The 63,004-nt window shown below is 57.5% G+C and overlaps 1 protein-coding gene across 3 annotated transcripts; it reads left to right on the forward strand.

Moving 5' to 3' along the window:
• Nucleotides 1-3,826: 3,826 nt before the first annotated feature.
• PRDM15 (PR/SET domain 15) lies at nt 3,827-49,794 on the forward strand. Of its 3 annotated transcripts, XM_058661596.1 has the most exons (24): nt 3,827-3,888; nt 12,368-12,413; nt 13,367-13,460; nt 14,964-15,117; nt 16,293-16,545; nt 19,016-19,117; nt 21,299-21,520; nt 23,400-23,541; nt 24,090-24,271; nt 24,385-24,479; nt 24,650-24,737; nt 28,042-28,209; nt 29,244-29,338; nt 31,730-31,861; nt 32,298-32,432; nt 32,751-32,914; nt 33,227-33,306; nt 33,713-33,832; nt 36,870-37,001; nt 44,539-44,622; nt 45,372-45,547; nt 46,812-46,892; nt 47,715-47,924; nt 49,260-49,794. In XM_058661596.1, the coding sequence occupies exons 2-24, from the start codon at nt 12,377-12,379 to the stop codon at nt 49,755-49,757; spliced, it is 3,444 nt and encodes a 1,147-aa protein (XP_058517579.1). In that variant the 5' UTR covers nt 3,827-3,888; nt 12,368-12,376; the 3' UTR covers nt 49,758-49,794. The 3 variants fall into 3 exon arrangements, with proteins under 3 accessions (XP_058517579.1, XP_058517580.1, XP_058517581.1); XM_058661597.1 differs by lacking the exon at nt 19,016-19,117; XM_058661598.1 differs by lacking the exons at nt 3,827-3,888; nt 12,368-12,413; nt 13,367-13,460; ... (5 more) ...; nt 24,090-24,271; nt 24,385-24,479 and having other exon boundaries at nt 24,671-24,737; nt 28,094-28,209.
• Nucleotides 49,795-63,004: the final 13,210 nt, after the last annotated feature.

Below are 63,004 nucleotides of genomic sequence, written 5' to 3' on the forward strand. Positions count from 1 at the left end.
CTCAGCTGCTCCTAAGGTGTGTTAGCAGGGAGCTGAGCCCAAGCCAAGTAGTCAGGTCTGAAACTGGCATGCTGACCTGGAATGTGGCGGTTTAACCGGCTGGGCCACACCGCCCACTCGCAGAAGTCCTGTGTGCCAATGACATCAAGAGGCAGAGCTGTTGAGACATGCTAGTTGGAAAAGCAAAACTCTCGGGCTGTGGCCAGGGCTGGGAGCAGCACAGTGATTGGGCAAGGGCCTTTTTTTTTTAAAATATGTATTTATCTGGAAGGCTGGATAGAGTGAAGTAGGGGATGGAAGATCTCTCTCTCTTTGTAATTCTGACTTTCAAATAAATAGAGAAAGAGAGAGAGAATCTTCCATTCACTGGTTCACTCCCCAGGTGGCTGTAATAGCCAGGTCTAGGCCAGGCCGAAGGCAGGAGCCAGGGGCTCTGTTCTGGTCTCTCTCCTGGGTGGCAGGAATCCAAGGACTGGGTGATCCTCTGCTGCCTTCCCAGGCAACCTGAGGGTGTTGGGGTGAAGGCCTGAGGACCCTGGGGTGCTGGTCTGAGTCCTGGAGTTCTTACATCACACAGAGGAGTGTCCTGGCTCTGAGGAGAGACAGAGGAATTTGCCCTTTGTTCTCAAAGTCCCAGTGTCTGCTCACCTGCCCGCCCCAGCCTGCCTCTGCCCTGCAGAATCCGGCCTTATCCGGGATGTCCCGCTGCAATGCCGGTGACATCGAAGGCACGGTTCATCACTGACGTATCATCCTCCACTCACTTCTAGATGAATATCATGAACATCAAATCTTCAGAACAAAGTTTTGCCCTAAGATTCATCAGTTTTGCCCTATCCGCTTCTTCTACATTTTGGAGGTTATTATTTTTGGCTTTTTTTTTTTTTTAAGATTTGTTTATTTGGAAGGCAAGGTGGCAGAGTGAGATGGAGAACTCCCACCTGCTGGCTCACCCTCCAGACGGCTGCAACAGCCAGGGCTGGGCCAGGCCGAAGCCAGGAGCTGGGAGCTCCACCCGGGTGTCCAGCGTGCACGGCAGGGGACCGAGCATTAGCACGGAGCTGCACTGGAAGTGGAGCTGTTGGGATTTGAACTGACACCCATATAGGATGCTGGTGTCACAAGTGGTGGCTTAATGTGCTACAACACAGTGCTGGGATCGCTTAAGCCCTTTTGGGGGGGAGGGAAGGATGGCACTCCATTACCATGCATTTAGCACAGCAGTCACCCCTGGGAAGTGTCACGTGGATGCCGTGAGGCGGGGCCACCTCAGCTGCCCTGCGCGTCTCAGTTCCATCCTTGAGACTTGGTTTTTCTGTTCTCTCTGCCTGGGATTTAGTCGAATCGTAAGTAAGTTGCATTCATTGTCCAAAATCGAAGTGTGACACTTTGAACAGACGTTGCTTTCCCCGACGTGAGCATTTTTAGGATATAAATGCCTTCAAAGGTACAATTTCTCCCCCTCCCCACTTTTTTTGAAGATCTATTTATTTTTATTTAGAAGGTAGATTTTTACAGAGGAAAACAGAGACAGAGATCTTCCATCTGCTGGTTCATTCCCCAAAGGGCTGCAATGATCAGAGCCAGGCCACGGTGAAGCCAGGAGCCAGGAGCTCCACGCGGGTACAGGGTGGCAAGGCTTTGGGCCGTCCTCGACTGCTTTCCCAGGCCACAAGCAGGGAGCTGGATGGGAAGTGGAGCAGCTGAGACGTGAACCGGTGCCCTCAAGGGATGCTGGCACGGCTGGTGAAGGACCAACACACAGTGCCCTGTGCCAGCCTTTTCCCATCTTGTTGACATGTGACACTATGTACCATGTGCGTCCTGGAGATGTGCTGACCACTGGAAAGTGTCACTGTGACCCAGGCGTCCTGATCAGACACGCAGAGCAGCAGGTGGGCAGCCAAATACCTCGGTAAGTAAACAGCCTACCTCGGCTTCTGGTGGCGATTGATCTGACAGCTGGAGAGTCTGACAGGGGATCTGCAAGCAGCTGGGCCACACCAGGCCCGAGGCAGGCGCTGGGCGTGCCATCCCAGGGGCCAGGAGCACCAGCAGGGAGCTGCAGCAGAAGCGGCACAGCAAGCTAATCCTACACCTGCAGCGCTAGCATCCCATATGGACGTCGGTTCAAGTCCCGGCTGTTCCACTTCTCATCCAGCTCCCTGTAAACATGCCTGGGAATGCAGCAGAGGACGGCCCACATGACTGCGTCCCATACCCATGTGGGAGACCTGGAAAAGCTTCTGGCTCCTTGCTTCAGACCGGCCCAGCTCCAGTTGTTGTCATTTGGGGAGTGAACCAGTGGATGGGAGATTCTGTCTCTCTGGGTGTCTCCTTTTGCCTTATAAATCTCTTTGAAATACAAAGTATATAAATCTTTTTTTTTTTTTTTTAAAGAAAAAAGGGCAGCTGGGCCTGGGACACATTCACGGGGTTGCTGGCATCACCTGCTTTTGTCCAAGCATCTGGGGCCCTAGAGCAACAGCCATTTGGGCATGCTGGGGTGGTGAGTGGTGCCATTGGAGGGCCAGGGAGGGGGCAGCTGTAGTTGGTTGGTGAGCAGCCTTTCTGATGTCATAGCCCCCCTGCTTCAGGTTGGGGCTGTAAGCCACCCGCAGGCATCATCAGTCAAAAAGGGCCTTGGGTCCCAAGGCCCACTGGAGGCCCACGTTGGGCAGCACCACATCCCGTGGTGCACCCGTGGGGCTATGCTTGCTGGACCATGGCCAGGCAGCACTGGGCCCATGCTGCCGGCCAGACACACCGTGAGTCCTTGCTGAGTGTGTTCCATTCGCACAGCCCTGTGACGTGGCTAGCCTGGGACACCCACCTGCAGCTCTCCATGCAGGCTCAATGGTGTATGCCATTGTTGGGTTCAAGGCCACGCACCTGTTCTATAGACACCCACAGGCTGCTCTCCTCCCAGCAGCCACCGACGGAGCCTGCTTCTCTGTAGTCTTGTTAAGAAAAGATTTTATTTATTGGAAAGGTAGAGCTACACAGAGAGAAAGTGAGAGAGACACACAGAGCTCTCCCGTCTGCTGGTTCCCTCCCCCACATGCCCACACTGATCCGGGCTGGACCAGGCTGAAACCAGGAGCCAGGGGCTTCTTTCTAGGTGTCCCATGTGGGTGCAGGGCCCAAACATTGGGACTTGAACCCACGTCCCTACTGGATGCTGAAGCTGCAGCTGTTGGTTTACGGGCTGTGACAGCTCTGGGCCCTGTCTCCTGTGTCCTAACCCCGACCCTGTGGGACGACCCTTCTCTCCCGAGGTCCGGTGTGGCTGTGACCACCACACAGGCTCAGGGTACTCAGGACCTCCATGGCCAGGCCTGTCCGCAGGAGCTGGCACATTCGAGGGAACCGAGCTGCCCTGGTGTCCAGTCACCACTTGCCCCTGACTTACTAGCAGAAGCACCCGCAGCCAGGAGCGACGGCGGTGTCCTGGCCCCCTCCACCGCTGACTCATGGTCTTGGGACCCTCTTCAATCCCTCACCTCTCTGGGTACCCCCGAGGAAAAGCAGGAGGTTCAATTGGTGATGACCAGGCCCAGGGGCGTCCCAACTAGCTAAATGCGGAAACCCGGGTTGGGCACCTGCTGCAGACGGAGATCTGACCTGCGCCCCACCCATCTCCTAAGACACTGGGGCGGGGGGCTCCCGCAGCCGTCGGAAGGGGCAGGAGCTGCCACGCGTGATGGCCTGCGTGGTGTGTGTGGGGGGCACGCGCTCCCGTCCCCCCCGCAGTCCCGCGCGCCCCGCGAACTACAGCTCCCACGATGCCCCGTCACCGCCCCCCGGCTTCCGGTGCTGCGCAGTTTCCGGAGCGGATCGCAACCCGGAGTCCGGATCCGAGTCCCCCTCCGCACCGTCCCAAGGCAGGTAAAGCCCCCGGGCCGCGCCCGCCGCCCCGCGCCCCGCGCCTCGCCGCCCCGCGCCCCGCCGCCCCGCGCCCCGCGCCCCGCGCCCCGCGTCCCGGGCCCCGCGCCCGCCCGTCCGCCCGCCCGCCCGCGCCGCCCCGGTCCAGCCGCCATGCCGACTGTTCTTTGTTACATTCGCCGGCCGCGGCGCCGCCGGCGATCGGAGTCAAAACCCGGCTGGATTTCGCGGAGCCGCTCCGGGATCGCCCCGCGCGCCCGCCCGGTCCCGCCGCCGCGGGCCACCGCCCATCCCTGCCGGCCGGGCCCCGGGCGCCAGGCCCACCGGCCGGCTCCAGGCCCTGCGCGGGCTGCGGGGCGCGGCTCCGGGGGTGCAGTGAGGGTCCCCGCCGCCCACGGCCCCTGCGCTGGCCCCGGGGCCCGAGGCCCTCCTGCCCCTGGATGACCCCGTCCCCTCTGACTGGGCGGTGGGCACCCTCCTGGCGGTGGCGGAAAGGCCTCGAGGTGGCCGCAGGGGGGACGCGTGTCGGTCCGCGGGTGGGGGGACCGGCGCGGGGTGTTGTGGTGAAGCCCCACGTGTGACCTCCGGGGTTGGTCGGTGAACGTCAGACTTGGGGAGTGCGGCTGAAAAATGGGGTTTGAGGGGTGGGCAGGAGTGGAGAGAGGTAACGGCCCACCTGGTGAACTACAGGCATGGCCCGTCCACCCTTGCCGAGCCTTCAAATAATGGGGCAGTTTCTCCTTTGCCCACCCACGGTGCCTCAGAAGCCCTTCCACAAGATAGATTGCACCTGTGCCATCCCGGCTGCGCTCCCCTCCACCCCCAAGTCCCTGGAAGCCACCCGGGCTTAATTAAGCCTTAGGTCAGCTTGGTTGCTTGTGGAAATTTGTAAGGATGAAGAAACACAAAGCTTGCCATGGGCCCGCTGGGGAGTGCAGTGCAGGCCCCACTTCACGGTAGATAACCGTGGGTGTTGTGTTTCACACCTGAGGGTGAAGCAGGGGCCCCAATGCCTAGGACACAGTGAGGGCGACGCCCATCCAGGGTGCCTTCTGGGGCATTCATGCCCACTCCCTCCACTTGGCCATCCATGGCTCAACGGGGGGTGCCCACGGTTGACCTCCTGTGGGGTCCCCAGAGCTGCAGAGAGCCCCTGACCTGGCCTGCTGGAGGTGGGTGGGGCCAGCTGGGTGCCTGGTAGAGGGAGGAACCTGGGTTCCACCTTGCTTGTCTTCTGAACACCACTGCTGGGGCCAAGGGTGGGGCAAGGTCTGTGTCTTCGAGGTGACCCCTCTCCCCCCCACCTCGCCCTGCGGGGAGTTGAAGGGGCGGGGTCCCAGGAATCGTCTGCCTGAGGCACCATCAGCCCTTCCAGATCCCTGCTGATGTTCCTGGGAAAGCAGTGAGGATGGCCCAAGTGCTTGGGCGCCTGCTACTCGGTGGGGACCCTGGATGGGGTCCCAAGCTCCTGGCTTCAGCCTGGTCGAGCCCCAGCAGCTGTGGCCATTTGGACAGTGAACCAGCAATGGACATCTCCCTTTCTTTGTAACTCCACCTTTCAAATAAAATGAATAAATCATGTAAAAAAAAAAAAAAGAGGGGAGAGCTGGTTTCTAGAACTCAGGGGTAGCCATGCTGTAGGTTGGAGGGAGTAGGCGCCTGTACCCGTGGTGCCCTGGCAGCCATGCCCCGTCCGGCTGCCTGTGTGCAGTACCGGGGTGGGTGGGCTGTGGCCCTTGGCATGGGAGCCTCAGGGCTGTCAGGTGGGGTGCGAGGGGCAGTGCTTGGACTCTGGAGGACCCGGGCGCTTGCTCTTCCTGCCAGTGCAGGGCATGAAACAGCTAGCAGGCTGGATCGTCCCTCATCCCTGGGTGGAAATGGTGTTATTTTAAAGTTATTTACGTGTTTGAAAGGCTGATTTAGGGAGAAGGGGAGGAAGAGAAGGAGAGAAGTCTCCTGCCTGCTGGTCTACTCCCTAAATGGCTGTGATGTCCAGGGCTGGGCCGCTAGCTCTCCCACGTGGGTGTGGGTGTGGGTGCGGGTTGTCCAATCCCTTGGGCCGTCCCCCACTGCTTTCCCAGGTGCATCAACAAGGAGCTGGATGGGAAGTGGAGCAGCTAGATCACAAACCTGCATGAATATGGGGGTGCTGGAGCTGCATACAGTGGTTTTACTCACAACACCACAGTACCAGCCCGTGACCACTTTTCTGTTTTAAAATATACTTATTTATTCCAGACACGGAGAGATCTTACATCTGTTGGTTCACTCTCCAAGTGCTCCTAACAGCCAGGGCTGGGCCAGGCTGAGCCAGGGGCTTCACTGGGATTGTCTGCATGGGCACAGGGGCTCAAGGCCTTGGGCTGTCCTCTGCTGCCTTTCCAGGTGCAGGAGCAGGGAGCTGAGTCAGAAGTGGAGCAGCTGGGACTCGAACCGGTGCCCATGTGGGCTGAGAGAAAGCAGAGAACAAATTGAAAGGAAGTAGCGCACGGCAGCGTGAGGGCTGAGGACATGAGTGCCAGGCTGGATGGCCAGGCCGGCAGGTGGCCCCTGGGCCGACACACACAGCATCTCTAGCATCAGGGCTGGCCACCAGGCTCCTGCCTCTGACACCCAAGGTTCTGGGTGACTGGCCAACCCCCTGGGCAGTCAGCGGGAGTGAGGTCACCCTCCTGAGGGACCCACACCCTGTCCGAAGACAGACCTTGGTGCCAAGTATCGGGACCAAAACAAGGGGGGCAGGCCTCCCTTCCTACACCACCCTCCATCAGACAGTGGCAGAAACTGGGTACACTAACATCTATAACACCTTACACAGCGTCCCCCACGCAGCACCCTACACGACCTCCCCCACAGCACCCTACACGACCTCCCCCACAGCACCCTACATGACCTCCTCACCCACAGCACCCTACACGACCTCCCCCACACAGCACCCTACACGACCTCCCCCACAGCACCCTACACGACCTCCCCCACACAGCACCCTACACGACCTCCCCCACAGCACCCTACATGACCTCCTCCCCCACAGCACCCTACACGACCTCCCCCACAGCACCCTACACAGTCCCTCTCTACATGCTACACATCATTGCAGCACTCCACATACAACACCCCTACACATATAAAACACCCCATACCTAGGAACACTCCACATGCAACACCCCTGTGCATAACCAGACACCGCTACATCCCCCCCCCCCCGCAGCACCATGCACATAGCACTCCACATCCACACTCCGCTCACATCCACACCTGTAACAGAAATACACACCCACAATAACCCTCACGACCTACACACAGCACTCACACACATATGCAAAACACACCTCTACACCACATCTAGACAACTCCAGTGCACAGAGGAGGCACCCAAATCCTCAGCTGCCCCCCACAAAGCTCTCTGCTGTGTTAACCCTCTGTTACCGATACACAGCACCCCCTGCACAGAGCCAACCCTCTGCTTGACACATAGTAACAAGCAGGCGCACATGGCAACATTGACGCTCAGACCTGTGGCAAGAACACGTGCAGGCACAGCAGGTAACAGTACTTGGAAGGCTGGGAACTAAGCCATCTGAGCTGTAACCCGGGACCTGCTGTGCGAGAAATGTGCTGAAGTATTAATACATTTGTGCCATCAGGTTCGTAATATTTTGTTTATCAAAGTACCTGAAGTTATGCTGGGAGTGGGGGAGGGGGAAGAGTGGGGAACTGTGTTCTTCATTTGCCGAAGCTTGAGTAGACTTGATCCTGCAGTCTGGGCAGGTGTGAGTCAATAGTACACAGAAAGCCTGCTTTAAAATCTGCAAACTGGGGTGGCCCTGTCGTGTCACGGATAAGACTTCTGCCTGCTACACCAGTACCCTGTATCGATATCGGTTTGAGTCCTGGCTGCTCCACTTCTGATGCAGCTCCCTGCTAATGCGCCTGGGAAAGCAGCAGAGGATGGCCCAGTGCCTGGGTCCCTGCGCCTACATGGGAGACGCCGAGGAAGCTCCTGGATACTGGCTTCGGGTCAGCTCAGCTCTGACTATTGTGGGTATTTGGAGAGTAAACCAGAAGATGGAAGCTCTCTTTGTGTGATTCCTTGAAGATATAAATATTTTTAGTAGAACTGCATACCTGGATGTATTTAGGAATATGGGATAGGACTTGAGAAAGTTTGTGGGAAATGGAATGAACAGCCTGGGAGGCAGGCAGCAGGTGATGGAGCAAGCTGTTGATCAACAAGGGAGACCTGCTTTGAGTCCCTACTCTCCAGCTTGAACCTGGGTACCCTGGCTGCCGTGGCCAGAGCAGCCCACTTGAAGGCGATCTCTGTCTCCCTCCCTGCTGCTCAGTTGATTAGCTAAGAATTACCCTGTTTGAAGAGAGGAGTGAGTAGGAACGCCATTGGAGTGGAGCGGGGTCCTTTGGGCAAGCCTTCCTGGACCTTGTTTGTTGCAGCTTTAGCCAGCCCCCCCCCCCGCTTTTGTTTTAATTGGAAAGGCAGATATACAGAGAGAAGAAGAGACAGAGAGGAATATCTTCCATTCGATGGTTCATTCCCCATGCAATAGCTGGAGCTGAGCCAATCCAAAGCCAGGAGCCAGGAGCCAGAAGCCAGGAGCTTCTTCCAGGTCTCCCACACGGGTGCAGGGTCCCAGGGCTTTGGGCCGTCCTCGACTGCTTTCCCAGGCCAACAAACAGGGAGCTGGATGGGTAGCAGGGCCGCTTGGACACAAACTGGTGCCCATGTGAGATCCCGGGCATTCAAGGTGAGGACTTTAGCTGCTAGGCTACTGAGCTGGGCCCTAGCCAGCCTTCTTGAAACACCAAGGGCAGAGGTGATGTTGGGGTGCTATCCAACCCAGAAGCTGTGGCCTTGGCGCCTGAGAGTCCACTTCTCCATTGATTAGGCCGCTTGTGCATCTTGGTAACCACTGCTGTGGTCGTGCCTTGCCTTTGGGATTGTACTAGGAAAGTCATGCTCCTTATCTCAGTCCCACTCAGAAGAAGAGACAGGATTCAAATCCTCGCTGAGGTCCCCAGTGGCTGCTGGGCTTAGCGCCTGTGCCCACAGCCCCCAGTGGCTGCTGGGCTTAGCGCCTGTGCCCACAGCCCCCAGTGGCTGCTGGGCTTAGCGCCGGTCCCCACAGCCCCCAGTGGCTGCTGGGCTTAGCGCCGGTGCCCACAGCCCCCAGTGGCTGCTGGGCTTAGCGCCGGTGCCCACAGCCCCCAGTGGCTGCTGGGCTTAGCGCCTGTCCCCACAGCCCCTGTTTTTTCGTTCTTTTTTTTAATGATACATGAGTTTTCTTTTTTTTTTTTTTAGATTTATTTATTTTTATTGGAAAGGCAGATTTACAGAAAGAAGGAGAGACAGAGAGGAAAGATCTTCCATCCACTGGTTCACTCCCCAAACCATCACAACAGCTACAGCTGAGTAGATCCGAAGCCAGGAGCCTCCTCCAAGTCTCCCCTGTGAGTGCAGGGTCCCAGGGCCCTGTGCCGTCCTCCACTGATTTCCCAGGCCACAAACAGGGAGCTGGAAGGGAAGTGGAGCAGCCGGGAAACGAACCGGCACCCATATGGAGCCCAGTGCTTGAAGGTAGAGCATTAGCCTGTTGAGCTATGGCCCCTCCCTCCCTCTTACCCACCTCCTTCTTCCTTAATTTGATAGCCAGAGTAACGGGGGAGGGGGAGGATGGGGAGAAATCTTTGATCCACCGGTTTGCTCTCCAATTGGCCAGGCTCACGCCAGGATCTGGGAAGTGCATCTGGGTTTCCCATGTGTATGGCTGGCGATTGCATAGTTAAGCCATCCTTCCCTGCCTCCCAGGAGGCATTAGCAGGAAGCTGGATTGGAAGCAGGGTTGTGGGGGCTCAGCTAGGCACTCACCTGGGCTGCAGGTGTTCCAAGCAGCCATCTAACCCACTGCACCACAGCCCCCTGTTTCTGCTCAGGATCTGTCTGTAGCCAGAAACCTTTGTGTCAGAGGGTGGGAAGGCGGGGCCCTGGGCCCGGCAAGACCAGGCAGGTACACATCCCTCGGGAGGCGCTGGGGTGGTGGTGGGAAGGGAGGGTAGGAAGCCTCAGTGTGAAGGCTGCTTCACACAGGGAAGAACTGCCCAGGTCACCTGGGTGGCCCTGGACCCTGTTCCTGTCAGTGCACCATCAGTATCCAAACCTAAGTGACCGAAGTATCTACAGTCACTTTCTGTTCACAGCAGGCAGTTTTCTTGCAGGTCTTGCCGCTAAGCCTGAGAGGTGTGAGCTTGCTGGCCCCCGTGGCACGAGTCAACAGTGTGCAGTGGGAGGGGCCAAGGGAAGGCTGCTCGGAGCTCCGCTGCTGGGGTACTGAGCACTAAGTCCCTAAGAAGCAGAGGCGGGGAGCGAGTGGGAAGGCCAGTTTAAAGCCTGTCTCTGGTGGTTAAGAATGTGGCAGCACCAGCCCTGTACTTGATGGCAGGCCACTGAGAGTGCCATCACGTTGGAAGGTAGCCCAGCCTGGGGGCTTGGGGGTCATCGGAGTTGTTGAAGGGAGGAGGGTGTTTGGGAGGTGAAGTGGGGCCATGTCCGGAAGGGTGGCGGGATTTGGTCTATGACTGGGGATGCTGGCCAGGCTTGGAAGGGTCGAGGTGTGGCTGGGGGCGTGGCCTCAGGAGCACACTGGGTCTGGTGGGTTCTGTCCTCAAGGACTGTCCTGTGCCCTACGCAGGTGCCGTGTGTGAGGCTGAGTGTTCATGGCTTTCATGACCCTTGACATGTGGAGGGATTCAGTGTTAGCGAGGTCATGTGTATGCGCACACACGTGGTTGTGCGGAGAGCCCGGGGTGTGTGTGTGTTGAGGGCCAGAGGAGAGGGGCCACCCTGAGGAGGCCGCCGAGGAAGAGGCCCACGTCAGGGAGAGCAGGGCTTGTGTCCAGCACAGCCGAGCTGCTCGCAGAACTTGGCACCTGCCCGAGACTGTTTTGCTGGAGGGAGTGGAAGAAGGGACGGGAGATGAGGGTGGGGAGAGGGGGCTGCACTCTGCGTAATGATGTCAGTTGGACAAGTCTGCCCTCGTGGCTGTACTGGGTAGGACAGTGAGGCCTGTTGCCTGGCCTGGGACACCCTGCTGCCACAGGAAGCAGCCCCTGGTCAGGCTCCCACCCACACACTCCTGCACATGAGAGGCTAGTGACAGCTCTGAGGGCAAGGATGCCGTAACGGGCGTCAAGCGACTACAGGGGCTCTCTCAAGAGTCTGAACAAATTACAACTTTTGGGGGCTTTGCTTGATTGTGGGTGAACCACAGAAGATGAAAGGGGGACCACATTTTGTGTGTGTGTGTGTGTGTGTGTGTGTGTGTGTGTGTAGCCAAGGAATTCTTACTGTAGCTTTACTAACTTTAAGCTTGATACCATGTCAATTGAGTCCTCTCACTTCGGACTTTTTTTTTTTAAGATTTATTTATTTTTATTGGAAAGGCAGATATACAGAGAGGAGGAGAGACAGAAAGGAATATCTTCCATCCACTGGTTCATTCCCCGTGCAGCTACAATGGCTGGAGCTGAGCCAATCCAAAGCCAGGAGCCAGGAGCTGCTTCTGGGTCTGTCACGTGGGTGCAGGGTCCCAAGGCTTTGGGCTGTCCTCTACTACGTTCCCAGGCCACAAGCAGGGAGCTGGATGGGAAGTGTAGCAGCCAGGACATGAACCAGTGCCCATATGGGATCCTGGCACTTGTAGGTCCCATTCTGTCTTTCAAACAGATGGATAAATTAAAAATAAAAGTCTGGGGTCCAGTGCAATAGCATAGTGGTTAAAGTCCTCACCCTGAACGCACCAGGATCCCATATAAGCACTGGTTCTAATCTCGGCTGCCCCACTACCCGTCCAGCTCCCTGCCTGTGGCCTGGGAAAGCAGTCGAGGACAGCCCAAAGCCTTGGGCCCCTGCACCCGCGTGGGAGACCCGGAAGAGACTCCTGGCGTTGGCTCTCGGCTCAGCTCCGGCCATTGCGGCCACTTGGGGAGTGAACCAGCAGACAGAGAATCTTTCTTTCTGTCTCTCCTTCTCTCTGTAAATCTGCATTTCTAATAAAAATAAAATAAAATTTAAAAGACAAAAAACGAAGTCACGCTCGGCCAGGCTGGCCTTGAGGACTTCTCCGTAGAGGAGCAAGCAGCTGCCGTGGCAAAAATGCGCCTTAAAAACTTCCGGGGTTGCTGCAGTTTTCCCAGCAGACCCTGACGGCTGGCGCAAAGGTGACGCTCCTGACGCACGCGTCGCCTTAGCAGGGGGCCCTTTAGGTCCGCTGCTGTCATCTGAAAACATTGCAAGGGAAAGATGTTTCGGGCTCCCTAACCGCCACCAGAGAAGGTCCCACTGCGTGTTTCCCTTCCAACACCGCGCAGTGTCTCTTCCCAGCCCGGGAGATGCCCACCAGAGGAACTGTCTTTGAAATTTTTGCCCTGGCCAGAGCATCACTAATGAGGCCCTTTCTTATCCCGACAGGTGTCAGGGATGGCTGAAGATGGCAGTGAGGAGATCATGTTCATCTGTAAGTGACCCGTGCACCTGCCATGCACCTGTGTGGGCTGCCTTGCCATCATGGCAGCTGGCGGGCCTGGTGCCTGGTGGCTGGGCAGAGGCACAGCCATGTCTTGCTTCCACAAGCACGCTGATGGCGGGAGCAGCCCGTGCTGCGGGGTGTGGTTTCAATATGGTCATTTCTCTCTGAGCTTTGGGAAAAGGGCGCTTGGCAGGGGGTAGGTGTGGTCTGACCGATCAGCTGAGGTGGGCTGGGAAGGAGGGGAGGTAGCTGGTGTGAACTGTGTGAACTGTGTGAGCTGGTGTGAGCTGGCCATCTTGGGGAGAAGCTTGTTCTTTGCCACCAAGGACGTGACCCATGGGGCTGGAAGTGTGCCATCAGCAGGTCTTCTCCCTGAGACGGGTCCCACACGGGCTGTTGCTTGAGGCTCTCATGACTCGACATGGGTGCTTGTCTTAGTACCCTGGGTCTCCTCGTGGGTGCTTGTTGAAGTACCTCTCATGTTTCCAGATGGGCACTTGCTGAAGTGCCCCTTACATTTCCACATGGGTGCTTATTTGAGGTGTTCCTGGTGGCTCCACTTGAGTACTTGTTGAAGCACTCCTCGTGTGTCCAGGTGGTACTTGTTGGAGTACTCCTGTCTTCACTTGAGTTGGCTAGGGTTAGTAGGAGCACTCCTGTCGTAACCTGAGTATTTGTTGGAGTACTTGTGTCTAACTTTGGTTCCTGTAGTGCCTCCCCACACAAGTATTTGTTGAGATGCCCAGTTCTCTACAGGGGTACTTGTTGTAGTGTGCGTACCCTCACTGAAGGGCTGTGCAGTGCAGTGGAGTGCAGAGAGCTGGTGGCTGCCCAGCTGTCTCCCACGCTGCTGGGCCTTCCTCCCTGACATGGGGGAGTCCCCCTCCCCCAGTTGGTGCCGCGTCCCCTGATGCCCCGCCCCGCCGGATGTCTGCTTACAGGGTGCGAGGACTGCAGCCAGTACCATGACTCTGAGTGTCCCGAGCTGGGCCCTGTGGTCACAGTGAAAGACTCCTTCGTGCTGAGCAGGGCTAGGTGAGTGGCCACGGCCACGGCTGTGTCTTTATGCCTCGGGGTGGGGGCAGGTGGGAAGCCGCACGCCACGTGGGGTCCCCTGGGGGGTGGGCCCCTTGTAGCTTCAGAGTGAGCCAGGCCTATCCAGCTGCAGGCTCCTGGGACCAGCCCTGAGGGCACACACGTGGCCCAGCAGGTGCACATGGCCGGGGGCTGGGGCTGGGCCCCCCCCCCAGTCATGAGGCCAGGCTGTGGGAGCTTGCAGGTCTCACAGGGAGGGCAGCTCTCTGAGGGAGCCGGCTGCCTGGAGGAGGGGGTCTTCCTGCTGAGCTCCCCCTGCTGTCCAGCTGAAGTGTGTGCAGAGCTGCTGTACAACGGTGCCTGACGCCCTTGGGCATGCTCAGTGGTGTCGTTCCAGGAGCCTCTCTGCTTGAGCCCCCAGCCCGTGAACCCCTACCCCTGCCACTGAAGCTTTTCCTCAATGTGACTTACAATGTTACTCAGAAACAAAGAGATGAATGATTTTGTCCCCAGTTAGGAGCTGGTCAGCTCTCTTCTTCCCAAGCCACTGTCCACATGACCACAGCCCTCCAGGTGTGGCCTCCTGTCTCCCTGCCGTCACCGAGGGCCCGCACACCGTGGTGTCTGCCCTGCCGTCACTGGGGGCCCGCACACCCTGGTGTCTGCCTTTGTTTTTGAGTGACTCTGTGTAAACAAGCTTACTTATTTGAAAGGCTCACTTACAGAAAAATCTTCCATCTGCTGGTTCACTCTCCAAATGGTCACAACAGCTGAAGCTGGGCCATGTTGAAGCTAGAAACCTCTTCCAGGTCTCCCATGTGGGTGCAGGGTCCCAAGGCTTTGGACTGTCCTTGACTGCTCCCAGGCCACAAGCAGGGAGCTGGATGGGAAGTGGGGCTGCCAGGTTAGGAACTAGTCTGCACCCATACCAATGCTGGCACCCCAGATAGTGGCTTAAGCCACTGTGCCACTGTGTTGGCCGCTCTGGGTGAGTCTTGGCCAGCCCAAGCCTCAGCCCATGTGGAGTTGCCCACTCACATCTCCCACCCTGTCCAGTCTCCCAGCTTGGTGGCAGCAGCCCACCTCAGCCAGCTGGATCCCTTTCCTGGTCTTGCGGAATGGCTGGTGGCTTCCTGCCGCCTGCTCCCTCCTTGTGGCATGCTTGCCATGTCCCTGTAACACACAGGTGGACACTGGCCTAGCCTGGGCAGCTCCGTGTGTTCTTGAGTGCATACCCACTGCTGCATGCCTGGCTGGGTCTTGGCAGCACCCGGTGGTAGGTGTAGGGTTGAGGCGCCTGGGGCAGGTGACCATGGCCCCAGAGAATTCTCCTGCCCCAGGCTCTGCTCTTGCTGTGCAAGCTGGCTTCTGTGTCCCCTCTGAGAACCATGGGTCTGGTGGCTTGGTGGCCTGTGAGAGCCCCTGGCTCACGGACATCCTCAGCCATCCCGGCTGGAGTAGCTGTGAGCCAGGGCTGTCCGTGAGCACCTTGCTCACTTCCAGGTCATCCTTGCCTACCAACTTGGAGATCCGGCGCCTGGAGGATGGCGCTGAAGGCGTGTTCGCCGTCACGCAGCTCGTCAAGCGCACGCAGTTCGGCCCCTTTGAGTCCCGGAGGGTCGCCAAGTGGGAGAAGGAATCCGCCTTTCCACTCAAGGTGAGGCCAGTCACCAGGTTGGCGCGTGTGGCTTTGCTCGGGTGACCATGTGACCGGGAGTCGGGATACTGAGTGTCAGGGCTAGCAGTGCCTGGGGCGGGGCAGGGAGGAACCTAAGTGCCATAGAGTTGCTCTATTTTTTAAAGATTTATTTATGTTAATTGGAAAGACAGATTTACACAGAGAACAGTTTATCCTCATTCATCCCCAAGTGGCCACAGTGGCTGGAGCTGAGCTAACCCAAAGCCAGGAGCGTTTTCTGGGTCTGCCATGCAGGTTCAGGGTCCCTAGTCCCATGCTCTGCTGCTTTCCCAGGCTCCAGGCGGTAGCTGGGTGGGAAGTGGAGCAGGTGGGACACGAACCGGTGCCTTATGGGGTACTGAGGCTTGCGAGGAGCCCTAGCTAGTTGAGCCACTGCATCCAGTCCTGCTTCATTTTCATGAAGACACATCTGTTTATTTCCCCCCTTATTTTCGTGTCACACAAGCGTGCAAGGGAAGTTTGTGGTGCCCAGTTTTTGCAGAACAGTCAGGAGAGGGCGTGGTTGAGCGGTGTGCGGGAGGGGCCCTGGGACGCTGCCCTCACGTCCCCTGCTGCCGGGCTGACGCTGCAGGCTTTGCGTGTTGGCCAGCGGCGTCGCTGCGTCTTGTGTGTGTGCCACTGGAGGGCACTGTGCCCATGCTTAGGCGTCAGTGTCACACATACCCACACCTGCCGTGTGATGGCATGTCAGGCAGCTCTCCAAAGCCCCAGCAAAGCAGGTACCGAGTGGGGGAGGCCCCTGTGGAAGCCCCTCCATGCCAGGCAGGCCCCCCTTGTCCACTGGCACCCCCGCCCTGCGAGGGGGCGGCGGAGAGCTCTGTGAAGGGCAGCTGTCCGGTCAGCACGTGGCCTTGGCCCACAGACACAGGAGCAGAAGAAGGGCACTTGGCTTGCTGCCAGACAAACCAGCTAATGAAGGGAAGTGAGAGGGCGGTGTGAACCCCACTTTGCCTGGCCGCGTCCTGGCCTGTGGGAGACTGCTGGCCAAGGACTGCCTGCGTACGTGGCTGCTGCCCCACTCTCTCGGGGACTGAGGCCCCTTTCAAAGATGCCACACAGTTGGCCACCCCAGGGTCCTCCCAGCCATGCAGTGGGGGCTGCTGAGGAACCCGCCCCTCCCCGCCCTCCACCAGGTGTTCCAGAAAGACGGGCACCCCGTGTGCTTCGACACCTCCAACGAGGACGACTGTAACTGGATGATGCTGGTGCGGCCGGCGGCAGAGGCTGAGCACCAGAACCTCACGGCCTACCAGCAGGGCGGCGACGTGTTCTTCACCACCTCGCGGGACATCCCCGCCGGCACCGAGCTGCGGGTCTGGTACGCGGCCTTCTATGCCAAGAAGATGGACAAGCCCATGCTGAGGCAGGCCTGCGCCAGCGCCCACGGTACGCTGAGCCCGGGTCCTGCGGGGGCGCTGCGGCTGAGAGCCCCTCCCGGTCCCAGCCAGGCCTTGTTGAGCATGCGTGGTCAGGGTCTCTTTCTGGGGTGCCGGTCCAGTGGCTCGTCTCCCAGGCCCGGGGCTGGAGGCCTGAGCCTGTGGTGGGGCGGAGCAAGCAGCTCAGCGGGCAGAGGAGCATGCCCGTGGTCACGGTGCAGCAGAATCTGGAGCGATGGGGTGGGCTGGCCACGGAGAGCAGCCTCCTCCTGCGAGTGAGAGAGAGAACACATATGCAGGCACACAGGCACGTGCATATTTATATTTACATATGTTTACATATGTTTATATTTACATGCACAACTCCTCATGCATGTGCTTCTACAGAAGGGCCTGGAGGGCCTTGTGTGAGTGTCTACACCATGAGCACTCGTATCTGTACGGGCTTTTGGGTGTGCACACATGTGTGTTTGTAGGAACACATGTATGTATTCATATGCACCCATGTGCTTGTGGGTACACAGGTGTGTGTCTGTGTGACCAGGCACATGTGTCACAGACCGTGGTCTGCGTACCCAGCACCCCGCCACTGCCGTTCAAGGCTGCACGTCTGGGGCATGGCATCAAGGTGCTGCGTTTCCTCGGGGGTTTGAGGAGGCATGGGTTCCAGTCCCCCCCGCTCCAGGGACTGCCCGGGCCTGTGCTTGTGTCCTGTGGTCCTCTGTTTCTGTCCCTTCCCCACCTCACATGTGTGTGGGTCCTGATGTGGGAAGGCCACCAGTGGCTGGATGTGGGCAGCCCCTCAGTCCCAAGTGCCACATCTCAGCTGGATTCCCACCATAAAAAAGATTCTGTCACCCCAGGAGGGCCAATGTCAAGCCCACTGCTGGCCTGGCTGCTGCTGGCTAGAAGGAGGGGGAGGGGCTAGCCTGAGCACCTGCGGCAGCCTGAAGCAGCTGACAGGTGCTCCCTGCCCGTGGCTATGCAGACAGCTGCGGGGCGACGGCGAGCCCTGTGCAGAGCTCTGTGTCTGACAGTGAGAGCTGGGGGGCAGGCGGGGAGACCGACCCCTCCCCGACATCCCTGTTTCAGGACTTTGCTAACCTGGGTACCCAGCCTGCCCTGGCCCAACATCCACTTGTTTAGGTGCCACGACAGAGCTGGGCTCACTGAACAGCATCCGTCTTGCTGAGATCTGTCCCTAAGGCCTGGGCAGCACACACTGTGTGTGCAGGGTCCTAGATGCTGCTGCTTCCCGCCTCCCTCCCCCCGCCCCCGAGGGGGGGGTCAAGGTCAGCACTGAAGGTCACTGCCTCCACTGGAGTGGCTGGGGAACCCTTTAGTCTGGCACTGAGTCTGAATTTAAACACAGGTAGTGGGAACTGCGGGGGCAGCTGAGCGCCCCCCTGACCGAGAAGCCTCAGGTGACTGGTGGGAGCAGGGTGGTTGGTGTAAGTGCAGGGCAAGCTCTCTTGGAGCACACACCGCCCCCTCTCCCACCTTGTGGGAGCAACTTGGAAGTGCGGCCTCTCACTGCCCTTGGGACCTGCAACAACAGGTGTCTCCTGGGAAAGCCGTGCGAGTCATGGGCTCCTGGTCCTTGCTGCTGGATTCCTTGTGTGTCCTCCCCAGCAGGCTCTGTCAGTACTGGCCCCACTGAGCAGAGTGACCCTGGGATCCCCTCACTGCCCCCACCTCCCTGGCCACCCACCCACCCTTTCCACGAGTTCCCAGGAAGCCCCGGTCAGGGCGCAGTGGATGGGACTTGAAGGGCATGTGTTCGGCCCCTCTCCCAGCTGCAAGCCGTGTGTCGCAGCCCACTCTGGCCTGCTGCTTAGGAGCTGTGCCCCAGTTGATGACGAGCAGGGGCGAGGCGCCGGTGTGGAGGGCTGGTCTGTGTGGCTGTGACCATGGTTCCCAGGTGTGCTGAGTGCAGGGCTGGTCTCCCGTGTGATTCTGCCCTTGTTGGCGTGTGGCCCGGCACCGTGGACAGCTGTGATCCGTATGCTGGCGGGGGCGGGCTGGAGGACAGGGGTCATTTAGCACAGCTGTGGGCTATGTCCTCCCCACGTGGCCACTGTGTTGACCTGCAGTCTGGCCGCCTCTTTCCTTTTGCATGGGTTTGCATGGTGGTCATCTTGTTGTTACAGAGCGTGGAGTTCTGTCACCTAGTGCCAGGCTGCGGCCAGCCACTCCTGGCACGGGGCCCCTGTTCCGACTGCTGTGTCGGTGTGCACCCCTGGGAGGAGATCTGCACTGAGATGTACATTCTGAAAGCGCTGTGGTCCCCTGCACTAGGTCAGAGCCTGCTGCAGGGGGCCCCGGGGCCAGGTCCCTGTGTGCAGCCCTCACGTGGGAAGTGGGGACAGTCACGGGGCCCAGTGAGCCGGCGCGGGGGTGCCGGGCAGCCAGTGTGACTGGGAGCCCATCAGCTGCAGCCTCACTGGACCCTACGTTCTCCCCACTTTTGTGTCTTGAAGCTGCGGGCACCCCAGAGAACAACGCCCTGGCGGAGCCCGAGCCCAGCCAGTGGGTCTGCAAGGTGTGCTCGGCTACCTTCCCAGAGCTGCAGCTCCTGAATGGTGAGTGGCCGGGTGTGGAGCAGGGATGGGCGGGCAAGCCGGGCTGCACTCCCCCTCACCTGCACCCTCCCTTCCCTGTGGTGGCTGCCAGGGCGCACCAGCCTTGGCCCCCACAGTGGCCCGTTCTCCCCACAGAGACATGACTGGGACCAGAGGCTTCAGGGTCTGCCATGGGTGGCTCCAGGCCTCCCTCCCCGTTCACTCTGCTGGCTGTGCTGGGCACCAGTCACTGCTCACGTGAGATGGGAGGAAGCTTAGCTTTGGCCCCCCAGGCCCCTTCACCCTGTGCCCTGGGGACTCTGTCCCTCACTTGGGGAGTTGCTTTCCATGTGCCTGTTCTGATGGGGTGCAGCCGAATGTGACTCCCCAGCACAGGGAGTTGTGTTTGTGACCTCGGCCGAGTGCAGGATGTGCCCTGGACAGGGTCTTAACATGGCAGTGAGCATGTGACCAGGGGACTGTTGGGCGGCTAGCACACCCAGCTCTGGTACACGGCACCAGGCCAGGGGTCACAGTGTTCTGGAACCTACCAGAAGGTTCCTCCTGGATAAGTTTCAGTAAGACAAAGTAGAGTATTCCTTGGAGACAGCTTTGTCACAGGTCAGGTGGGTCCTTTTCGGGCCACGTCCCTGGGGTGCCCTCCCGATCCCAGCTGTGATGTGTGGACAGATGTGTCGGTCTGTCCTCTGCTTGGTGAGTTGTGTCCTGTGCTGGTCACTGTGCTATGAGCAGCGAATGGGCCGCCGTGTCTGTGAAGGGCACACCCAGCATCTCACAGTGGCCGTTCAGCCCATGGGCCAGGAAGCCCCTGTTTTGTTCAAGTTGTATCCCCGTGTTCCCCGCTGTGACAAGTTCTGGAATTCCTGCTTGTGGTCAGTGTGGGAGGGTGGCGGGTTTGCACACCCCGTGTGCAGTCAGACCAGTGCATACCTGGTGCCTGCTGGGGACGCACGCGTGTTGGCCTGGGGATTCTCCCAGCACCGGCTGGCATGTCTGTGACACCCCTCTGGGAGCCGGGCAAGCCAAGGGGAGCCCAGTGCTGTGTGGTGTGGACTGTGGGGAGCCCTGAGCAGCCTGGGCAGTCCTGCTGCCAGCACTCTGCGGCTCTGTGGCCTGCCAGGGAGCCTGGAGGAGACGGGGTGTGAAGGAGCAGACCCCCCATCCCTGTTTCCCTGTGTGTGCTCTTTCTTTGTTCTTACGTGGCCTCTGAACTTTTCTTCAGTTGAAATTGAAGCAAAGATCTTTTCTGTTTTTAAGGCTTATTTTATTTGAAAGGCAGATTTCACGGAGAGCTCTTGCAGTCTCTGGCTCACTCCCCAAGTGACCACGGCGGCGGGAGCTGAGCCAGCTCTGGGTGCAGGGTCGCAGGCACTCGGGCCGTCCCCCGCTGCTTGCGCAGGCTGTAGCTGGGAGCTGGATGGGCAGCAGGGCAGCCCAGACATGAACTGGTGCCCTTATGGGATGCTGATGCTTACAGGTGGAAGATTAGCTGGCTCTGCCACCATGCTGGCCCCATCAAATAAATAAATCTATATGTGTGTGTGTGTGTGTAGTTATTACCAATTTACTACAGAAAATTAGAAAATATAATTAAGATTAAAGTAGGAAATAAAAATGGCCTGTAATTTGATTCTTTGGAGGGAAGCGCATTGGAGTTCTGAAGTGCTCTGGGGGCTTTCCTTGCGGCGGTGTGTGTGTGTGGTCGGGTTTAGTTTCCTTGCAGCCACCTTCGGCGAGGTCTCCCCGCCCTTGCCAACCACGTTCCTTTGTCACAGAGTCCAGGGGCAGGCCTTGGCTTGGCGATGGATGGTGGCCCTTAGGTCAGCCATGTCTCCTCCTGGAGGGCCTGGGCTCCAGTCCCGGATCCTCTTCGACCTGTTGCTGTGAAGTTCAGGATTTGGGAGCATTTCAGATTTGGGTTGTTTGGCTATGGATGCTCAGCCAGTAAAACCTCGCCTGGATTTGGAAGCTCCCAGCCCCAGAGCCCACTGGTGCAGGCGTGTGCCACACGGGAGATGGCCTGCGGTTGGCTTTGGTGCAGTGGACATGCTTTTATTTCCAGGAACAGTGTGTGTCCAGTTCGCATACCCAGTCAAAGGGTGCAGCGTTAGCTGACTGAAAGCTAACAAACCGAGGGAGGAGGGAACGGCTTCACTGTGGCACTGCTCATCTCCCCTGCAGAGCATCTCCTGGGCCACTTGGAGCATGCCAGAAGCCTTTCAGCAGGTGGCCAGAGTGAGGTGGCACCCGAGAAGGAGCCAGATGCCCCCCTGGGGGAACCTGCCATGGTGCCTGAAGCCCGGAGTTTGGCAGAGCGGAAGAGGAAGCCCCGGCGGGGCAGAAAACCCAAGGCAGCCCGGGCCGAGCAGCCTCCAGGCCTGGCTGAAGACAAGGAGCCGGCAGGTAGGACTGGGCCCCGGGGCAGCGTGGCAGACACAGATTCTGCTAGGCCGGGACTCTATGCTCACTGCCCACCAGAGACCCCGGCGGAATCCAGGGCCTGTTGGGATTAGGAAAGGACACCTCACCACGGGTATTTTGGGTGTGGGGGCCAATGTGGTGTGGCTGTCCCCAGGGCCCCCACTCTGCAGTGTGTGGCTATTTCCGGGCTCCCGCTCTGCAGTGTGTGGCTGTTTTGGGGCCCCCGCTGTGCAGTGTGCAGTGTGTGGCTGTCCCCGGGCCCCACTGTGCAGTGTGTGGCTGTCCTGGGCTCCGCTGTGCAGTGTGTGGCTGTCCTGGGCCCCACTGTGCAGTGTGTGGCTGTCCTGGGCCCCACTGTGCAGTGTGTGGCTGTCCCTGGGCCCCAATGTGCAGTGTGTGGCTGTCCTGGGCCCCAATGTGCAGTGTGTGGCTGTCCCCGGGCCCCGTTGTGCAGTGTATGGCTGTCCCCGGGCCCTGCTGTGCAGTGTGCAGTGTGTGGCTGTCCCCAGGGGGGCCCCACTGTGCAGTGTTTGGCTGTCCCCAGGGGGGCCCCACTGTGCAGTGTGTGGCTGTCCCCGGGCCCCACTGTGCAGTGTGTGGCTGTCCCCAGACCCCACTGTGCAGTGTATGGCTGTCCCCGGGCCCTGCTGTGCAGTGTGCAGTGTGTGGCTGTCCCCGGGTCCTGCTGTGCAGTGTGTGGCTGTCCCCGGGCCCCACTGTGCAGTGTTTGGCTGTCCCCAGGCCCTGCTGTGCAGTGTGTGGCTGTCCCCGGGCCCCGCTGTGCAGTGTGTGGCTGTCCCCTGGCCCTGCTGTGCAGTGGCCTCAGTCGTGGCTCTCCGCTGTCTGGGTGTGGGGCTAGGCCGGGGTTTTTGTGCCGTGCTGTGCAGTGTGTGGCTGAGAGAGCTAGATGCCATCTGTCATCCTGCCCAGGATCCCAAGGGAGACCTTGGGGGAGGGGCTCAGCTCCCACCTTTTCTCTCCTCCTCTGGGCAGTGGTGGGCAGAGGGGCTGAGTGCGCCCCCAACTGGGGGACGTCACTGCCCTGCCCTCCATATGTAGGGAGAAGCAAGCTCGGGTGTGGCCATCCCCTTGAGGTCACTGGCAGGTGGATCACTGAGGGACAGAGCCACAGGAGGCGGTGACTGGGTCCCTTGGGTGCCTCAAAGCGCTGGCTGATTCCGGACCCTTGTACGGAAGGATGTCCGCTGTCGGAGCCTCCTTGTTCTAAACATGAGTCAATCAATCAATCTTTTTTTTAAAAAAAGGTTTATTTATATTTGAAAGAGTCACAGATGGAGATAGATTTTCCAGCTGCTGGGTCACTCCCCAAGTGGCTGCCAATGCTGGAGCTGAGCTGATCTACAGCCAGAAGCCAGGAGCTTCTTCTGGGTCTCCCACATGGGTACAGGGTCCCAAGGCTTTGGGCTGTGCCCAACTGCTTCCCCAGGTCACAAGCAGGGAGCTGGATGGGAAGTGGGGCAGCCGGGACACAAACTGGTGCCCACATGGGATCCCAACGCCATAGGCACAGCCTCCTAGGTCACTGTGCCAGTTCCAAAAGAAGTTGTTCTCAGTGGCCTTCAGGGTTAGCGCTAGGTGACAGCATGCCACCCTGTCATTGGGCCGAAGAGAAGTTGAGTTTCTGTCACCCCGCCTTGGATCGGGAGACCCTCGGGAGTGTGGGCACCCCTGTGGCTTTCTGCGTGTGCAGGTTAGGGTGCTTCCACGTTCATTTTAATGATTGCATCTGCAGCTTTGATGCTGCCGCCCCTGTGGTTTGGTGTGCTGTGTCCCCCCCGGGGGGGACTTGTCACATCCCCCCCACACCAGTGACTTGCCTTGTCATGTCCCCTTCTAACAGAGCGGGTGGCGGAGATTGTCACCGAGGTCCCCCCGGATGAGCCTGCAGCTGCCACGCCGGACGAGCGCATCATGGAGCTGGTGTTTGGGAAGTTTGCCGCCACCACCGCCACCACCACGAGTGATGTCAGCACGGTGCCCAAGTAAGTCCCTCTTGGAAGCCCAGTGCCCCATGGTAGCCACTGAGCTCTTCGGGATTGAGGCACTGCCCAGGCCTGCAGCAGGACGGGACAGTCACGCTTCATCTCCTGTGGCTGGACACGCATGCTGGGCACGGCAGGAAGCTTCCGGAACTCAGGAGTTAAATGTATGTGAACAGCAAGTTTGCTTATTCTGGTGAAATGCGTGCAAGATGTAATTTACCATGTACTTTTTTTTTTTTGAAGATTTATTTAATTATTTGAAAGAGATTTTTTCTCTCCCTTGATTCACTCCCCCTCATGGCTGCATTGCCCAGGCCAGGCTGGGTCAGGCTAAAACCAGGAGTCAGAAGCTTCCTCCAGGTCTCCCACACGTGTGCCGGGTCCCAAGGCTTTGGGCCGCCCTCAACTGCTTTCCCAGGCCACAAGCAGAGAGCTGGATGGGAAGTGGAGTAGCTGGGACGCGAACCAGCACCCATTTTGCAGGCGTTTGAGATGGCGGGTTTCTCTGCTTTGCCGGTCTCTCCAGCTGCCTTGTTGACCCGTCGCAGGTTCAGCCACCACCCGAGCAGCACCGTGGCCCTCAAACGGAGCCTCATCCTGTCCAACAGACACGGCCTCCGGCGCAAGCTGAGCAAGCAGCTAGCGGGGCACCAGCGCGTGTACCAGTGTGGGGCCTGCAGTAAAGTCTTCCAGAATAGCAGTAACCTGAGCCGGCACGTGCGCTCTCACGGTGAGGGCCCTGCGGGACGCCCCCAGCCTGCCCCACCCCGCCTTGGCCCGCCACGCCCTGCCCCACAGTGCCGCACCTGCTGATGCACCTCTTGTCTGCATCGGCCCCCGCAGGTGACAAGCTGTTCAAGTGTGAGGAGTGCGCGAAGCTCTTCAGCCGCAAGGAGAGCCTGAAGCAGCATGTGTCCTACAAGCACAGCCGCAACGAGGTGTGTGGGCGCCTGACCCCACGACTGCGTGGGGGAGAGTCAGCAGGGGGCTGGTGGCCCTGGCTGTGCGCCGTGGACGTGGCCGTCGGATGCCCCACTCGGCGTGGGGTCAGGGCCAGGCGTCTGTTCACCATCAGGCTGCCCTGCTAACCCCGCGTCGGTCCCATCAGGTCGACAGTGAGTTCCGGTACCGTTGCGGCACCTGCGAGAAGACCTTCCGCATTGAGAGCGCGCTCGAGTTCCACAACTGCAGGACAGGTGAGGTGGGCGCTTGGCGCCCTGGCGGCCGCCGAGGGGGCAGGGGCAGGGCCGGAGCTTCAGGGATGCCAGGGCATCTGCCGCACCGCTCAGCCCACTGCCCGCCTTGCTTCCCAGCAGCTGCTGCTCATTCTAGGCACATGCGTGCTTGCATGCCAGAAGGCGTGTCTTTGCTGGCTTCTTCCACCTCCGGGGTCTTAGGCCCCTGGGCAGTGCTGTGTGCTGGGGAGTGGGAATGTGGTGGGAACCTGCCTGAGGAGGGGACGATAGGGTAGGGGACTGTGCCCCACTAGAAGGGCAAATTACAGACTTTCTCCTTCTCCACACACCCACCTGTGGGCCGCCCTCCCTCCCCACACACCCACCTGTGAGCCGTCCTCCCTCCCCACACACCCACCTGTGAGCCGCCCTCCCTCCCCACACACCCACCTGTGAGCCGCCCTCCCTCCCCACACACCCACCTGTGAGCCGCCCTCCCTCCCCACACACCCACCTGTGAGCCGCCCTCCCTCCCCACACACCCACCTGTGAGCCGCCCTCCCTCCCCACACACCCACCTGTGAGCCGCCCTCCCTCCCCACACACCCACCTGTGAGCCGCCCTCCCTCCCCACACACCCACCTGTGAGCCGCCCTCCCTCCCCACACACCCACCTGTGAGCCGCCCTCCCTCCCCACACACCCACCTGTGAGCCGTCCTCCCTCCCCACACACCCACCTGTGAGCCGCCCTCCCTCCCCACACACCCACCTGTGAGCCGCCCTCCCTCCCCACACACCCACCTGTGAGCCGCCCTCCCTCCCCACACACCCACCTGTGAGCCGCCCTCCCTCCCCACACACCCACCTGTGAGCCGTCCTCCCTCCCCACACACCCACCTGTGAGCCGCCCTCCCTCCCCACACACCCACCTGTGAGCCGTCCTCCCTCCCCACACACCCACCTGTGGGCCGCCCTCCCTCCCCACACACCCACCTGTGAGCCGTCCTCCCTCCCCACACACCCACCTGTGAGCCGCCCTCCCTCCCCACACACTTACCTGTAAGCCATCTGCCCTTCCCTGTTGTACCTGCCAGCACCCAAGTCAGGTGCTGATGCTGCCTGGTGGGGACTGTTTCTCTTGGTCCACCCAAGCACAGAGGGGACAGAGAACTCTGCTTGGGCTTTGGCTGGCCCATGGGCTGTGCTGGGCACCGCCTCCTGGCTGCCTGCAGTCAGCATGGCACAGAACCCCCCAGCACAGAGGCCTAGCCTGTTGCCCTGCCTGTTGGCTGCAGTTTTCTGCATGGCCTCAGGGGGGCCCTTCCCATTCCCCACTGCTTCCTGTGGCAGTCACTGAGCAAGAGGGTGGGGGGTGGTCACAGGGTCTCTGCATCGCTGCCTCCAGGGCTCACAGCAGACTGGGAGGTCTGTCATGCCTTCCTCACCCCCGGGGCCTGTTCTGTTCAGGCTGACCCTAGGCTGACCGCAGGCTGGTGTGGCACAGGCCCGCGTCTGCAGTGGTGTCCTTGGTGATCAGCCTGTTCGCCCCGAGGGCCCCTAGTTGAGCTGGGACTGCTCCCACCTGTGTCCACCACGTGGCCTTCCTCCCGTGGCACAGTTCTGCGCAGCAGGCATGGCAGGAAGTAACCTCCTCGGAAACTTGTGGAGGAACCTGGGTGTGCTGCAAGTGTCTCCATTTCCAGGAACTTTGGGGTGCAGCCCCATCTCCCTTGGGCACAGGGCATGCTGACGGACGGGCCCTGTGTCCCACGCAGGAGTGCGGCAGGTGGGGAGAAGGCCTCAGTGGGCTCCCAGCCATTTCTCCAGGCAGACGGACGCGGAGAAGGACGCTGAAATGCACAGGCACCCACAGAGTCATGGGCGGGGTTGGGCTGGCAGAGTGCCACAGTGCGCTCCCTCCCAAGGTACCTTCCCCGAGTCACAGTGCTCCCCAACAGAGCACCTTGTGAAAGCTGTCTCAGCAAACACACCTCCCAGGTCACGTGGCTACATCACCTACTGCACCAGAAAGTTCTAAGGAAGATAGGGGTGCACAGAGAGCAGGTGGGTAGCCAGAGAGAGGGTGATGAAAACGCTACCCCCGGCAATGGAACACCTGCGGTGGGGCCCTGTCTGGGCCGAACTGGGCCCGGACAGGAAGGAAGCAAGGGGTGGAGTTAGAGAAGAGGTGTGTTTGGGCAGGAAGCAAGCTTGTGGGCCCGAGAGACTATAGATGGTGACCTCACAGCCCAGGGAGGTTCAGGGCCAGGGTCCCACTGTCATGTCCTGTCCTGCCGTGCTAAGGGTGTCTGGCTGTGGTGCTTGGGAGCCTGCCTGTGGACGGGCAGACTACTGCCTCATGTTTGTTTCCCAGTTTGGGGGGCCTCTCAGTCCCCAGCTCAACCCTTGGCCACAGATCAGGGTCCCTAGAGTGAAATGACCAGCCAGCTGAGCCTCAGGCCTTGCAGGTGGACCAGGGCCTGGAAAGATGGGGCTAGCTCTGTGCCTCCAGCTGACTCTGGCAGCTTTGTTGCCACTCTGTCTCCAGGGGAGGGCTCAGCAGCTCCCCAGCACAGACAGGGTCCCCTTCCCTGGAGGTTAGCCGTGAGAGGCCAGAAAGGGGTCCTGAGATGGTGTGGGCTGGCCCTGCAGGGAAGCCACGTTCCTGACAAGCAGGATACAGCCTGTGCTGCCTGGATCTGTGTGTTGTGCATACACTGACCACCCCTCAGAACCAGTGAGGATCCAGGCAGGAACACAGCGTCGTCTGTCCCCTGGGGCGGGCATTGTACCTGTGTCACCACACTGGTACCTCCCACATCCATCACTTTCCCTGTGCCACTGTGTTCTTTCGTGCATTCATACCTGGCTGACAAGGATGTGGGGAGGCCCCTGGTGGGTGCCAGGGAGCCTGGGGGTGGGCAGGGGGTTCCCAGGTATCTGGGAATGCAGGTGTATGGCGCAGCTTGCCTGGGTGCTCGGTGCCTGCAGGAGGGAGCAGAGGTGAGATGTTTGTGTGGAGTCACAGCCGAGTACGGGGCGTGGGGTACGTGCTTGTCCACTGGGGAACACCCGGTCACAGCCCTGTTTGCTGAATGATAGCGGAGCTTTGGAGGTGGGTGTGGGGGCGGTGGGCGGTGACTGTCTGTGCCACAGCCCCGTGTTGCTGCAGCGGCCGAGTGGGGCTGGGCCCCGTGCTGACGGCTCGCCGCCCTCTGTGTGTGTGCGCACCCACATGCGCGTGTGCTGCTCTCTGCGGGCCCCTGCTGACGGCTCGCCGCCCTCTGTGTGTGTGCGCACATGCGCGTGTGCTGCTCTCTGCAGACGACAAGACGTTCCAGTGCGAGATGTGCTCGCGGTTCTTCTCCACCAACAGCAACCTGTCCAAGCACAAGAAGAAGCACGGTGACAAGAAGTTCGCCTGCCAGGTCTGCAGCAAGATGTTCTACCGCAAGGACGTCATGCTGGACCACCAGCGGCGCCACCTGGAGGGTGAGCCCCCCACCTGGCCTCGGGCCAGAGAGGGATGAGGACACGGGAGAGGAAGATACAGACCCCACCCACTGGCTCAGCCTCCACATTGATTGATTTCATTGAAAGAGCAAAAGCGAAAGGAAGAAAGAACAACTTCCCATCCACTGGTTCACTCCCCCAGATGGCCGCAACAGCCAGGGCTGAGCCAGTCCGAAGCCCGAAACTAGGAGCTCCATCCTGGTCTCCCACATAGGGGGCAGGGGATGGCCATAACAGCCAGGGCTGAGCCAGTCCGAAGCCCAGAGCCAGGAGCTCCATCCTGGTCTCCCACACGGGACAGGGGCACAAGCACATTGGGCTGTCACCTGCTGCCTCCCGGAAGCATTCATAGAAAGTTGGGTCAGGAACAGAGCAGCTGGGACTGGACTGGCGCCCCAGGGTGGGCTACCAGCATAGCAAGCAGTGGCTGAACCCACTGCAGCACAGTGCCAGCTGGGCGTATGCCTGTTGGAAGGGAGACGTGACTAGGCAAGCCGAGCTGTTTGTGAAGTGGGCCTGTCCCTGCAGACCCGCGGTGCCACGCACCTGGACCGTGCTCCTCCGTGTCCCCCTGCGCTGACCTCCACGGCCTCCGGGAACCCCAGCCTTGTGCCCGCCCGCCTCAGGATTTGGTGCCTGAAGTTGATTGTTCTGAGCCCAGTTCTCACCTGGTGCCCGAGCACCTGCTGAGGCTCACCTTGGCCGGGGTTCTGCTTTAATTAAAAAGATAATTCCAGAAGGAATCCTCATCTGGCCCCAAGCTTCCGGATGAAGTGAAAGCAGGGTCTCGCAGGCTGTGAAGTGTCTAGCTGCGTGTCCTCGCGTTTCCAAACGCGGCAGCTGCGGGCACTGCAGGGCCCCAGCCCGGGGCTGCTCACAGCCTCCTTCCTCCGCCGGGACAGCGCTGGGGAGTGGCCGTGAGGTGCCAACCCCACCACGTGGGAGGGGCTGACCAGGCTGAGCTGTCACTGTGTCCTCACTCTGCCTGGGGGCCGGGGGGACTGCTGTTTCAGGGGTGCGCCGGGTGAAGCGGGAAGACCTGGAGGCCAGCGGGGAGAGCTTGGTCCGCTACAAGAAGGAACCTTCTGGATGTCCCGTGTGTGGCAAGGTAAAGCCCCGAGACTGAGGTGGGAAACCGGGACAGAAAGCGTGTCACTTCCTGCCTCATGTATTTATGTACTTATTTCAAAGGCAGAGGTAGAGAGACAGACAGAGAGAGACAGAGAGACAGGGAGAGTGTCTGTCCATCTGCTGGTTTACTTCCCCAAATGGCCGCAGTAGTTTCATCTGGGTCTCCCACGTGGAGGGGTGCAAGGGCCCAAACACCTGCGCTTTCATTGCATTAATAGGGAGCTGGGAGGGAAGTAGAGCAGCCAGGACTGGAACCAGCACTCGCATGGAATGTTAGCGTCACAGGTGGCAGCTTAAGCCGCTGTACCACAGCACCAGCCCCTGCACATTAAATCTCCCCACACTGCGCCCTGCCCTGGTGTCAGCGTTGGCTGTCCAGCCCCATATTGGCTGTCCTGCCCCATGTTGGCTATCCAGCACTGGCATTGGCTGTCCTGCCCCGGGATTGGCTGTCCTGCCCCACGTTGGCTGTCCAGCGCCAGCGTTGACTGTCCTGCCGCACGTTGGCTGTCCTGCCCCGGGGTTGGCTGTCCTGCCCCACGTCCGCTGCCTTTCCACACTTCCTCACAGGGAGGGAGCAGAGCAAGCCAGTGAGGGAGGAGGGTGATGTTTCCCAGGGACCAGGCATGCCAGCACCCTCTCTCGGGCTCACACTGCTTGCAGGTGTCTGCAACCTTGTCCTGGTGGCAGGATGGGGACACAAGGCCTCTGGGGGGCAGGGACGGAGTGCCAGCTGCCTCTGACCTCCCCTGGGAGTGCTGTCCCTTGTTCCTTAGACTCAACTCAGAGGATGAGAATGGGCAGCTGGGCCATGCGCTGCAAGCCAAGGTCCCCTGCCTGGCCTCAGCCGGAGGGGACATTGCCGCATGTGCCACCCGTGGTGGTATGGATGGGAGCAGTGCTGCACCCCTGGGTGCCCCCTGCCCTGGGGAACACAGACCCGGCCCAGGCAACGGGTGTGGGAGGTGATGAAAAGCCGCACCTGTCCTTGGAGTTTCCCTCAATTTTTTTTCCTCCCAAGAGTGCGCTGAAAGGAGACAGGTCAGCCACGGGCCAAGGTGGGGAGTGCGCAGGGTTGCCAGGGGGACACTAGTGTGAGTCTGCTGGCCTGGTCCCTGGGCACAGGTGGACACACAGCCTGTGTGCTCTGTGTGCGGCGCTCCTGTGGTCCCCAGGAGAACGTTGGATGGCCCGAGGGCCAGCACTTGGGTGGGTCTCACCACGCACCATTGGTGGACTGGCTCTGCCAAGTCTAGGCGGGCTGTGGACCTAGTGCGGGTCAGTCTAGGATTCTGAGCTCTTGCCAGCTGCCTCCCCTCTTAGGCCTGTGACGACATGGGAGTACAGCGCCCCCATGTGCAAGGGGAGTGCTGAGCCCTTGGCCCCGCACAAACCCATTTCTTGCTTCTGATGATTGAGATGGCCTGGAGCTGGCGGGGGACAGTCCATCGTGCTGCTCAGATGGTACCACACTCAAGGGCAGGCGTCCGTGGGATTCCCCCGGTGGTATTTTTTAGACCACGGTGGGCTTCTGGTTGCCGATACCATGAAAAGTGAAACTAGAGAAGGGGGTGCTGTGTGGCTGCCACCTGCTGACCCTGCTCCCTTCCCATCCGGCATCCCTAGGTGGTGGTCGAGGTGCTGTGGGGCAAATCTGGGACCAAGACAGCCCCAAATGTGTTAGCCCTCTGTCTGTCTGCTTCTCTCAAGCTCTCTGTGTTGGAGGACGGGCCGCCAGCTGAGCTCTTGGTGACCTACACATGAACCCGGAGACCCCTGAAATCAGTGGGGGGCTCCTGGCACTCTCAGCTGCCTGCCTTGTCCCAGCCCCAGGCAAGTGCTAGTGGGGAGCGAGTGCCAGTCAAGCTCCTGGGCTGGGAAAAATCCAGAAGCTGAGGGGTGTTATTGCGAACATGCCTGGGGACACCCCGCAGCCTGCGGGTCGCCTCCTGTGCCGCTGGCTTTAGAGGATAGCAGGTGCTTCTGTGGCTCGTGTCCTAGTGGAGTAGTTAGGCAAGCTAAGAAGGATTGAGCTGAGTGACACAGCAAAGCCTGGAGGGACTCGTTCCTAGGGTTGGACCCTGAAAAGGTCCACGGAGAATGCAGCGGAGATGAGCTCGTGTCGATTGGAAAATAAGTGGAGAAGTCCCCTCGCGTGTGTCCTCCGCAAGTGTGTTGGGGGCCGCTTGTCATGTGAAGGCTGGAGCAGTCGAGCAGTCGGTCTTAGCCTTGCGTGTTTCTTGTGCATTGGCGTTGCAGGCTCGGGCATCTCCCAGTGCCTCGGCGCCTGCCAGGGCTCACCCAGTGGGGCCGGGCGGGGGAGGCTCATGTCCCCCACAGCCCTCAGCGGCCCATACTCTGCCGACAGGTCTTCTCCTGCCGCAGCAACATGAACAAGCACCTGCTGACCCACGGCGACAAGAAGTACACCTGTGAGATCTGCGGGCGCAGGTTCTTCCGTGTGGACGTGCTCAGAGACCACATCCACGTCCACTTCAAGGTGATGGTCAGGGCTGGGCCGGCGGCCACTGCCCACGCCCAGGGGCCACGGGGCGGTCAGGGCCGATCGGCGGCCACTGCCCACGGCCAGGAGCTATAGGGCGGTCAGGGCCGGGTTGGTGGCCACTGCCCACGCCCAGGGGCCACGGGGTAGTCAGGGCCAGCCGGGTCGAGTTGGTGGCCACTGCCCACACTCAGGGGCCACAGGGCCAGCTGCCTGCAGTCCTGCAGTGCCATCAGGGCCGGGGTGCAGGCCGTGGAGACGGGGTCGGTGGAGGCCATGGAGACGGGGTCAGTGCAGGCCGTGGAGATGGGGTCAGGGCAGGAGTTGTAGACAGGATCACCTGCAGATGGTGTAGACGGTATCAGAGCAGGCCATGTGGACGGTGTCAGTGCAGGATGTGTAGATGGTGTCAAGCGTAGGCCCGTCTCCCTAGGACATCGCCCTCATGGACGACCACCAGCGGGAAGAGTTTATCGGCAAGATCGGGATCTCCTCAGAGGAGAATGACGACAACTCGGATGAGAGCGCCAGCTCCGAGCCGCACAAGTACAGCTGCAAGCGCTGCCAGGTACCCGCTGTCCTATTGGGGGTGGCCTGGAGGTGTGGTCCGAGAGGCTGCTCCCTCCACGGGTGTGGCCCAAAGAGGCTCCTCCCCTGCCTGGCCTAGGGCGTCCTGGGGCTAGGAGCCACCATGTGTGCGTGTGCTGACCCTGGCAGGCTGGATCTTCTGTGAGGCTCTGAGCTGAAGCCCTTGGGGTCCCCGTGTGGGGACCAGCCACTCAGGGATGGGTTAGCTTCTGCGGGGCTGTGCCCAGGCCTCCTCCCCCAGGCAGCCTGGGGTGCAGGGGCCGGGGCAGATATGAGCAGCTGCCTGCCTGTCCCACAGCTCACCTTCGGCCGCGGCAAGGAGTACCTGAGGCACATCATGGAGGTGCACAAGGAGAAGGGCCACGGCTGCAGCATCTGCAACCGCCGCTTCGCACTCAAGGCCACCTACCACGCCCACATGGTCATCCACCGCGAGAACCTGCCGGACCCCAACGTGCAGAAGTGAGTGAGGCCGCCAGCCTGGGGCGCCAGGGCTAGATGCTCCCGCTCCGTGGGTGTGCCCACGCTCAGTCCTCACCCTCCTGGCTGCACCCTGCGTGGATTGTCCGCCCACATGGTCTGTCTGGCGGGAGACCCTCGACGGCTGCGTGGAGGGCTCAACCAGGCCACCTCTGTGTGTCTGTGCCCTTGAGGGGGAGCCACGGCCACCGTCCCGGCTGCTCCAGCCCTGCATGCCTGATGCCGGGCAGCCTCGGGCCTGCCCCTCCTCCATCCCTACCTGGGCTGCCGCTGACCGTGGCTCTCTACGTGCAGGTACATCCACCCATGTGAGATCTGTGGGCGGATCTTCAACAGCATTGGCAACCTGGAGCGCCACAAGCTCATCCACACAGGTGGGGTGCTGGGCCAGGGCCAGGGCCCGCCCCCCTGGAGCCCCGCCCACCAGAGCCAGGGCCGGCCCGTTGGGTGCCTGGCCTCACCCCCCCAGGGCCAGGCCCCACCCTCCAGAGTCAGGTCCCATCCCCCACCAAAGTCAGTCCCTGCCCACCAGAACCAGGTCCCGCCCCCGTGGGAGCCTGGCCCCACCCCACCAGGGCCAGGCCCCACCCACCAAAGTCAGTCCCCGCCCACCAGAGTCACACCCTGCCAGTCTGACCCCACCTCCACTGAAGCCCCGCCCTCAGAGCCCCACCCCACTGAAGTCCCTCCCCTGTCAGGGCTCCACCCTCACTGAAGCCCCGCCCCCACCAGAGCCCCGCCCCCAGGGCCCTGGCATTGAGAAGCTGTGTCTGTGGGCAGGTGTGAAGAGCCACGCCTGTGAGCAGTGCGGGAAGTCATTTGCCAGGAAGGACATGCTGAAGGAGCACATGCGGGTGCACGACAACATCCGGGAATACCTGTGCGCCGAGTGCGGGAAAGGTAGGCCCTGGGAGCTCCAGAGACACCACGGCTGCACCCCAGGGTGAGCACCAGGAGAAAAGCGGAGTAACAGGAAGGACCCCCACACAGGCACCGGGCCATCTGGGGTGCAGGACGAGGGCCGCCCTGCAGTTGTGCAGCTCCGGGTAAGGGCCCTGGCTGCAGGGTGGCCATGCAGGGTGGACCCTGGCTCTGGCAGGCGCAGAAACTGCAGCTGCTGCAGGCCAGTGACCTGATGCTGGGCCTCCTCTAACAGAGCTGAGGAAACTTCCTGCACTGGTGTGCACAGTAAGGAGACAAGAAGGGGACGTCCTGTTGCCACAACCCTGGCACTCTCTCCTGGCTACAGATGCGCAGCTACGCTGACACGGGAGCAGCGAGCTGTCCCCAGCTGCCCCAGCCCAGCCATGCCCAGCTCTGTCTTGCAGGCGCCTGAGCCCTCCTGCCCTCCTGCATCCATCTGCCACCCTCAGTGGCTTCATTGTGTCCCTGGGCATGGTAGGAAGAAGGCGCCATGCCCCTCGTCTCACCTTCTCTGGCAGGGTGGCCCTGCGAGAGCATGCAGAACACGCTGGGAAAGGCTGGAGAGGCCAGGAGGACCCTGCCCTCGGGAAGCCTCCATGCACGTTGCTGTCCCCACCCCCTCGGCTGTCGTGTCTGCACCTGCAGCGGCCCTACCCCCACCCAACCCCTCCTGCAGCCCCTTGCTGACTCCCGCCTCTGGCCATCAGTCACCAGTGTGTCTGCCTCCCCGTCACTCCCAGAGGGAGTGGCTGTACAAAGTAAGGTGGGCTTGGCCACACAAGAGTCCCAGGGGAGCTATGGTGTGGAGCAGGGCAGGGTCAGAGGTGACAGTGGGGGCAGGCAGAGAGGTTCAGGGGGCAGGGAATGACCTGGACCCTGGGCCTCAGAGGTGTGGGCTCGAAGCCTTGCTTAATGACGTCCTGCACATTTTCCTCTGGTTGTTGAGGGGAGAGAGGCCACCTGTCTGGTCCAGATGCTTTCTGTGGCCAGCACTGTGTTGGGTCCAACCCAGGAGCCTGTGCTCAAGCCAGGTCTTGTGTGTGGATGTCGGGGACCCAGGAGCTGCGTCACCAGCCCCTGTTGCCACCCAGGGTGCCACGAGCGGGAAGCTGGGGCTTTACCCAGGTACCAGAGTGTGCTGTGGACATCCCTGGGGGCGTCCTAGCCTCCTTGGCAGACGCCCACCCCAATACTTTGCCATGTGACCGGGCAGTTCCTTCTGTGCATTGCTAGTGGTCAATGTGACATGCTGGTGCCCATTACGGAATTTCAGCAAGCTGGCACAGTTGGCCTCTGTCCTCGCCATATGTGGTCACCAGCTTGCGGGCCAAGGTTGTGCCAACCCGTTCCTTGCATAGCCTGCTTCTCTGTTGCCTTCAGAGTGCACCTGGGCGATCTGTGCGTTACCAGGCAACAGGGGAGTGTGGCTGTGGTTTTGTTTTGGACCTGGATGCGCTTACATCATGGGTGACTGTTAACCAAGTAGGGTTGCTGCTTGGTCATGGCATAGTGGGGTGTGGGTGCCCCAATGGGGGAACGCTGTCCACTGCAGAGAATCTCTAGTCCAGGACCACTTCCCGCACCTTGAGCTGTCGGGAGCAACCTGTGTACATCAGCTTTTCAGAAAGATGGTTGGCAGGTATGGTGTGGCCTGAGCCACAGGCCTAGCAGGAGGAAGTTTACTGTGGGGATGGTGTGTGCTGTGTGATGCCAGGATCCCAGATCGGAACGCTGCTGCACTCCCGAAATCTCCACTTCCCATCCAGCTCCCTGCTGATGGCCTGTAAAGTGGTGGAGGACGGCCCAAAGCCTTGGGACCCTGCAGCCCCATGGGAAGCCTGGAGGAAACTTCTGGCTTCAGCTGGCCCAGCTCCATCCAAGCCTCCACGTGGCAGGTCAGAGCTCAGGTCCTTTGGTCATCTGCACTCTCCCAGCGTGCACAGTAACAGGAAGCTGGAATTGGCAGGAAGTGGGGACTGTGGTCCCCCCATGGACCTGCTGAGTCATGTCTCCAGTGCCTTGGCCTGAGAGCCTCAGACCTGCTGTGCCTGCCACTCGGGATGCTATTGCCACAGCAGCCTCCCACATGTGTTCCGGGCCATGCAGATGGCTCCTCCATTGTGAGGCCACCTGGGGACCCCCACCTGCTGGGCCAGCAGCGTCCTCAGTGTCATGTCCTCCACTTGCCCCTACCTGGCCTTGTCTCCTCTTCTGCTGACTGTTGGCTTGTTTGTACCGACCTCTTCCCCGGGTGGAGCCCAGGCAGGCTGGGGACTCCCACCTGATGTGGCTCCTGGCATGCAGTAGAGGCGCAGGTGCCTGCTCACCACCTGGTCTGACTCCTGGTACTCAGTGGGCGCACAGGTGCCCCTGGAATGCTCAGTCACAGGCAGCGCTGCTGGTTGGGTGTGCGTTGGTGCCACCCGTGCCCCCTGCAGGAGGTGGTCAGCCGTAGGAACCATGCCACATGTGGAGTTGGTGCCAGGTCCTAGGTCACCAGGAAGAGGCTGGTGTGTGCTGCTAAGGACCGGTTTGTAGACAGCAGCAGCCACCCCAGCCGCTTAGCACCGATAGTTTCTGCCTACGAGCATGTGTGGCTTCTGTTTGAGTTCTGCAGCCCCTGTGCTCCCAGTGGTGCTTTGCCACACAGTGTCCTGGCGACACAGCCCTTGGGCTTCCCCTGCTGGCTTGGCATGGCACTTTCCCTATGGCTGGGTGGGTGTAGCAGGTTACTGGGAGGTGGAAGTGACTGTTGAAGCCCCACCATGCTCTACTCCTGTTTGTCCAACTCGGTCATGGTGGTCAGATCTGGAGCCCACCAACAGCTGTCCCAGGGATGTCACCATCACTCTCCAGTGGGACAAATATTCCCCAAGTTCCATGTGGCTCCACCCCTGCTGTCCCTGGACCCGCCCCAAGCTCCCATCTGTGCGGCAGGGGCAGTGCCATGTCGGGCGGTGGGCAGGGAGGGCGTCTGGCAGACCGATGTGGCCATCCCCCTCTGCACCCTCAGGCATGAAGACCAAGCATGCCCTGCGCCACCACATGAAGCTACACAAGGGCATCAAGGAGTACGAGTGCAAGGAGTGCCACCGCAAGTTCGCACAGAAAGTCAACATGCTCAAACACTACAAGCGGCACACGGGTGAGTCACAGGACTGCTGGGCACGGCCGGGCATGGCAGGGCAGACACGGGGGACTGCTGAGCACGGCCGGGCATGGCAGGACAGACACGGGGGACTGCTGGACATGGCCGGGCATGGCAGGGCAGACACAGGGGACTGCTGGACATGGCTGGGCATGGCAGGGCAGACACGGGGGACTGCTGGGCACGGCCGGGCATCGTGGGACAGATCACCACATGTGTGGGACTGCAGGACATGGCCAGGCATGGCAGGGCAGACACGGGGGACTGCTGGGCACGGCCGGGCATGGCAGGGCAGACACAGGGGACTGCTGGGCACGGCCAGGCATCGTGGGACAGATCACCACATGTGTGGGACTGCAGGACACGGCCCGGCATGGCAGGGCAGATGTGCGGGACTGCAGGACACGGCCAGGCATGGCAGGGCAGATCACCATATGTGTGGGATTGCCGGGCATGGCTGGGCATCGTGGGGGCAGAGCACCACACACACCTGATCCAGAGGCACTGCGTGTGCCGACCTGCACGATGAAAGCTCACACTGTGTCGGCAACGCCCGCGTCGCTGTGTACCCCGAGCCGAGCGGAGGGACTAGGGTTACAAACAGACAACACATAAGACAACACAAGACAACACGCAGTGGGTCACTCTTGTAAACAGAATGCCAAGTTTATTTGGGGTCAGCCTGCATCTTTTATAGTCTGCCTAGTCCCTCCCAGTATTATCCCAATGCTCAAGGAACTCCTAAGCTCCCCTGGGGGCATCTTAACAAAGAGGAAGCAGGGAAGAGGAACTTGCAGTCAAGCCAGGGGCTAAAATGCTTTAGGCCAAGATTGCCCATTCTGTTACCCCTTAGAAACAAGCTAAGCTGTGGAGTTAACCCTTGGGAGACCAGGGCCTACATGTCCCCCTTTTTTTGTTTTTAAATGGACGCCTGTCTTGGGTTGTCCAGCAGTCAGTTGACTCCTTACCCGTCATGGGGAGCCCCACCCAAGGCACGTGGGATTCCTGTCTTAGGTTGGTCATCAGCTCTGCCAGATCTTACCCGTCTCTGGCTGCCCATCACAACATGCTCAACCAAACTTCAGTGCTAGGGTTTTCCACAGCTAAAGCCATCATGGTTTGTCAAATGATGACCTGCTCCCGGGCTTGTTGCCTGCACAGGCGGCAGAGAAGAGGAAACAATACTGCAATCATGGCCAGGATCATCAGTCCCAAGGCTATAACTCCGTTCCATTCCTTTAACATCCATGCTGCCAGTCTAATGCCATTAGAACAACTTCCCTGACATGAGGGGTACCCAGGTCTTAACAATGTACAAGTACTGTTGAAAACACTAACATTTAACAATCTCATAGTGCTAAGATGTTACATGTGTACAAGACAGTTTTACCAGGAACCAGAGACCCTAAATGCATATCATCCCATCTGGCTGTTACATTTCCAAACAGAGAAATGGACCCCAAAAGTTTTTAGGGAAAAGGGGTGGCGTCATCCATTCTTAACTACTTCCCGCTGAGAGGGGGAGCCGTGGGGAAACAGCAGCAGTAGGGGGGGTCCATGTAGTAGTTCCTGATAGAAGGCAGAAGTTGTCAGGTGTTTGTTGTACATCATGGCACTTGAAAGGCTTCTCTGTTGAAGTCCTGAGTAGTAAGTCCATTTGAATACATTCGAAACTATTCAGCTGAACAGGCTTTGTAGGTCCTGAGAAAACAGAAACAGACATGCCTCTCCAAAAGCTTAATTGTGTATCCATGCATTATTTTCAAAAGGAGTTAGCTTAGCAATTCACATTTATGAATATTTTCATCTATAAGCCAGTTAAGATAGACTACATAAACATGTACATATATATCAGGTAACACATATTATAAAACAACACCCGCTTTTGTAACAGCTACTTGAGAATTCTTTTTTTTTTTTCAGAGAATAAACTTGAGTTTAATATTATCAATACTTAAATATTCTCCCACAACACAAATCTGTTCATCCTTGACAGAAAGCTTTTTTTTTTTTATAATTTATAAGTAAATTTTAATTGGGGGAAAAAGCCTTGCCTATCAGGAAGCACTCTCCTTTATCTTTCTAATTTTGTGATTTTTTTAAAAAATTATTATTTTTAATTAATTAATTACATTGTATTATGTGACACAGTTTCATAGGTACTTGGGTTCTCCCCACCCGTCCCCAAACCCTCCCACCATGGTGGATTCCTCCACCTTGTTGCATAACCACAGCTCAAGTTCAGTTGAGATTCCCCCATTACAAGCGTATACCAAACATAGAGTCCAGCATCTTATTGTCCAGTCAAGTTCAACGGCTTCTTAGGTATACCCTCTCTGGTCTGAAGGCAGAGCCAGCAGAGTATCATCCCAGTCAATTAAAAGCTCCAACATACCATCAGCAAAAATTTACATCATTATGGAATTAATTGACATAGTAATGAGTAACCAATATGTTAAAAGTAAATGCGAGTTCCTAGCCACCTTCTGTGACCACCTCATTGACATTTCAATTTTAGTTTATACACAACATATAACATACATAACATAACATGTTATACATAACATCATATCATCTTAAATTAAGGCAAACATGTGGTATTTAACCTTTTGTGATTGGCTCATTTCCCTTAGCATTATGGTTTCCAGTTTGGCCCATTTGGCCACAAAGAACTGCATTTTGTTTTTTTTAATAGCTGAGTAGTATTCCATGGAGTAGATCAACCATAGCTTTCTTATCCAATCCTTTGTTGATGGGCATTTTGGCTGCTTCCATGGTTTTGCAATTACTGATTGTGCTGCTATGAGCATAAGCGTGCATGTTGGTTTCTCATAAAACAAGTGTTCTGGATATATTCCTAGGAGTGCTATTGCCGGATCATACGGTATGTTGAATTTGAGTTGTTTGAATGTTCTCCATACTGATTTCCATAGAGGCTGTACCAGCCTGCAGCCCCACCAGCAGTGGAGTAGGGTTCCCTTTTCCCCGCAACCTCGCCAACAAGTGTTGTTGGTGCTTTTATTCATGTGGGCCAGTCTTACTGGCGTTAGGTGGTACCTCATTGATGTTTTAATTTGGATTTCCCTTATTGCCAGGGAACTTGAGCATTTTTTCATATGTTTATTTGCCATTTGGGTTTGTTCCTTTGTGAAGTGTTTGCCCATTTCCCGTGCCCATTTCTTGAGTGGCTTGTTTGTTTTGATATTTTGATTGTTTTGTAGCTCTTTGTATATTCTGGAGATTAGCCCTCTATCTAACCAAAAATGTAAGAGACCTATTTGAAGAAAACTACAAACTACTTAAAAAAGAAATTGAACAAGACTTCAAAAGATGGAGTAACATCCCATGCTCCTGGATAGGTAAAATCAATATCATTAAAATGTCTATACTGCCAAAAGCAATATATACATTCAACGCAATCCCAATCAAATTGCCCAAAACATTCTTCATGGAACTGGAAACAATGATCCAAAGGTTCATCTGGAAACACAAAAAACCACGGATAGCTAGAATCATCCTGAAGAACAGGAAGTTAGCAGGGGGAATCACAGTTCCGGACCTCTGGACATACTATAGGGCAGTGGTTATCAAAACAGCCTGGTACTGGCACAAAGATAGAGAGGAAGATCAATGGAGCAGAATAGAAACACCAGAAGGGAACCCAAACAGGTACAGCCAAATAATCTTTGACAAAAAGACAAACGACAATCCAGGCAAATGGGAAGGTCTGTTCAATAAATGCTGTTGGGACAACTGGTTAATAGCCTGCAGAAACAAAAAAATAGATCCACATCTCTCACCATACACTAAGATCAGATCTAAATGGATAACGGATCTAAACCTACATCCAGAAACCTTCAAACTTTTGGAAGAAAATGTTGGAAACACACTGCAACACTTAGGGGTAGGCCCTCACTTCCTAAAAAAGACTCCAAAAGCAGTAGAAATCGAGACCAAAATAAACAATTGGGACCTGATCAAACTAAGAAGCTTCTGTACAGCTAGAGAAACAATCAACAAAGTAAAAAGGCAACCCGCAGAATGGGAGAATTTTTAAGTGTGTTAAAGTAACCAATTGTTTAGAATTACATTTTGCTTTTAATAATCTGAATAAACCATACCTATAGTTTACTATTAAACTTTAGCAATGCCCCCATTTTTTTTTTTTTTTACAGATCGAATCAGTTGTTTGTCCTACAATTAACTTTACCAACTGAAAGATACATCCTTTGAAGCACATTCTTCTGAGTTTGAGGCTGCTAGGGGCCCATCTAGAACTCTCAAAACCAGAAGAATTAAACCTATTAAATATGCCAAGAGGCCTTAAAATATCTGATCAAAGATTCTTCATTATAATGTCCATCCTTTTAGTCAAACTGATTCAAACAGTAACATATCAAAAGCTTCTGTCACTTATAAATGATCACCCAAACATTTCAAAGTAAATACCTAACAGAAAATACTCTTGAAAACACAGCTCTTTTAGATCATGAGAATTAAACACAGGAATTAATGCATAAAATCATCTCATAACTTTTTAAGAATTTTAACAAATTCAAAGGTTGGAACAAGAATAGAGCATACTGAAGCTGGATAGACATTTGATAAAGTCACCAATTAAACAGAGACTATCTAAAGTTCAATGCTTCAATTTTTTGACAGCTTTCAAAATTAGAGATATTTTTTATTTTTAGATATTTACTAGCATTTTTATGTATGTGTTGTGCCAGTTTCTGAAATCCCCAGATAATCATCAAGCCTGAAGTCCGTGCTAAGGCAAAAAGGTGGTTTATTCAAACTAACCTAGGTCTCCCAGCCACCTCCCCCAGCCCAGCATGGCTGGGCGGGGAGGGGCAACCTGCAGGATCCACAGGGCTAGCAAACAGCGAGCTCGTGAGCCAGAGAGAGTGCCCGAGAGAAAGAGAGAGCGAGCCCCAGGGCCCAAGCCCCCAGTTTTTATACATTTCAGGCTATTAATTATACAGTCATGATCTAGCAGGCTTATATTGGTGGGTTTGAAACTAACAACTTTTAAAAAGTACAAATCGCTGAGCTATAAGGTGGTGGATCTTATCAAACACCAGGTACCTCCTTCCTGAGGAGAGGTCTGCCTAGTGACCTGCCAGGTGTCCTGCCGGGTGTCATGTAGACTATCAGGGCTGGAGTTCACACAGCCCCCAGCCAAGCCATTAAGGCGAAATCACAAAAGGCAGAAAACTTCCAGGTTCTTCATATGCATACTTCAAAAACTTCAAAAACAATGGCTTTAAGCAAATTTCAACCATTTCTCCCAATTCATGGAAACACATTTTAACACAATCCCGCCTAAAAACCAGGAAAGAGAAGTTTTTCAAGCAACCTTCTTCTAGCTGATTTGGGAATTCACCCCTTTTCAAATGCAGGCAGATAAGAATCACTACAACAGGGACGACAAGATCAAGTTCCCAAATTCTTCAAAGGGCAGACTCCATGTATGCCCTTCCCTTGTTTTATGTATGGCTCCAGGGCCTGGAGCTTCTCCTTAGCTTTTGTTTTGTTGAAGGCAAGAGAGCTGAAAAAAATTCAATTTGGCTGTTGTCTTGGGAGATTACCTAGGAATTTACCAAAGTTAACAATTAAAAAGAGATGTTACAACACTGTTGTTTCTCACAAGAAATCAGACTCCAACTCCATTGTCTTAAAAGCAAAATTCAGAAATTATACACATCATAACCAATTTCACTATACAATTTAAAAGAATTTGTTGTTTTCCTGTAAGGCAAAAATCCCACATACTTCCTTATAAGTAAGAACACAAATAATTAACAATCTGGATTAATTTCATGATTAGGAAACATTTTGACCAGTGAGCAAAAGTACTCATCTATTCAATAGCATATATGATGCAACAAATTTAGCATAATTTTATCATATCGAATCCAAATTATTTTAAATGACAATTACACTATTCAAATTTTTGTCTCAATCTTTGAGAGTTCCAGGGATCCTACTAGAAACCCCAAAGTCATGAGACTTGGTTCAGAACTCTGAAGAATTTAGAGGTCTCAATGAGTTAAACAAAAAGTACCTTTAGCATTTAACTGAACATGTTAACGAATACTGTATGCTAGACCTGATCAGTGCCAGAACAACACTGTAAGCTGAAGATCAAAAAGCAAGAAAACGTCATATGAACCTTTAAATTCGTTAGACCTCTCTAAAATTATTTATCAGGACAGAGAAAAGGGGCCAGTCATGGTCCGTCTCATCTCGTCAGTCAGTCACACACACACCCGATTCAGAACAAGAACAACAACTTAACAATTCAAGACAAAGGTAGAACTGGAGAAAGAATATTAAAACAAAATCTAGTTTTTGTCCGGACAAAAATAGTAGTACACCAACAATACGACTAAACAAACATATGCACAAACACCAAACACATCAGAACAGAGACATATAACTCTTAAACCTTTTGCGACTTCTAACGTCTTCTTCGACATACTTTAACCTGGAGATACTTTGTAAAACAAGTATATAGGTTCACTTCGTGCTTTAGGTTTAAATTAAGTTACAGAACATGTTTCTTTCTTTCTCTTTTTTTTTTTCTTTCTGTCTTTTTTTTTTTTTTTTTAATCAGCCTTGCTTGAATTGCTTAATTTTCCTGTCATCCTATTCCGACCAACAGCGTTCCCCATATGATGTAAAAGTTCTTCAAGAAGGTGACCAATTTATCCTGGGAGAAGGCTGAACCCATTTTATCGTCCTTTTCGCAGGATAAATTAAACACCAAGACCTAACTATACTTCAAAATAAATCTAAAACCTGACTATACTTCAAAATAAATCTAAACCCTAACTATATTTCAAAATAAAACTAAAACCTGACTTTATGTCAAAATAAAACTCCCTCTCCTACCAGTTTAGGAGAGACTTACAATACGTCCCATTTACCTTAATCCGCTGGCCAGCCTCCCGGGACGAGCCTTCACCGTATCCTCTCTTTCTCGGTCTCGGTGGAACCTCCATTTGTCGGCAACGTCCGTGTCGCCGCGTACCCTGAGCCGAGCGGAGGGACTAGGGTTACAAACAGACAACACATAAGACAACACAGGACAACACGCAGTGGGTCACTCTTGTAAACAGAATGCCAAGTTTATTTGAGGTCAGCCTGCATCTTTTATAACACTGGAGTGGGGAGTGCTCACTGTGCCCTCATCGGGTGACCTGCGTGGGGAGACTTGCTGTCCACGCGATGGGCCACAGAGCACTGCCTGCTCCTGATGCTCTCCCACAGACCCTCCCTGGGACCTGGGAGGGCTGCGGGGGCACAGGCCACAGGTGTAAGGAGACTCGTGGATTCCTAGGGCCCCTGCACGCTCTCAGGGTTTGGCTGCTGAGACATGAATCACGTTAGCAGGAGCATCTTGAGCTGGGCGTGCCTGTGGCCTCCTGTGAGGCCACCCAGCTGTCCTGGGTGTCAGGAGTGGCATGTGCTGTGGTGTGCCTGTCCTCAGCAGCTGTGCGTGACCAAGCGCGCTTCCCCCGCCCTGCAGGGATTAAAGACTTCATGTGTGAGTTGTGTGGCAAGACTTTCAGTGAGAGAAACACCATGGAGACCCACAAGCTCATCCACACAGGTATGTGCAGCGTGGTCCGCAGGGCAGGGAGGGGCACGGGTGTGTGTGGCTTGGTCCGCAGGGCAGGGAGGGGCACGGGTGTGTGTGGCGTGGTCCACAGGGCAGGGAGGGGCATGGGTGTGTGTTTCGTGGTCCGCAGGGCAGGGAGGGGCACGGGTGTGTGCAGCGTGGTCCACAGGGCAGGGAGGGGCACGGGTGTGTGTGGCGTGGTCCGCAGGGCAGGGAGGGGCACGGGTGTGTGCAGCGTGGTCCACAGGGCAGGGAGGGGCACGGGTGTGTGTGGCGTGGTCCACAGGGCAGGGTGGAGAGGGGAAGGACAGATGTCAGAAAGTGTTGCCAGAATGTTGAGTGTGGTCCAGGCTTAGTGGTGACCCCTGGCTTATTTAGTCTTGTTTGCCCTTGGGTGTTGGAGTGTTGCCTGGGCACAGTGGCATGGATGGTGGCTCTTGGTGTGGCAGCTGTTCCTTCCTGGCCAACTCAGGGCCATGCTTGACCCCCATGGTCAGACCCAGCAGTCACATGTTATGGGCGTGCAGGAGGGATTGGGAGTCATCTATGCCTCTCCCTCCATCTCCATGCCCAGCAACAAGGGGCAGTGGGTCATGTGTCCCTCCCTCCCTGTGCCCAGGAGCAGTGGGCAGGTGTCCCTGGGCTGACCTGTGTCCCTCCCTCCCTGTGTCTGGGAGCAGTGGGCAGGGGTCTCTGGGCTGACCTGTCCTTCCCTCCTCCATCCCTGTGTCTGGGAGCAGTGGGCAAGCAGTGGACGTGTTCCGTGTGCGATAAGAAGTATGTGACTGAGTACATGCTGCAGAAGCACGTGCAGCTAACGCACGACAAGGTGGAAGCACAGAGCTGCCAGCTGTGTGGGACCAAGGTGTCCACCCGGGCCTCCATGAGCAGGCACATGCGCCGCAAGCACCCTGAGGTAGGGCTCTGCGCCCGCAGTCACCACAGCTGCGCCCTGGGGACCGCCATGGTGGGGCTGTTGCTGGAGGTGATGGTGATGAGGGTGGTGATGAAGATGGTGATGATGATGTGGGGATGGTTTTGACGATGGTGATGGGAATGGTCCTGAGGAGGGTCCAGGGCATGCTTCCATGGTGCAAACCCCCTGCACCTGCTCACAGGCCAACCTCGCTGTGCAGACCCTGTGCACCTCCCGGAGGCTGTGTTTCCTCGGAGTAGAGCCTGCCATGCAGGGGCACCGTGTGAAGGAGTAGGATGGGGCCTCAGATGCACTTCTGCTGAGGCTGTAAACTGTGCCCCAAAGTCATGGCACAGCCCTGCTCCTGCCCCTGATGGGCACCTCCTTGTGAGGTGCTAGGGGACGCTGGGGACTGAGGGGCGCAGGTGCAGAACAAGCAGGGCCTGGCTTGTTCTGCAGGGGCCATCGGAGGCAGGCAGTGAGTGTGGTGTCTGAGGGGGAAGCAGACACAGAGGAGGGGTGGAGCTTCCCTCGGTCAGCTTCCCAGGGTTGGGGGCTGCAGACCCTACCTAGTACCCCATGGCTGAGTGCCTGGGTTGGTCCCCAGCTCAGAGGGGGCAGTAGGGGTCCCTGCCCAGACAGTTCTGGCTTCCGGCTTCATGTCCCCAGGCCATTGAAAGCGTTCGGGGAGTGGACCAGCAGGTGGCAGCTCACTTGATAGATCTTTCTCTGTCTCTCACATGGCTGTCAGGGGAAAAGCAGGGTCGCCACTTCACCATGAACCTGAGAGAAGGGAGTGTGTGCATGCACATGTGTGTGCACACGCATGGACCTGCACGTGGAGGGCTCGGGGCTGCTGGGATGGGCCTCAGTTGGGTGACTCTGGGGACAGGCTTGCCACCCTGCATTCCCCCTCACTCAGCTTTGCCAGTGTGGACTCTGGGCTGGTGGGAGGTGTCCCTGCCATCTCTTCCTGCCTACATGGAGCCCCAGGATGGGGAAGGACCTGGACTCGACTTGAGGAGATGCGGAGACACATGCCTGAAGGGCCTCCAAAGGTCCTCTCAGGGTGAGAGAGTCTCACGTAATCCAGCAGAGTTCAGGAAGGATGGTTCTGGGCCGTGGACGGCCACACCCAGGCGGCGGGTGGTGTATCCTGTGGGTGCACATGCAGACTGGATTCCCAATGGTGGTTGGGGATGGGGCGTTGGGCAGGTGCACCCCACTCATTGCCCCTTTTGTCCTCCCACCTCCTCCCCCGCAGGTCCTGGCGGTGAGGATCGATGACTTGGACCACCTTCCTGAGACCACCACCATTGATGCCTCCTCCATCGGCATCGTGCAGGTGAGCCGCGAGCGGCGCGGGCCACGCCCCATCTTCCCCAGCTTCTTAGGGCCTTTTAGAACGCTCCCTGCTGCAGGCAACCTTTCTTTATGGTTCAAGTGTGTGTGTGTGTGTGTGTGTGTGTGTGTGCGCGCTGGCAGCTTTCACACTGTGCACAGTCTGATCCCCAGCCAAGAGGAAAGTTAGCAAGAGGATGCTCTAAGAATGTCTTGGTTACCAAAGAGGGTCTTTTTGTGTCAGAAGCCAGTGTCTGTCCCTGTGGGCTGAGCATAACACCAGCTAGCATGGCTGGGTTGTAGGAGGGGCCAGTGTGTGGATGTCCATGGCCAGCCCTGGGACACCCAGCCGCCCTGCCCCCGTGTGCCGCTGTGCCCTGGCAGGCTTGCCCTTGGCCTGTGCCACGGCCTACACCAGGTCCTGTGGGTAACCGCCCTGCCCATGTTCTGTGGCTTGGCTGTGGTCAGCAGTGCCCTTGCCCGTGGCAGACAGCCAGCCGAGGAGTGGGCCGGCCCTGTCTTACTCCCACTGCAGGTGGCGTGGGAACGGCCTGTGGGCGGCCGCATTGTAACCCAGAAGCACGTGCTGCAGTGGTCTTGTTCTAGTCGTGGGGCCAGGAGCCCTGAGTGATAATTTTTTGGGGTTTTGGCTTTCACTCGCTGATGCTGGAACCCTTCCTCTATCTGCCCTCACCGTGTGTTAGCACAGAGCGAGGCTGTTAGAATCCCGATTTGCGTCCCCTTTGGTCAGTGGCCGCACCGCCCGGGCACCCCCGGGACTCTGGGGGACGCGTGTGTGCAGACACTGAGACCCGCTTGCCCGCAGCCCGAGCTGAGCCTGGAGCAGGAGGAGCTGCCCGAGGGCAAGCACAGCAAGGCCACCAAGCGCGCCCACAAGCGGAAGCAGAAGCCGGAGGAGGAGGCCGAGGCCCCGGGGCCCGAGGAGGCGACCTTCAGCGAGTACTCGGAGAAGGAGGCCGAGTTCACAGGCGGTGTGGGCGACGAGACCAGCTCTGCCGTGCAGAGCATACAGCAGGTCCGTGTGGGGCCCCGTGCAGGCCACCTCCCGGGGCTCCTTTCAGTGCCAGAGAGACCTTCACTCCTCAGATGGCCACAGCCAGGGCTAAGTCAGGCTGAAGCCAGGAGCTCTTCCAGGTCTCCCACGCGGGTGCAGGGTCTCAAGGCTTTGGGCTATCCTTGACTGCTTTCCCAGGCCACAGGCAGGGAGCTGGATGGGAAGTGGAGCAGCCGGGACTTGAACCTGTGCTCTCTTGGCTGCTGGCATTGCAGATGACAGTTCAACCTGCTGTGCCATAATGTTTGCTATGTTTGTATTTTTTTTTTTAATTTATTTGTCTCCCCATTTTCTGCTCTTCCAAGGGCATGTTCTCTCTAGCTACATCTTTCAGGCCTAATTTACAAAACACAGAAAAGTGATTCTTAGCAGGACACTGTGATTCATAGAAGGAGAGCGAGCATAGGGTGACAATCAATAGGATATCATTTGAATGGGGACACTTGATTGGACGTACAAAACAAAGGATAGTTTTAAACAAGGGCGTGGAACAGTTGATGGGTTCCATAGAAAGGCTTATGGGAACCATAAGCTCCTCAATACCGCCTCCTCATCCTGTGTGAGCCTCAGTCTATAAAAGCCTGATGCCACTAATAAACTTGGGCTATCTCACCAAAAACAAGTATTTGAAAGTGAGAGACAGAGATCCTGTCCCCTGGTTCACTCCCCGGATGCCAGCAACAGCTGAGTCAGGCCAAAGCAGGGGACTGAGAACAGCTCTCTCAAGTGGGGGACAGGGACGCGCCTCCGGAGCTGACACCTGCCACCTCCCAGGATGCACCTGGGCAGGCAGCCGGGATCAGGACATGAGGGCAGGCTCTGCAGGCGGGGATGTGGCTGGCCCCGGTGTCGTCCTGTCGCGTGCTGGACATCTCTCTCCCCACGGACCGCCTCACAGGGGCACTCTGGACAGATCACACGTTCCTGGGGCAGACCTCCGGCTGGGAGTGGGAGGGCTCTGTGCTGTCTGCAGGACCCCTCCTGCAGGCAGCTGCCCACCCAAGTGCACCCCTTTCTTTGTGGCTGGCAACAAGAGCGGGAACCCTTGCAGGATATGCTAGAGGGTGACGCGGGGTGGGTGGGGCCTGCCCAGCTCCCAGTGTGTCTGTCACCTTTGCCCTCAGCACGTGCCCACCCTGCTTAACCTTGGAGTTTGCACCCCAGTGGCAGCTGTTCCCATGGTGATTGGGTGGGCTGAGGGCTTTGCCCCTCCTACAGCCGGGCAAGACGTGGGCGTCACCGTGGGCCTCATGACAAGGTCACCGGTTCACCATGTCTCGGTGTGTGCCTCTCCAGGTGGTGGTAACGTTGGGGGACCCCAGCGTGACGGCTCCGTCCAGCTCGGTGGGCCTGACCAACATCACCGTGACCCCCATCACCACCGCGGCTGGGACTCAGTTCACCAATCTGCAACCTGTGGCTGTGGGCCACCTCACCGCCCCCGAGCGCCAGCTGCAGCTGGACAACTCCATCCTGACCGTGACTTTTGACACCGTCAGTGGCTCGGCCATGCTGCACAACCGGCCAAATGACGTGCAGCTCCACCCACAGCCCGAAGCCTCCAACCCACAGTCGGTGGCCCACTTCATCAACCTGACCACCCTGGTCAATTCCATCACACCCCTGGGGAACCAGCTCAGCGACCAGCATCCGCTCGCGTGGCGGGCTGTGCCACAGGCCGACGTCCTGCAGACCCCGCCGCCACCACCACCACCCCCGCCGCCAGCCCCGCAGCCGCAGGCGGCCCCGCCGCAGGTGCAGCCGGAGCAGCCACCACAGATGTTCAGCTACTGAGCCTGTGCTGGCTGCCGGTCAGGACCGTGGACAGGGCCCGTCGCCGTGGCCACTTAGTGAGGAAGGTTGGCGGAGCCTCGCAGAGTCATCTACTCCTGTGCCCCCAGCACTGGGTCAGCCCGTCCGGGACGCAGCCCCCCGCCTGCTGCTCCTGCCCCACGCCTTACCAAGCTGTCGCGGCCTGGACTGGATGTTCCCACCTGCCCTGACACAGCTGTGGGAGTGTGGGGGGCATCAACTCAGGGCTGGAGAGTGTGCCACATAGCGGGAGGCCAGCCACGCGTGGTCACAAGCCCAGCGCAATGTGCAGTGCCACGCTCAGACTGGCTGCTCCTTGCCAGATGTCAGCAGTGGTCTGCCTTGGAAATTCCAGTCAAGTCCTGCTGGGTCCAGACCAGGGCCCCACATACATGTGAGTGGCGCCCTGGGGCCTGTGACACGCTAGCCCTCTGCACGCAGGCAAGTGGACTGCTAACGTGGCTGGTTCGGGCAGGAATTATCCATGAAGCCCATTTTATTTTTTGAGAACAGCACACCAGACCCTATTGCAAGTGATTTTTTTTTTTAAGTTTTATGTTCCTGTGAGGAGGAAGGCAACGGGCAGCCCTCCCCAGACTGCCGCATGGTTCAGCCGCAGCTTCCGGAGGAGGTGTTGGGCAAGAGACTCCAAGGTGGACGCATTTGGAGACCAGCTCGCTGAAGCGCAGGTGTCTGGCACCTGATGGTGGGCAAGCAGAGGCGTGTCTGAACTAGAAGGAAAATGCACCCCCTGCCAGGGGGTCTGCAAACCGCAGGCCTAGTGTGGGTCGTGTGGCAGAACCCACGGGAAGCCACATGGCAAGGGATGGAATTATTTTGGTGCAAAAGGTTTTTGAAGATGTTTTCATGAACTTTGTAAAGTCCTCTTGTGGGCATATTGGATGCCCCCAGTGAGTGCTCAGCAGGCATCCTTCAGGTGGGGATGGGGCTGTCCTGCCCTGGATCATTCCAGCAGGCCAGCCCCTCCCACCTCACGACCTTGGCCATGCCAAGAGGCCCTGGGAACAGGAAGTGAGTTTTCCTTTCCTGGTGTCATGCTTTTGTTTTTGTTTTAAGCTGTGCTGCACTGTGGCCCTGGTCACTTTGTGTCCCCTGGGTCTAGAGGTGGGCCATGCTGTGCTGTCCACAGCTTCCTCGGCACGCACCTGCACCAGGTGGCAGGTTTGGGGACGGCGGATGGGGGAGCAGTGTGTGCAATACGTGCCTCGAAGTGTCGGCGACAGGTGGGGCCCCGGGTCCCAGCCCTCACCCCGCGCCCCAGTACCTCCTGTTGGCTGCATTCACACTGGGTGATGGTTTGATGTTTTTAATTTATGATAATTATTTTTGTGTTATTTATGTAAACAACTGCTTTTCCACAGTAACCCCGTCACATGAACTTGAGCTAGGTACCCATTCTCCACTTCTAAGTGGTCCTGGCACCTGTGGACTCAGCAAAACAGCCAGGTTTCCTAAGATGTGGGCTTTTTGTTTGTTCTTGGTTTTAAACAAGACTGTTTCTTGATGCATTTGCTGAAGATGAAGGACAGAGGCCTGAGGGTTGTGCCCAGGCCTGGAGGGTGGTACACCATCGTCCCCCCTCCCTGGGAGGTCACGGCCTTGAAATCACAGTTTATTTTTTTAAAGAGGTCGACCATGTGCCTGGAGTGGCACAGAACTGAGGGCGTGTGGCCCTGGGGCATCTCCCATCACTTATTTAAATGTCATCCTTGTCATAAGTGAGAATTCTGAATAAAAGTCAGAATTTTCTGCAGGTAACGTGGTCTTCGTTGCTAAGTATTTGCCTGTGGAGAAGGGGGAAGTGTGTAGCTACTCGGTCAAGGGTGTCACCGTGGGTCACTGTGCTCCGTGGGGCAGTGTGTGCACTGTGGGAAGGTGTGTACGCCCTGGGGCCCTGTGCCATGGGGGAGGGTGTGTATGCCCTGGGGTCCTATGCCATGGGGGAGGATGTGTACGCCCTGGGGCCCTGTGCCATGGGGAGGATGTGTACACCCTGGGGCCCTGTGCTGTAGGGCAGTGCGTGCACTGTGAGAAGGTGTATACGCCCTGGGGCCCTGTGCCATGGGGGAGGGTGTGTATGCCCTGGGGCCCTGTGCCATGGGGGAGGGTGTGTACGCCCTGGGGTCCTGTGCCATGGGGGAGGATGTGTACACCCTGGGGCCCTGTGCCATGGGGAGGATGTGTACACCCTGGGGCCCTGTGCTGTAGGGCAGTGCGTGCACTGTGAGAAGGTGTGTGCGCCCTGGGGCCTGTACCATGGGGGAGGGTGTTTGTATCATGGGGGAGGGTGTTTACACCCTGGGACCCCGTGCCATGGGGCAGTGTGTGCACTGTGGGAGCCCTGGGACCTCGTGTGTGCACTGTGGGAGCGTGTGTACGCCTGGCTACAGGCAGAGCAGGGGGAGTCTGGTGTCCTAGAATGAGGGCTGTGTCACCAGGGGCCCAGGCCTGCCAACAGCCTGCCTGTGTTCTGTTCTTAGGGGAGCGTGTGCCAGACACCACCGCCCTGTGGCCAGCATGAGGCCGCCAGGTCCCGTGTGGAGGTGGCCTCTGGGACTTGGCATGATGTGTGTTTGCTAGCTGCTGGGAGGGAAAGGCTGTGCAGGAGTGCAGGGATGCGTTTTGGGATCACCATGGTCAACCACCTGTCATTTGTTTTAAGATTGATTTGAAAAGCAGAGTTACATAGAGAGGGAGAGATGGAAAACCAGATCTCCCTTCTGCTGCTTCACTCCCCAAACGGCTGCAATGGCCGGAGCTGTGCCAGGCCGAAGCCAGGAGCCAGGAGCTCCCTCAGGGTGTCTAAGGTGGGTGCAAGGGCCAAGCATTTGGGCCATGTGTTTTCCCAGGTTCATTGGTAAGGGAGCTGGATGGGAAGGGGAGCAGCCAGAACTCAAACTGGTGTTCCCAGTGTGGATTGGGGGTGTCACAAGTATGGCTTAGCTATAACGCCAGCCCCTTGGTACCATACATAGGTCTTGTGGCAACTGGCTCAGCTGCCAGTAAGAGGCAGCCATTTGTTTAGCAAGCTGGGGCACTTTCTGTCCCGGGCCACTCTGCGCCCCTCAACAGCAGCCGAGCCTCTCTCCCTCTGGGGCCACCTTCTCAGGTGTCTTCTGCAGAGGAACACTGGCTGTGTGTTTGGGAGTCCACCGCTGCCCAGCTCAGCTCCGGGAGAGAGGGAGGTGGGGGACCAAGCCCTGGTTCCAATGAGGCACCTGCTGCCTGTGCCTCCCCAGGGCGGGGCATCCCTGTCCATGCATGGCATGGCGAGCCAAAGCGGAGCCCCCAAGCTACCTGCTCCGTTCCTGAGTGACGTGGTGCAGCAGGAGAGGTGTCAAGCCTTGCCTTGATACCAGCCAGCAGAGCCTAAAGCTGCTCAAAGCCTTCTGGTGGAGGGGGCTCTGGCCACGGTCAGGAGTCCCTGCCACTCACCAGTTTGTTTCTGCTTAATGGCTCAAGGATCTCAACATGGCCAGCTCATGACCTGCATGGCCTTACCCATTACCTTGTCCCCTGTCATCCATCCAGTCACACGATCCTAGGCCTGCCTCTGCTTCCCACGGGACCAGCCCCATGTGTGTGTGTGTGTGTGTGTGTGTGTTGGGGGGTGCGTCTGGGCTTTCCACCCTCATGTGTGTGTGTTTTTAAAAATATCTTGGGCTAGTAAATCTTGGCATAGCAAACTAATCCTTCTCCTGCCCTCATGGACGCCAAGTTCAAGTCCCAGCTGCCCTGTTGATGTGACTGGGAAAGCATCAAGGCATGGCTCAAGTGCTTGGACCCTGAACACACGTAGGAGATCCAGAAGAAACTCCTGGCCACTGCTTTGGACCAGCCCAACTCTTCATCGCGGGTATCTGGGGAATGAGCCAGTGGAGGACAGAGCCTCTCTCTCCTGCTCTAGGTGTAACTCTGCCTTTCGAAGTGGGTGGAATTCAAAACTCTTTGTACCAAAAATAAACATCTTTTCATTCATTGTTCCATGAACTTCTCTGCCGGGAACCCCAAGTCTTCCTTTTGGGTGGTGGAGCCTCCCAGATGCAATAGTGGAAAGCTGGACAGGTGACATGGACTAGCAGGACTCCAGCCAGCACTCTGAAATAAGACATGGCTGTTGTAGGAGCGGCATATCCCACAGTGCCACAACACCTGCTCCTGACTGTTGGCGTTTAACATACGTGGTTAAGGCCCAGTGTGATGGCTCAACTGACTGAACACAGCCCAAAGCCTTGCAACCCTGCACCTGCATGAGAGACCTGGAAGAAGCTCCTGGCTCCTGGCTTCAGATCGGCTCAGCTCTGGCCATCCTGGCCATTTTGGGAGTGAACCAGCAGATGGAAGGTCTTTCTCTCTGCCTCTCCGTGTCTCTGTAAGTTTGCTTTTCCAATAAATGTAAGCACATCTGTTTTTTTTAAAGATTTATTTATTCATATTGGAAAGGCAAATATACAGAGATGAAAAAAGACAGAGGAAGCTCTTCGTCCGATGAGTCACTCCCCAAGTGTCCACAATGGCCGGAGCTGAGCCGGCCCGAAGCCAGGAGCCTCTTCTGGGTCTTTCACATGGGTGCAGGTCCCAAGGCTTTCCCACTGCCTTCCCAGACCACAAGCAGGGAGCTGAATGGGAAGTGGGGCCACCGGGATACAAACCAGTGCCCATATGGGATCCTGGCACGTTCAAGGTGAGGACTTTAGCCACTAGGCTACTGCGCCAGGACCGAGCACATCTTTTAAAATATGTGATTAAGTAGATAAACAGAAAAGTGAATAGATACAGACAATAGGTGGAAGACCATGGGCAGGTAGGTGAGGGTAGGAGGGCAGTGGATATAGATGAGCCGATGACAGGAGATGATGGTGACAGGGACAGGCAGACACGAATGCTGTCCTGGTCCACGGCATCCCACAGTGCACGGTTTCCTCCCGGCTCCCTCTGCAAGGCAGCACGTTGGGGTCTTATGGGACGGTGGTGACGCCACTGAGGCTACTGGGGGATGAGGGACAAGGCCTCAGTGCCCATGGACGATGGGGCCCCGGGCACCCTCTGACCCACTTCCCACATGACTTCCTGTGGTAGCAGACGTGGGCAAGCTTGTAAATGCTTACTGTTGGATTCTGTGCTTGAACACGGGTTTGACTTCCTGGTGCCTGTGGCTGTATGTGCAGACGTCGTGTGTAAGTTCAGCTCCCTGCAGTTAAACGGACGGTCCTGAAGCTCTTTGTGGGGCCAGAGGAGCATGCCGAGCCGCAGGGCAGTTGGTGCTGACGGCAGCAAAGCCACCAGGTGTGGCCAGGCCACTCCCTGGGGATATACCTGACAGGTTGTTCCCGTAACACTGGAAGCCAGTGGGGCGGGATTACCACATAGGGTGTGCTGCATGCATAGCATGTAAGTGTCGCAGGAGACACCTGGGAGCCGGAGGCGTCTCCTGGGTGGCTCTCAGGCGCAGCGTGAAGCGCCACATTGGAGCTGAGTCAGGCGCAGCTGCCAGGTGTAAGGCTGACCGTCAGACGTGGAGCGCAGCACCAAGCTTTACTGCATCACACACTGACCACCCGATGGCCGAAAGATGAAGACTCACCAGCTTAGACGGTCCCCGAGGTTCCCACGGGAAAAAGTGAAGCGATAAACCGACAGAGTTGGAGCAAGGGACTGTGCTAGGGCAGCTGTGGACAAAAGCATAGCATTGGCACTAGGCAATGTTCAGAAATTCTTTTTGAAAATATGTATTTTGCTTATTTGAAAGGCAGGGTGTCAGAGTGAGAGCGAGAGAGAGAAACTTCCACCTGCTGGCTCATTCCCCAAAGGCCCACAGGTGCCGGTGCTGGGCCAGGCCGAAGCCAGGAGCCTGCAGCTCCATCCAGGTCTCCTTGGGCTGTCCTCTGCTGTTTTCCCAGGTGCATTAACAGGGAGGTGGATCAGAAGTGGAGCAGCTGGGACTCAAACAGATGTCCAAGTGGGACGGCGATGGGCAAGTGGTGGCTTAACAGCTGGCAGAAGCTGACCCCCACACAGGGCACGGGGAGCCATGCTGTATTGCGGCCCTGCGCAACTTAAGTCTCATGGAGCGAAATTAGTAGTCTTCCCTCCTTTGTTTCACGGAGGTAGAAATCCTGCAGTCAGATCGCAGCGTGGGCCCAGACACAGCGCCGCGCTGCACGCCTGGGTCCTGGGGAAACCGGCAGCCTACTCCAAGTTGCTTGTGCCTCTAAGCAAGTGCCCTTATGCACCTGCTATGACCTCAGCCGGCCGCGGCTGCAGTTCCCGATGCGGCGCATAGAGGGCAGACGGCACCGTGTGGCGATGCCTCGCTGGACTCTGCGGGGAACAAACCTCCAAGTCCTGGCCGGCCCTGCCAAGTCCGGAGCAAGTGGTGGGCAGAGAGGGAGGATGCCACAGCATTGTGCCCCTGCTGCCTTCCCAAGCCAGGAAGGCAGAGGCTCTGCCCAGGGGGAGTGCCCACTGCAGTCCCCGGAGGCGGTCACCGTGACCTGTCAGCCTGGAGAGCTTGGTGAGTAACTCAGGCCGTGACAGGGATAGCTGAGAGCAACAGCACAGCAAGTAAGGCCGGCACTCGCAATGCCAGAATCCCGTAAGGATGCCGGATCAAGTCCTGGCTGCTCCACTTCTGATCCAAAGCTCCCTGATGATGCACCCGGGAAAGCGGCGGAGGATGGATGGCCCAAGTGTGTGGGACCCTGCACCCCTGTGGGAAACATGAACGAAGAGCACGGCTCTGGTTTTAGCCTGGCCCAGCTCTGACTGCTACAGCCATCTAAGAACTGAACCAGGGGTTAGAAGATCCCCTCTCTCGTAACTCTGCCGTTCAAATCAATGAAAATAAATATCCTTTTAGGATAGTAGATAGATAATATGTAGATGGTAAATATTCACTACAGGATAGCAGATTTGTAGCAAGGGAGCAGGCAGGCAGTGGACAGACTGACCTGGACAGGCAGACAGCAGCGCCCAAGCCCCAGGGCCTGCTTACTGTAACTGAAGTGCGCAGAAGGCATCTCACTTGCCCAAGCCTGGTGGGTCGGTCCCAGCCGTCCTGCCCGAGTCGGTCATGAGCTGTGAACAGCTCAGGTAGCCCGTGAGTATTCCCTTACACAAACAGTGAGAGTGCCACGGCTGTTTTCACACCTTTGTGAACCAGCAAATCCTGGGATCAGGTTGTTGTACATCAGGGACATGCGCACAGGGCACTGGGTCATGCGCTTACCAAGAGGGACAGGCCCTGAATGACACACATAGGGTGAGTGACCAGTGGCGGCCAGAACAGCCCACGGCTGGCAAACTCAGGACTTGAGGGAAGCCAACATTTCTGTTTTTGATTTGTTTTGTTTGTTGTTTGTTTGTTTTCCTTAAGGATTTATTATTTATTTGAAAGACAACATTACAGAGTGAGAGAGGGAGACAGAAAGGTCTTTCATCTACTGAGTCACTTCCCAAATGGCCAGTGTTGGGCGGATGGAAGCCAGGTCTGCCACACGTGTGCAGGGGCCAGAACCTTTGGGCCGTCCTCTACTGCTTTCTCAGACCACGTGCAGGGAGCTGGATGGGCAGTGGAGCAGCTGGGACTTGAACTTGCATCCATATGGGATGCTAGTGCTTGTGAGGAAAGGATTAGCCAATTGAGCCATTGCACCAGGACCCCAGTGTTTCTATTTTTAAAAATGCCTAAAATTAATTTGAGAGACAGAGCAGTGTGGCAGGGAAGAGCACAGGCTTCCATCTGCTGCTTCACTCCTCAGAATGTCCCTCAGCAGCAGGAGCCAGGCCAAAGCCCGGAGCCCCCGCCGGGTCTCCCACGCAGCCGCAGGAACCCCAGACCCGAGCCACCACCTACGAGCTCCTGCTAGCGGGCAGCTGTGGCCAGGGTGAACTCAGGTGCTCCAGGGCGGGATCTGGGCGCTGGACCCCGTGCCTTAGCTGTTAGCCTCCCACCTGCACCCCACCGCTGTGCTTTGCTCTGTGTCTAATGGCCCAGCCTGTTCAGAGGTCAAAGGCCTTGGCGGGAAGGACGCCTGTGGTCAGCTGGCCTTCACACGCTGCTGTTTGGACTCCATCAGATGACGTCCACCCCTTGGGAAGGGACACCAGCAAGGGTCACTCAGCTCGCTGCCTGCAAACCTCACCCCTAAGCAAGCCCAGATAGACCCTAAGCAGTGCTCCCCGCAAAGCTGGGGGCTGGAAGGGCAGTGTTGGGGGGACTCCTCTACCGTTTAGAAGGTGCAGGGCAGGCTCCGCCCCTTCCTCTGCACAGACCAGCCCTGACCACCGCCACCTGCAGCAACAGCTCCATCTGGCTTCAGCTGCCAGCTCCAGACCAGACCCACTGTAGGTGGGTCTTGCACAGGGGCGTGAGGGTGCAGGCTGACCTTGCCCGACTGATAGGGTGGGCTCCCCCCCGCCCTCGGTCCTCATAGCCTGCTCCTAGGCCACGGCCTATTAGGGAAGGTAGCCCAGGGAAGTGGTCCTATCTGTGACCCAGGGGGCCTGCTTTCTATTGAGTGGCCTCTGTCCCAGATGCTATTGGCAGCTGGGCAGCTGGTGTCAGCCCAGCTGTGACCCAGGAGTAGAGCCCAGGAAGCCCTGGATGGAACTTCTGGGGCTGATTTTTTGGGGGGATGGTGGTGGGAGGAAGTCAGATACACAGAGAGGAGGAGAGACAGAGAGGAAGATCTGCCTGCTGCTTTACTCCCCAAGTGACGGCAATGGCCAGACCTGTGCCGATCCAAAGCCAGGAGCCAGGAACTTCCTCTGGATCTCCTGCATGGGTGCAGGGTTCCAAGGCTTTGGACCGCCCTCCACTACTTTCCCAGGCCACAAGCAGGGAGCTGGATGGGGAGTGGGGCTGCCGGGATACGAATAGGTGACCATATGTGGTCCTGGCATGTGCATGGTAAGGACCCTAGCTGCTAGGCTCTCACACTGGGCTCTAGGGCTCATTTTTGCACCCAAGCTCCATGACCCAGAGCTGGTCTTGGGCCTCTTTCTTCTGTCTTTGGAGCAGCAGTACCTGGCTGTCTTGTGCTAATAGAAAAATGTAAGCCTGGCATCGTGACATGCTCTGGACAGCACCTGCCAGGGTAGATGGGCGGGACGCAGGCTGGCTGCCTCAGAGACTGAGACAAGCCTGAAGGTTTCTCTCTGTCTTTTAACAAATGTGTTTATTTTTCTTGGAAAGGCAGGGTTACAGAGGAGAGATATATCTCCCATCTTGGTTCATTCCCTTAATGGCCACATGGCTGGAGCTGATGCATCCCAAACCAGGAACCAGGAGCTTCTTCCAGATCTCCTACATGGATGCAAGGTCCTAAGCGCTTGAGTTATCCTCCGCTTCTTTCCCAGGCCATCAGCAGGGAGCTGGATTGGAAATGGGGAAGCTGGGGCTCAAGCTGGTGCCCATACGGGATGCAGGCACATACAGGCAGAGGATTAGCCAGTTGAGCCAACATGTCAGCCCCCAAGATGGTCACGTTGAGGCCTTGCCTCATCAGCCACTTGGCAGTCAGCTCAGCATGAGCCAAGGGTCACGGCTCCTGGCAAGGGTGTGTTGGTGCAGCACGCAGAACCCCCACTCTGCAGGATATTCCACATTCAGGTGGAACCAGCAAAATCTCCTAGGAACCGTGTGAACGCCCAGCTGCAGGTTATACACAGAGCCCAGGCCACAGCACAGTGTGTGTCTTTGGCTTGGAAGTGACTGTGATCACTAAGTATTACTTCATGACGACCAGGGTAGGACAGGAGAGTTGCAGGGTGGAACGTCCCCACTGGGACTTGTGTAGGGCCCAACAGGAACTACCATCCCATAGGACATAAGGGGGATAGGAATGAAGCTGATGGTGGTCGGGGCTGTGTCATGTCACAGCAAGCTGAGCTTCTGCCTGATGCTGGCATCCCATATGGACACCGGTTCAAGTCCCCGTGCTCTGCTTCCCTTCCAGCTCCCTGCTTGTGGCCTGGGAAAGCCGTGGACGGTGGCTCCAGTCCTTGAGCATGGGAGGCCCGAGAGAAGCTCTCCAAGCACCTGCAGTATCCTTCAGTCACCAGAGAGGGTGCTCTGGAGGCAAAGCAAGGAGGATTTAGGGCAGGTGTCTGGCTGGTGTCCCAGCTGTGATGCATGGGCACCCGGAACAGGAGTGTGGAGAGGAAGAGGCAGGAGGGCGGGGCCAGAAGGAAGGAGCCACCTGCAGGGTGTCTGGGCCCTGGAAGGACAAGAAGGACCACCAGTGTGACTGAACCATGGAGGAGCAGGGGTGGGGCCGAGGCCAGTAAGACAGTGGTACAGGGGGCAGGTAGAGGCCAGCTCCACTCCTGGGGTCTGGTGAGGCAGAGCCACTTCCTAATCAACCAATCCTCTAAAGAGCAAGGACACGCCCAGCCACAGCAATGTGAGGAAGGCTCAGGCTTGGGAGAGAACCCCCCAAGATGGGTCAAGGGGTGATGAGGGACGAAGTGGGAGGAGCCTGGGTGGGGAACAGGTGTCAGGGGGTGGGATGGGGGCAGTAGAGACCCCTAAGGCTCAGGCTAGACAGGTGGGCTGTTTCCATCCAGTAGAAGCCAGTACAAGGTCAGACCTTCACTTTCAGAACCTTCCACGCACAGGGTGTGAGCAGCAGACTGGAGACAGGTCACCGTCGTAGCGTGGCCACCACCAAGGCCCTGGGGCTGGCTCGGGTACACAGCTGCACCTGGAAGGAAGGGAGGTCAGGGAGCCATGTGTCTGGTGGGCCTTGCTGGGGCTATCTCAAGGTCCCAGCGGGGCCCTGGGTGCCTTGTGAAGCTCGGGCAAAGCACCCCAGCAGCCTGCACTGGCCCCCAGCTTAGCTCTCTTCTTGGCAAGAGGCATTGCCTGGGCTGCCTGCAGGTATGTCCGGCTTGGTGTGTGAGCCCCAACATGTGCCCTACCACAGTTTTCTCTTGGCCACACTGGGGTGCTCTGACCAGCCGGTGGCCAGCCCGAGGAAGAGGGGAGTCAGGCAGGTGATACAGGGGCTGGACAGGGGCTGGAGTTCTTCTGGATGTGGTCAGGGTGGGGGGTCACCCATCCAGATGGGAAGGGCTGGATCTTGTGGGAACAAACTTTCAAATAGGAAGCAGCTCCTGCCATCATGGATGGCCGAGTCCAGGATCCCGTTCAATGGGGCAGGAGCGAGAATCAGGTGCTTGCACACGGCCCAGAGTGGACACCCTGTTAAATTGGGGGTCGGGGCGGGGGGTCAAGGCAGGACTCTGCTGAGTGGAGGAAGCCAGGCGCAGACAGAAAGGATGGGTCCTGGGTGGGGTCCCGGTTCAGTCTTGAGGAGCCCCCACACAGACAGGCTGCAGGTGCAGGGGCGGCGTTCTTACGGTGGTTATTCCCGCTGCCACACGCCTCGCCCAGGCCCAGCACCGCTAATCCCCAGCTCCAGGAGGGCGAGACTTGGGCTCTTGCCGCACCCCAGGGGCCCTGAGCAAAGACCGTGGGAAAGCCGAATGCCGGCCAAAGGAGGAGGTGTCTCGGAAGAGGGAGTGTTTTATGTAAACAGAAAATATTCCTTGGAAATTGGGAACCGGTGGGGGCTTCCCCTACCGCAGCAGCCTGGAAGTGGCCCATGGCCTGGGAAGCTAACTTCTTCCTCTCTCCCAAATCAACTTTTCAGAATTCCCCTCTCTCCCCTCCCCACCATGAGCCAGCCGTACACTTTTTGCAAACAGCACCCAAAACATGCACGGAATTCTTAAGTACAGCCGTGCAAGTCCTGACAGGTGTTCTCCGTAGGGCCAAAGGAGGCTGGTAGAGGGCGGTCCCTCCAGGGGGCGGTCCCTCCAGGAAGCTGGGCACCCCACTGGCTCCACCCCATTCCGGCGGGCGTGGTCGGGAGGCGCTGTCCCCTCACTGATTCCCCTGGACCAGGAGAGGGCGACCAGCCCTGATGGTCCCTCACTTAGAGGGACCCTAAGGAGGACAAAGGTAAGAATGACGCCCAGAGTGGACATCAGGAAAACAAAGGTAAAAGACAAATTTATTTTGGTGCCAAATAATCGGAAATTTATACACCCAAAGAATCTGCACTTGGCTCATGAAAACCACTGAACATGCAGATATTATGCGTGCATTTAAATGCTTTTGCTTTTGTTTTCTTGTTTCTATTATGATATGTTATTAATGTCTTTATCATTTTATATACCGCGGGTTTTTTTTTCTGGTTTAAATGCTTTCTAAAGATGCATTTACTTTTCATTTGAAAGGCAGTGTTTAAAACAAGACAGAGAGATACTCCATCTGTTGGTCCACTCCTCAAGTGGCTGTGATGGCCAGGGCTGGACCAGGAGCCTCATCCAGGTCTCCCACGTGGGTTCAGGGGCCCAAGGCTTTGGGCCATCCTCTGCTGCTTTCCCAGGCCACAAGCAGGGAACAGGAAGGCAAGTGGAGCAGCGGGGACACAAATCAGTGCCCATATGGGATTTCAGGCATTTGCAGGCAAAGGATTGCACTACCATGCCACAGTGCTGGCCCAGTTTAAGTTTCTTTTGCACCAAAATAAACATCTATTCATTCCATCTCTGTGTCCCACCCCTACACCCACAAAGTCTATCATTCCAGTGGAGCCCCACAGCCACCATCTCCCCATTTTTCAGACAAACTCACCTACTGTTATCCTAGGCTAGACAGCTGCAAAACCAGGGTTTTGTACTGTCTCCTCCTTGCCTGCAAGGTTGGTGTGGTGCCCACAACAGGGGGGGCGGTGGCACCCCAGGCCTTGGTCTGCTGGGTGGGCTGCGGGGGAGGTACTCACCCTAAGAGCTGGAGCCTGAGGGGGGTCACCCACTGAGACTCATCTGGGGGAAGCTTCAGGAAAGGGGCCAGGAAGGGGCCCAGTGTTGTGCTATAGCAGGTAAAGCTGGTAAGACTGCCTGTGAAGCCCCCACCTGGGATACCAGTTCAAGTCCCAGCTGCTCCACTTCCTATCCCTGCTACAGCACCTGGGAAAGCAGCAGAGGACAGCTCAAGTGCTTGAGCACCTGCACTCACACGGGAGACCGGGGCTTTGAACTGCATTCTTGTGGGCCCAGGGTGCACTTCAAGTGAGCCATTCACCCTTGGACATGAGCCAGGCAGCTCTGGCTCCGCGTCCTGGAGCCCTGCACCAGATCTGCACAAACACACTACCCCCCCGAGAAATGCTTGTCCTGTGAAGCACACAGATGAT

The sequence above is a fragment of the Ochotona princeps genome, chromosome 3, assembly GCF_030435755.1.
Source record: "Ochotona princeps isolate mOchPri1 chromosome 3, mOchPri1.hap1, whole genome shotgun sequence".
NCBI classification, from domain to species: Eukaryota; Metazoa; Chordata; class Mammalia; order Lagomorpha; family Ochotonidae; genus Ochotona; species Ochotona princeps.

Excerpts from the sequence above, each read along its gene's own strand:
- PRDM15 (XM_058661596.1), top strand. The coding sequence starts at position 12,377 with ATGGCTGAAGATGGCAGTGAGGAGATCATGTTCATCT. Across the intron at positions 13,461-14,963 it reads TTCGTGCTGAGCAGGGCTAG|GTCATCCTTGCCTACCAACT; the intron begins GTGAGTGGCCAC and ends GCTCACTTCCAG. Across the intron at positions 32,915-33,226 it reads CCGGACCCCAACGTGCAGAA|GTACATCCACCCATGTGAGA; the intron begins GTGAGTGAGGCC and ends CTCTACGTGCAG.